Source organism: Typopeltis vanoorti, chromosome 25 (assembly GCF_054136105.1).
Source record: "Typopeltis vanoorti isolate ZY-2024b chromosome 25, IOZ_Tvanoo_1.0, whole genome shotgun sequence".
Lineage (NCBI taxonomy): Eukaryota > Metazoa > Arthropoda > Arachnida > Uropygi > Thelyphonidae > Typopeltis > Typopeltis vanoorti.
Window position 1 is genome coordinate 5902829 of NC_143573.1, and position 69815 is coordinate 5972643.

The following is a 69815-nucleotide window of genomic DNA, read 5'->3' on the forward strand; positions in this document are numbered from 1 at the left end:
TTGTAAGGACGGAGGTTCAGTGTGTATAAGATGTGCAGAGGTACAGACATTAGGCGCGAGTTCTTCACATCAGAGTTAATTAAATGGATTAATACGTATTGAAGGGGAAGGGTCTAAATTCAACAAAATCAACTCAGAAAGAAAATTTTCGAACATAGGGATACCATATCTCATGAAAGTGAAGAAGGAATTATTAGAAGTAAAAGTGAGAATTCATTGCGACACACTGTAGAAGAACAGAACTCTTCAGCTCAGTTAGTTTTATATATTGAAATAAATTTTGTTATATTTCAAATTTAATTTATTGATATGAAAAATGCGTAATTTTATCTTTATCTATAAAAAGTACAGTATCATTTTACATTTTACGGCATATTTATTCGGATATCAATAAGACAATAATTGTTCAATGTTTATACAGTCTAAATAAGTTAAATTAGAAATTTACTAAGGAATTTGAGTTATTTATTTCATCGTTATTGTATTTCCATTTTTCCTTTTCTGTATTTGCGTAACAAGTTGAAGAGGCCTTCTGCTTTTTCATCGCTCATATAACCTAATGTTATTTTAAATAGAATTATCTTATCTTAAACTGAATTATCTTTGAATATGTTAGCAGTATTATATTAATTTGTAATTTTGTATTTGCATTTGTGTTTAATGTTTTTAGTGGTGTGGAAGACAAAGCCTGATGCCTTTAACTCCACCGGAATAAATAAATATTTTTTTTTTATAAATGTTGCGCCAATCTAGCAATAGCCTCACATTTATGATCCTTACGTTAAGGGCCCCGGAGCTTGTTCGTTTAGAATTTAACCACTGGGTATTCTGAAATCAACTCCTCTGCCATTGCTTCCTGTCCTAGAAAATGTCACCCCACTGGATCTTAGAAGACAGATTGCAACTTTGAAAAGATATAGCAAACTCAAGTCTGATCCTCTACAACGGATCTCAAATACACTAACCAATCCGCTACGACCCCGACTCAGATCATGTACTGTCTTTTGGTCTAAGGGACAGTTAGTGGAAACTCACACCTTTAATCATAAGGATGAAGGAGGAATCGTTGGAACAATTCTAACGTTACAAATCGATTACTTATTGAAGATCCCTGTTGTAAGCCTCCAGGTCCAATGTTTGCTTGACAGATCAAATCCTGAAGGCTCAGAACAGGGATCCTAATCTTCCCTAAACAGGATTATGCCGAGCCATGGAAGATGTAAATATCTACTTAATAAATGGAAATTTGCCAATCAGCCAAATTGTGAATTCTCTGCACCATAAACCATATCTCATATAGTGGAGTGCTGTCCAATTTCCCGGGAAGGTGTGGGGGAAGGAATTACATCAGGCTACAGAGGAAGCAATGCAGTGTGGCTGGCCAATTAAAAACGTGACTTGTGATATATATAAATAGTCTCGTTTTGCTGTATCTGACCATACAAATAAATAAATTCAAATGCCATTCGAATTCGAGTACACAACTGGCTTCTGTTAGCAACACTTCTCTCTTGAGAAGTGTTACTCCACATGTGTTTATGAACTGTAATTAAATAAAAACAATATCCTTATCTAGGCAAGTGATAATTTTATTTATTTGTATCAGATATGCTTTTGTTCTTTATTACGTAATGGGAAGTGAAGTTTTCTTATGAAAAAGGTTATTTACGATAAAAAAATATGAAGAAATATGTGAAGGTACAATCAAGTACAGCAGCTCTTTCTTCAACTAACTTTTCTTTATTAATTATTTTCTCCCACGGCGTAGACCTAGACTTGTGCGGTAGCTACTGCTAACCTTCACACAATCTGATTGGAGTACTTGGGAATTTTACATTGCATAACATCTAATATTATATTTTCCATGTCTGAAAACAGAAACAGATTTTCAGGGAAACGTAGAGAGATGCCCTCCCTCTCTCCCACAACCACACCGCATGAGTGTAGCCAGTGAGTGCGTAAAGAGTTGTGGTCTGCTGCTTTATAGGATCCCTGCCCGTTGTTATCATATATTGAAATAATTTCTTGGTATTAATATATTGGTATAATTTCTTGGTAATTTCTCGTAATTTATGCACATTTTGCGTATAGTCACGAAAGAGTTTATTTGTTGAATGAAACAGGTCAGACTGCGAAATCAATGCATCAGTGAGGCAATAGTTAATTTGTGAAATTTTAAGAGCAGAAATGTTTCATTCATAATTGCCATAATATGAAATTTTTTATTTTTGTTTTGAATCCATACTCCTATAGAGACTTGGTGTAGCATTTCAGTAAGTACTTTTTCTTGAAAAATAATATACTGAAGTTAGAAAGTCAGAGATGACTTATCCGTTATTTGTAGCTGTGAATGGATTTTCATTTCCCGGTGTTTGTAAAGAGTGGCTGCAATCGAAATTCTCGGTTGTTGTACACTAAATCTGGCATTGATATATGATATTTGAAAGTTTCAGAGTACAGGATTTTGTTGTTCTTTGGCGTGTGTTAAAATGTCTCTGAGATTTGTGTTTTGTCTATTGGTGAAGTGCTATTCAGTTGCAGTTGCGAGAGACTGTGCAGTTTACCTGCAGCGAAAGGATATTTTTCTCTTGACTTTCAGCTGATACTTTTGTGTTGCGCATTGCGCTAATTCTTTTCTGCAATGTCTCCTGTCCATTGTGATGGTGTAGCCGAATTATTCCATGCTCCTTTTGATCCATCTCCTAACCAGAGGTTTTGCCGATAGTCTTGCGAGGAGTTTTCTCGTTTCTTGTTAATAATTAAATGAAGCAAGCTCAATTTTGCCTCATTCTAGAAACGAATTCCCTGAATTTCTAAACGTCGTAATGCCTTTCTTTGCTCTATGCTTTCTGATTATATATCAGTGGCGTCACGTGTCCATTTCGATTGGGTATGATGCTGTCGTGGATGATGCAACCCGCGGTACAATATGAATGCGTTTTTATCGATATATGAAAGTTGTAAGAGTGTATAGTACATCCGTGCTCACCTCAACTGGTGCGAAGCAATGACTTGTAGGATAACACTTTGCATACTTTAACTTATCAATTAATTGTAACCAAATTTGCGTAGAGTGGGGTGAAAAATGTTTGTTTTAGGATACTGTATATTAGAAAACAAATATTTGCCGATTGTAAATATGAGCAATAAAGTTATAAATTTATCGAAAGTTATACATTAAAAACTTACCTACCACGTCAAATCACACTTCACGCAAGTAAAACAGATGAAACTCAGAAAACCAAAACAGCAACTTATGACAAAGGACAACGTTCAACTGGATTGGTTGACACAATAACCAATCATTATCTCAGTGCTCATCCAATCTTGACTTCAGAGCGTTTTAAAACCATTGAAACGCTAAGAATTTGACCCGCTGCGCCATCTGTACATCTTTTCAAAGGGCTCAAAGGAGTACGTATTTGTGACCGCACACTCAGGCTATTAACGCGAATGTGATGCGATGTTTACGCATCGAAAAGTGTCCGCGTCGTGAAGAATTAGTATGTTGTGTTAATATATATATATATATATATATATATATATATATATATATATATATATATATATATATATATATATATATATATATATGATATAATTGATTTACTCGGCTGAGAAGCATATATGTGAAACAGATTAAATAACTATGAGCTGAATGATAAAAATAGAAACAGTATTTTAGTTAAGTAAACTGCACAACGTTTTGCGTTCTTAGAAGACTTCTTGGTGCGTACGATAAGGGAAATACTAACAAAGATTGCGAAAGACAAAAAAAAAATCTATATCTTAGAGCGTTAGCGTATTAACATCATCAATTGGAATATCACCGATATTATATTTTTGCATTTATTCCAGGTAAAGTCTTCCCTGATTGTTTCTAGCTTCGCGTAATTCCTAAAAGTAAACAAAATAGACTAATGCCTCATGAGGAGGACACTTTTCGACGCGTAAGCATTGCATCACATTCACACTAATAGCCCCGAAGTGCTTTCGAAATACAATACATACACCTTTGAGCTCTTGGAAAGATGTACAGATGGCGCAGCAGGTTATATTCTTAGCGTTCTAGAAGTTTTAAATCGCTCAGAAGGCGAGGCTGGATGAGCTCTGAGAGAACAGCACCTAGAAGCTGTGATTGGTAATTTTGTTAACCAATCCAGTTGAACGTTGTCATGATAAATTTCAATAAATCGACAACTTTTGTCCATATTTACAATGGAAAGATTATTGTAGTCGAAGGAGGTAAGCCTCGTTCTCCTCTTTACACCTTCGAGTAATTTAAATATATCAACCAAATATAGCATACCCCTTCATTATTGTTTTCTAATATACAATATCTTAAAACAAACATATTGCACAGATTTGGTTACAATTAATTGATAAATTAGTGTATTCAAAGTTATCCTACAATTAATTGCATTGGACCAATTAAGATGAGCACTGATGTGATACACACTCTTAAAACGTTCATACATTGATAAAATTGCAATCATACGGTCATACTGACGAGAATTTGGTAGCGAGGTTGCGTAAGCCACGACAGCACACCCAATCGAAATAGGCACGCGACGCCACTAATATATATATAAATATACAGGGTGTTCGGGATAAATTTGACATATTTATAATTAATTATATTTTTCCGTAAGTTACATGTATTAACACACACTTCTCTTCATTTAAAAGTTTGGACCCTTCTTCATTCATATACAAGATGTCAGAAAGGATGAATAGCTGGAACCCACCTGAATCATGGAAGAGAATAACTTGTATCATGATGATTCGTGCCCGCCATCAAAATAAGGATATTACGACTGCTGCCCAATGCTCCCTGAATACAGTAAAAACAATCAGGCATGAATTAGAGACTTGCAATGGTGACTACGAGGATGTAGCAAGAAGAAAGATCCCTAGCAGACGATCTGATTGCGTTCGTACTGCAGAATTCCTCGCAAATCTGCAGGAACAGGTGTTGAAGAACCCTGGCATTGGAATTCGGGCTTTGTTCGTGGAGTTGCTAACTGTAGTCAAGCCCTGGATAACAAGGGTAGCCAATGGTAGGCCGTATGTATGGCAGCAGGATTCGGCCCCTTGCCACACCTCTGGGAAAAGTCAAAAATGGTTGTCTGAAAATTTCTACGACTTCACCAGTCCAAATGTTTGGCCTCCAAACTCCCCAGACCTTAACCCCATGGATTATTTTGTATGGGGCGCAGTTGAAAAAGACACCAATCGCACTTCCAGTAATACAAAAGCCCAGTTAATGGATAAAATTAAAACAGTTTTTGCGGCCCTTCCCAGGGAGACTGTAGCATCAGCTTGTTCGAGGTTCCGAAGCAGAATTGAAGCTGTGATCGATGCTAATGGTGGTTATTTTGAGTAAATCTTATTGATAGTATTGTAATTAACTCTGCCTGTAATGTTTTTTTGTCAATTCATTAAATTTAATAGACACAAAGAAGAATTTATTTTTCCTTACGAAACTGTCAAATTTATCCCGAACACCCTGTATATATAAAATAAATATACTTTATAATTTATATTTTAGAATGGGAGAGGAAAAATTAGACGGAAAAGTGTTCTCGGCAAGTTGGCAAGAAAAATAATCCAGAGGAAGACCAAGATATAGGTGAATTGGTATAGTAAAAAGTGCTTTAGAAGATAGAAATATAAGATCTGATAATTGTGGAGTCTAGACGCGTAACAGATTGATTTGGAGGGAAATTGTGCATAGGAAGTTAGAAATTATATATCTTTTCCTGTAGTACTATTATAATATCCTGGACACCTCTTGAGGATACATGGCAGGAATTTGATGATGATAAAAAAAATAAAAAAATAAAAAAACAGCGACCCCGACACCAAAAGCGAAACACCTCTGGCTTGCGGTCTCGCGGTTTAAAAATGAGAATTTTTTTTTTTTTTCTCATTGAGAATGAGTATTTAAATTGGAACCAATTTGGAGCTTCCGCTTCAGATTTCCATCACTACGAAATAGAATCTGTGCATGTCACGTGAAGGATTCCATCGGAAATTGAATCAACCACTTGACCCTGCACTAAGGGATGAGAAAACATGAGAACGTGACTCTTAAGAAACCATCAATCTACAAAAGATCTAGCGAATGTACAAAACGTACGAAAAGGGAAAAAAACTCAGACTAATAAGCGTAACATAATAATGACAAAAAAATCAGCAAGGACAATATCGCCCCAAACTCCGCACCCACCTATGAAAGGAAAGAAGTAACAGCAAGATTAAGACATTTAATTTGCCCATACACAGGGAAAATGTCAAGAATATCCCAGTCATAAATATGACACAAACAGAAGACGACTGCAAGCGAAGAAATGTCAGCAATGCTTGTGAATCCCTAAATATTAAGCGAAAATACAGACAAAATGAACAAGAACACCAAAGAGAATGTCTTCAACAATAATAGTAAAAAAGGTGGCAGATAAATAAAACAATTAACAGAATGCAACATCGAATGGTGTCTTTCAAATTCGGTGAAACCCACACACCACTTAGGAAATAAAAACCAATGCTAAAGGAGTGAAAAACAGACACTCACATACCAACAACGCAAACATACTACAAGACATCTCTCGCCTAAGATGTCCTTAACGGAATCTGACCTTTTAAAATCAGAGAATTCAATATAGAATTCCTTCACGGCCACACCATTAGCTAAAAAACAGAGACACAAATATCGAAAACGAAACTCGTCTGGCCTGTCGGCTCTCCGAGCTCACCTGACTAACCATTTAAATTCAACATGCCATCGCATGAAAAACAAAAGCAAAATAGTAAAATATATAAAAACACGCAGGCAAAGTACAATAAAAATGCCTTAAAATAATCATATAGAAATCCAGTAAATATGAAAAGCCATGTCAAAATTGAAATAAAAACAGAAAACATTAACGCACCACTCTTCCAAACATCGAAAACTACTTGGTGTAAATATAAATGAAACAAACCAAAAAAGTCACTTCCATCACCCACTTAATTACTACTTAGCAAATAAGTCACTTTACAAGTTGATCAGATCCTTTCTTTGGATTCTGAGTGACCGGAAAGTAGCAGCTTTCATATCTTCATGCATGCTGCAATTAAATACTCCGTGATGGATGGCCATCCTCTGGAAGAGAATGCACGAAAAACAAAGTGAAATGGAACTGTCATACAAACCACAATCCCGCAATAAAATCACCATCTGTTTCTGCTGATTTCTAACTCATAAAACTTATGGACGATGTGAGATTAGTTGATCACTTAAAAGTACGAAGGCTGCAGAAATGCTAACTTTATTGCGGACTTGCTTTTCTACGACACGATCATTCTATTATTATTATTATCATTATCATTTGGTGACCCCTCCAAGGAGTCCAAGGAACTTAGCGCAACTAAACCTCTCCCTTAATTAATCCTTCAACTACACGACACCAGTACCATCAACACACAGTCCCATCTATCCCTTGCCACCACTGATAGTATACATTGTCCGCAAATTGTATTCTCAGTTTAACTTCATAAAACGTGGCTTGTAGCCGATGCAGCACTGTGCATCTGTTGTTATTGCATCGCAGTTAACGATGAGGTACGCATTTTGGGAAGTTTTATTCTTGTTTTCTTATTTGAGTATGCTACTGGAACTGTAACGAAGCTTACTAGATGAGGCTACGGTTTTCATCTATGCTAAATTTCATCTTACATCATAAAGAAATATTTACGGAAAAATTAAAACTATAAACACACTATTTTGTTTGCACTAGAAGCAGAAAATGCATTTTTTTTCATTTAGTTTTATCGTTTTGAAAAGTATAATTCCTTTAGTAGACTGCGTATAATAATGGACTAAAGTAACACAATGAAAAGAAATCAAAAAAAAAGTCATTGTGCTTATCTCAGGACTCGTTGCAAATATTCTTATGCTGCAAATGGTAAACGTGCTTATGAAAATCAGAAGTCAACTGACATGTGGCTAACGAGGTTCTTCATGTTCATCTGAGCAGTAGGGAGTTGCACACCGGAATAAAATTACCTCCGATTAGAGTTACAAATGAAGAAAACACATTCGGATATAGTACAGTATATATCACAACCTGTTTCTGTGAACAGAATTGATATTATTATTAGAACTATCAAGAATATGAACTGTATGAAACGCATTTATGTATAAAAAAGCAAGATGGTTATCTAGGTAGGTGATAACCTTTGATCACTGTAGCAAATATCTTCCATTTCCTTATTAAGAAAAGAACTGGAAAATGCGAAGTTCGTTGTTCGTATAAAAGAGAGAACGTTGCCATATTAAAGGATGTAGATCCAATATTGGTATTCTATGTCTAATGCGTAAATGTCTCGATTTATTTGCTCAAAGTATCAGCTTCATATTAAAGCCACAGGAACCTTTTTGCTTTGCTTTTCTCAAATCAAAAACGAAATACTCGGGTGACCTTGAACAGAACTCTATAAAGTTAACTTCGAAACACGCTCTCATATTCTCGTTCACATTTGCCACCAAAGCTGTCCCTCCTTGCCCCACTGCATGCGTCATCAAATTCTGTTTCTTGACCAGACGTGATAACGCCATGAGCTGAAGTGCTACTTCTACTTCCGTCTATACACTCCATCCCTTCCGCCAGCATCGACGCAATCCTAAAACTCTCCCCTCCTTCGTTATTCATCTCTGCAGTTCGCGAACACCTCTGCTATGGAACTCGAACCGATCGAAAAGAACAGGTTGCATGAACCACCTGCGGGGTAAGTCGGCAGTATTTTCCCTTCTTGTTTTTTATACAAGTGTAACGCGCCAAGCGTGTGTGACGCGCAACTTTGCTCAACGCAGATGTGAATATGTTGTGAACGCATGAACAGAAAATGGCGGGTGATTATATCTCGAAGATGCTAATAACGTTGAGGATAGAGAGCGTGCAAAATTCTTATTTATTTTATTATTATCCTGCGTTACTATTTATTTTATATTATTTCTTAAATTTAAAGAAATTAAAAGCAAAATTAAAATTAAAACACCCACACTATGGAGAGCAATTTGCAACGGGAGAAACGAAATTTCAAAATTAAATTAAAAAGCAACCGTAAGTTTTCTGTTCAGCACCCTTTTCCCAAAAACTGGTCTTTAGCTGGGAAAGTTGTTCGTCTTCCCACAGCAAAGTCGCTCACAAGACACCAGAGATTCGAAATAGCTCATCCGCTTTGTTATGCAGAATTGGTGGCGATATAATAATAACAAACCAGTAAGCAAATACAGCCATATCTCACCTCGCAACCTTCTGAGGATAAATCCGCATTACATTATAACGAAATCCAGTTTGCCAATTTTTGCCACACTGCTACGAGATATAAATTTCACACAGCCTGTGAAACTTCTCCAAACTGTAGCTGAGCTAATTACAGAAGTAATCCGTTGCGCTATCTAGTGGTAGACAGTTTGACGCCGCGTATATACGTCATTCCGCTCACGAATCATCCTCTGTGAACAGTTGAGCCGGGCTCCTTCCGATGTGTGCAGTAAGTCAAGAAAACGGGAAATTAAGTGCAGAGAAGAAAGAGAGTTAAACTGGTAAAAGTAAACACAGTTAAACACTGATATGGGCAAGCAACGCCGAAGACACTGTAAAGACACTAGAACTGTAACGAAGCTTACCAGATAAGGCTACGGTTTTCATCTATGCTAAATTTCATCTTATATTATAAATCAATATTTACGGAAAAATTAAAACTATAAAAATACTATTTTGTTTGCACTAGAAACAGAAAGTGCATTTTTTTCATTTAATTTTATCGTTTCGATTTAAAGTTTTAAATCAAACTTTTTAAATTAAATGGTTTAATTCACTTAAATATAAAGAGCCAATAGGCTTCATTCGGTTTAAAAACAACGTGGGATTTAATATCCCCTTAATTTGAATAATGGTTTAATTCTCTTGCAGAAGTGGCCAAGCGGTTGAGGTTCCCTCCCATCCAAACAATACGCAAGGGGTTCGAATCTCTCAACGAGTGGCACGAATATTTCGTGTATGTGTCAGGTGGCAGACGAGTTTTATTACCGTGGTATTCGACCGCCGTCTTTGTTTATTGATGACCTTAAAGAGACTTGAAGAAAAGCGCTATTTGATTCTTGAGCAGTTTTCTGACTTCCAACCTGATAGTATTTAGATGTGCGATGGCTCTCGTGGGTGGATGGCACATGAAAAAATTAAATCATCTGTGCAAAATGTTATTGATTTTGGCATAAGTAGGTGAGGATGCAGCTGAACTAAATGCCAGAGAGGGAGAAGAGAAAGGACTCTGTGTTTTGGCTCGTCAATACAAGACAGCTAGTTTGCCACTAATCACGAAGCATCGAATTTATTTAGCTGTTGAGAAGACCAAGATGACCAACGATCTCTCACGGGATTTACAAAAGGAATCAAAATGCAACGCATACGAGTTAGAAAAACAAGGTAAATACCTTGAAGAAAAGAAATCCTTAATAGTTTGGGAATTATCGAAATGGGAAATAAACAAGATCTCGCATAGATGAAACAAACTGTTTAGGAAGCGGTTCCTCTTAAAGCCTTCATAGCCCAAGTTGCAAGAATCGCTTCAATTTAGTCTCAACATCATCATTAAAAGTTTCCGACAAATCCACGGAACGTGCGCTGAGAAACTGCAGTGCACTGCTTTCGATGCAATGGAAGATATCTGCTGATTGATTACCAGTCATGTCCGATGAAATGTGAATTAGCCGCATATTTCTGAAACTGCGTCGAACGCCTGCAAGATTATTAGCCAGGACGACTCTACAGCTTACCGAAAAAGAGAATCCCTCACCTCAGTCCCGTAAATAAATCCTTGAATGAATTAATTACAACACGAATCGGAAATGCTACGACCAAAAAGGTTTTACTGCTCCGAAAGAAAAATGGTTTTCAAAGGTGAACGAAGATGCAAACATAATTCAATAACTTCTCAACTGATTAAAATATCCTCTTTCTTAAATTGTTTATTGTTATGCAGAAATGTGACCAACGCTAGAATTTAAACACTGTGAAACCAAAAAGAATATAAACCACATTCGAAAAGAAAAGCATATATGGTATAAAGACACAAAGAGAGAGAAAGTGTAAAGAAGGAATTGTTATTATTATTATTTCTTTTTTAGACTGCACTTTGTTTACCCCAAAACTTCACGGAATGTTGCATAAAAAGGATTTAATAAAAAGATTTAAGACTTTTTGGATTTAAGAATTTTCTAAAGTTCTGATCACAATTATTGACACTTTCATACCTGATGAACTCAACTATTTTGCTTGCTATTTTGGGTTCGTCACTCTCGAGAACGACATGAAGCGATTAAGCAGTGCACAATTGCAGAAAACATGAATGCTAATGTCAAGATGGCCTGCATGAGTGCCTTCATGAAAGCGATGTCTCTCATTGCATCTACTAGGACAGGGGACAGCAATCGACGGCCCGCGGGGCCGCATGCGACCAAAACGTGCATTTTTGGCGGCCATGAAAGGTTGACCGTACTTAGACGGCATGTGGCCCGTATGTTGAATTATTTAAATAATACATTTTATCTCATCTCATCTTCCTTTTTCCCTCTTTCAACTTGCGTTGTCGAAGGTTTATTAATCATCGGACCTCAAACCGTTCACAGGATGAGGTGGTCAGCCCCACACCCCGGTGTATCCTATGTCCGTAGTGTTGAGTAGTTTCAAGGCCGGTTTGCCTGCTTTTCGGGATGAAAAACCTCAGGATAAACTGGGGAAAAAACCCTGCTATCCACACCCAAGACTAGCTAACTTGGCTATGGCTGAGGAAGATCCTTAAGCTCCTCACGTCGCCGATGCGAATCGAACCCAGGACACCCCTTCCCCAGACATATGGTTGCGAAGTGCACAGCCACTAGGCTAACCGCGCAGACTATACATTTTAATATGAATAATAAATTAAAAATAATTTTATACTTCGTGATATCGCCATGTAACTTGGGGCGAGTCAACCTCGTGAGTCATCATTAGTGGAATAACAAAGACGCCTTCATCCGACGACAACAGAGATTTTGCGCACTTTTGCAGTCAGGTTCCCTGATCCCTCTTTTAAAATAATTTAATATCATCAACTATTATTTTCATTATTTGTATATTTATAAAAAAAACCCGTAAAACTGCAGATGAAGAAAGAAGGTTTAATGATGAATGGAACAGCAAGTATTTCTTTATTGAATATGGGGGAAAGTGACTTTCTCATATTTGTCATAAAAGTGTTGCTGTTATGAAAGAATATAATATCAGACGTCATTACGAGAATGTCGTATTTTATCTTGTAATATCGGACTTTAAATAATTCTGCGTTTTCTTTAAGATTGATATAATAAAAATTGATAACTTAAATAATTTATTTTCATTAACTATTGTCAGAACCCTGTATGAAGCAGGTAAGCTAAGAAATGCTATCCAAGAAATTAGAAGACTTGAAATTGGGATTTTTGGAATGAGTGAAGTTAGTTGGCCAGGATCTGGCAAAACTCAAGTCAATGACATGAAAATGTATCACTCTGGAACTTGTGAAAACAACCATCAAAACGGAGTTGGAATAATATTAAACAAAGATATCAATAAGTTACTGTTAAGCTTAATCCCCTACTGAGATGGGATGATGTTATTAAAATTGAAAGAACAACGACTAGATGTTAATCTTATACAAGTCTATGCCCCTACTGCTGACAAGAGTGATACCGAGATTGAAGAATTTTATGATCAATTAAAAGAACTAATGAAAAACACAAAAAAGCATGATATTAACATAGCCATGGGTGATTTCAATGCTAAAATCGGGAAAGGTAGAAGCGGAGATGTAGTTGGCGAACATGGACTGGGCATAAGAAATGAGAGAGGTGACCGTCTTATTCAATTCTGCCAGGAAGAGGAGCTAATAATCACAAACACATGGTTTAAGCTACCACCCCGAAGGTTGTATACTTGGCGATCACCACAGGATAATAATGGGAATATAGTCAGAAACCAAATTGATTACTTGCTAATTAATCAACGATTTCGAAGTTCTATAAAGAGTACAAAAACCTATCCTAATGCAGATATTGCTTCTGACCATAACCTACTGGTGGCAGAGACTGAAAATTAGACTGAAAGCTATACTTAAGAAACATCAACAAAAAAGGTTTGATTTAGAAAAATTAAAAAACACAGAGATAAAAAGCAAATTGAGTAAAGATCTGAATCAAGAGCTAGCACTTATCAAGAATGATGACATCATGAGGGTTGATGAATCGTGGGACAAATTAAAATCGGTCTTCATAGAGAAATTTACCAATACCTTATGTCCTAATAGAGCAGTAAAAAAAAAAGAAAAAAAGAAAGATTGGATGACTGATGAAATTCTTCCTCTCATGGATCAACGCAGATCATATAAAAATCATAATCCAACAAAATATAAAGAGGTTCAGAAAATTATTAAACACAAGATCAAAAGAAGCAAAAGAAATCTGGATGAATAAAAAAATGTAAAGAAATAGAAATTCTACAGGAAAAACATGACAATTTTAATCTACACAAAACGCTGAAAGAGATCTCAGGTATATGTAAGGATAAACAATTCTGTAAAAACAAAAAGCAAGAAATTATATCCGAAAAGGATGAAAAAATACAAGAATGGGTGAAATATGTAGAAGAACTCTTTACCGATAACAGACAGAACCCAGAAAATACTTATGAACGTATGGAAGGTCCATGTATTCTAAGATCAGAGGTAGAATATGCACTAAACTCAGCTAAAAATGGTAAAACCCTAGGCCCGGATAGAATACCGGCAGAAATAGTAAAGTTATTAGAAGGTGACAACATTAATATATTAGTAAAGCTATTTAATAAGATTTACGATACAGGCATAATCTCTCAAGACTGGTTACAGTCGACCTTCATTATGCTCCCTAAAAAAGCAAATGCGAACACTTGTAATGACTACAGAATGATCAGCCTAATGAATCACGTTCTCAAAATGTTTCTGAAAATAATTAAAGAAAAAAAAATCAGCTAACGCCTGCGTTGTTCCCGTATATAGGGAGTAGGCGGGGCCGTTTACATTATCTAACTTTGGAGACTGAGTGGGTAGTTCAATCTCCACTGGTAGCCAATCAGAGAGATAGCTGGTCCAGAGCTATCACTGATTCATCGGTACGCAGTGCAGAAGGCGGCAAGCTAGTGCCGCCATCTCGTGGTCTCTGATCCTAACAAAATATTTTTAATGTCTGAAAATAGTGTGAGTTCGACGGCCTATTTTCTTGAGTTTAGGGGACGAAAAACCCGCTAGCCCGTCAGAGATCGACTAACTCGGGAACCGGCCGAAAAAAAGGCTTACGAAAATTTTCTCTAATCAGCGACTAGATTTGAACCACTAAATCCTTTCTTCGTGCGGTCAAGCGCCGTAGAGTGCAAACGCCACTTCTACACAGGCTCAAGTTATTTTATATAAAAGTTATATTTATATAAAACTATATTTATATACATTTATATAAATTTATATAAAAATTTTATATAAAACTATTTATATAAATAGTTATTTATATAATTTATATAAATAATTAAAGAAAATGTGAAGACACCATCAGTGATACCCAATTCGGCTTTAGAAACGGTTTGGGAACAACAGAGGCTCTTTTCTGTTCTCAGATCTTATTCCAAAAATGTATTGACCAACACAAGGAAATATTCATTTGCTGGTTAAATGAAGATTGCAATCCAGAAATGGAAATAAAGGTTAGAATTGAAATGGCAAGAAAACATTTTCTCTTGATGAAATCAACACTGTGCAACCGCGGTTTAAGCTTAGAGTACGCATGGTTGAATGCTATGCATGGTCTGTACTGCTGTACGGTGTAGAAACATGACCCTTAAAGACAACATCAATAAAAAAACTTGAAGCCTTCGAGATGTGGTTATACAGACGAATGTTAAAAATTCCATTGGACAGCAAAAACGTCCAATCAGGAAGTACTGGAACAAATGGGGAAATCACGTGATCTTTTAGATACCATAAAAAGAAAGAAAACGGCATATCTTGGTCACCTACTTCTTAATGAAAAATATAAGATACTTCAATTGATTATAAAAGGGAAGATAAATGGAAGAAGAGGACAAGGAAGACGAAGAAAATCTTGGCTGGCAGACATCAGACAGTGGACTGGCATGAACTCTGAGAGACTGCTCAGAGTAGCTGAGAATCGCTCAAAATTTGCCAATGTGGTCGCCGATCTCCGATAGGACATGTTCTTCTTTGAGATGCCACTCAAAGAAGAAGAAGATCTTTGCTGGATTGTTCTGAATTATTACCGAAAGAACAAAATACATCAGAGCAGCATATTGTGCCTGTCAACTGTGCTTGGTCTACTCGTTGGCTTCATTGTTCTGTTAGAAATGAAATGCCCTAGTTTCTGGAATGCAAGTCAAACTCCTCCGTGGCTCAAAGGCGACATTTTCTTTTACAGTTCAGTTCAGGAGGCGACAAATCTTTAATATTATTTCCATCAGAAAAAGCCAGTACCGACTGCAGTATGCGCCCAGCTAATGCAGTATAGAGACTTCATGATCGTTCTTGCTTCCCCCCATAATTCCAACCAATCATCACCTCTTACCACACGGAAATCATTAGCAGAGATGACCACGAACAAATAATAATGGTTCGAGCTCGCAATGTGAGTAAATCTAAAAATATTCTCGTGTCAGCAAATCATGCAAAGTTCTGCGTAATTTTCATCATTGTTTGCATGTAGAGATTAAGCAATATTCTTCACACACACACACACACACACACACACACACACACACACACACACACACACACACACACACACACACACACACACACACACACACACACACACACACACACACACACACACACACAGAGAGAGAGAGAGAGAGTATCCAATGCCAGAAAATCGGATGTAAAAAAAATTGTTTGTTTCCGTCTCAAAATGCGGAGACACTCACAAAAACAAGCAACAAACGCGAAAAAAATATTTGACCTTTTCTTATGTGAATTTGGAGAATCTTCATCAATTATTTGGTAAAGTGGATGATTGTTTACGAACCTGTTCTTTATTATTTATTTTTTATTTTATTTTTATCACAGCAGCATTGTCTTCATCAGATTCGCCTTGTTGCTGTTTGTGTTCTTAGGTTGTTGCTTACACCCAAAGGAATATTGCTGGCTACTTGAGACGGGAGTGACAGCCCGACCATTCAACGCTCCTCATAATATACAAAATAAAAACCTCCCTGCCTTTTTTCACTTAACACACATGAATCAGCAACAAGAAAAGTAAAGCTATTACTTTACACACTTTTCCTGGAGCGTATAAAGTGCCTCACCTGCACCTTAGCCTGCTACTGCCAGACGGCAACATCTGCTCACACTTCCGTCTTGAAGAATATAAAAAGTACATTTGCATCATTTGCATGGGACTGGCGAAGCATGATCTGGGTATTCTTTAAGACAGAAAAAAGACAAAAAAGGAAAGTTTGGAGAAATCACGCTGCTACAGGTCTGAGAGAAAATGTTTAGAATCAGCACGCCTGTGATGGAGTAAAACTTCCTTAACCTGAACACGTATGGATGCGTTACGTTTCCAGAAGGGAATCATCCCGTACCTCAACCATTAACTTCGTTTCTCTCTGCTCCAAAAAGGAGTTTTGTTAGCATATTCGTTTTTTATTTGTTTTTCCAACTATCCGATGGAGTACTCTTCGTCCAATAAATGCCTATTTTTTATCGGAAAGTTGTTGGTTTAAATTGCAGCGAAACATTGGCAGTCTAATAAATAATTTAACTAGAGTATTTTAATTAATTTAAAATTAGAGAACAAATTACAGAAACCGCTCAAAAGAGCGACCGCCAACATTATTGCAGGCTTCACACCTTCGACGTAGTGATTGGCGTACATTGGCGAAAACACCAGACATTTCTCTTACAGCAACAGCGGCAATAGAAATCCTGGCAATAAGGTCCTCATTAAATCGATGGGGCTATCGTAGACCAGGCTTTTCATGTGGCTCCATAGGAAAAAGTCGACATGAGAGATCAGGTGATCGTGGCGGTCACGATAGGACCACCCCGACCCGTCCATCGTCCTGGAAATGTTGCATCCAAGGTGTTCCACACATCGATGATGAAATGAGGTGGCGCTCCGTCGTGGAACCACATACGTGTTTGACTGTTTGCTGGAACAGGGTTCGGTAATTCTGGCAAGACCTCTTGTAAAAATACGAGGTACGTTCTCCCATTCAGTCGTGCTGGCAGAAGGTATGGGCCAATCAAATGGTCATGTAGGAATCCAGCTCAAACATTTATGGAGAAACGCCTCCCGTATGAATATGGACGTGTGGTGTGCTGATTTCTGCTCGCTCACACTTGATAATTGTGGGTATTAAAAATGCCCTCACGTGTAAAGATGCATTCTTAAATGAATAAGACGCGTGCATCAAAGCCCTGCTGCAGGAACCACTGCAAAATCCACACGAGGCCGGTAATCTGCAAGTGTCAAGACGTGCACCCTCTGCGCATGATAGGGGTGTAATCGTTCGTCTCGTAAAACTCGCCACACCGTCGATTGGGGCACAAGTACGGCATGGAAAATTGCTCGCGTGCTACATTCGGAACGATCTGCAACCCTACGTAGAATTTCCTCTGGAACACGTGGCGTCCTCATACTCCTTGCACGCCCTGTATCCTGCATGCCGCTGACAAAGGAGCCCATTCGCACAGATACCTCTGCAATCGCTGAAAGGTTTTGCGATCAGGCTCGCGTCTGGTTGGAAAGCGCTCTCGGTACAGTCTTTGGGTTTCCCTCGCATTCTCATCCGCAGCTCCGAAAAAGAAATGCATGTCAGTCTTTTCCTGATTTGTGAAAGAATCCATCCTTTTTGCACTCCAAGGTAGAAACAACGACGACTGCAAAAACAAGCGTTTATTAGTGTTAACTGGAAAGCGTCCTCTATCGCTTCACCGCTTGAGTTCGGGCCATGCATTGTATGACGAAAAGTGCTTGTTTAGGTGTGTTCAATCACCCCTTAAAGTTCGGCCCAAGAGTTCTGAATCACCCTGTATATATATATATATATATATGTGTGTGTGTGTGTGTGTGTGTGTGTGTGTGTGTGTGTGTGTGTGTGTGTGTGTGTGTGTGTGTGTGTGTGTGCGTTCGCTCTGTTGTTAATTTTCTTGAGTTGTGGACTTCTTTAAAAATCGAATCTTCTTAACAATGTTTATAAAATGTTCGGTGTTTGGTAAAATGTTCTAGTTAGCGAAGAGAATTGAACCTCTTTAAGTTTTCCATATCCAGACTAAGGTTACTCATTCATTTAAAGTTTCAATGCCTGATGTTTCCCTACACTACTGTGACGAAGTCAGCTTATCAAGTTTTTGAATGCTGCAGAACCGCACTCAGTAACACGATCCTGCTGAACTGTATTCAGTGGCGTCTTCTGGTACGATACAAAACAAGAAGCGCTTTATTGCGAAACATTACACAAGCATTTGGGCCTTGGAATGTGACTTGTGTTTCATGACAGCGAAGTCAAAAGTTTTTTTTTTTTTTCGGTTGTGTGAGCATGTCACTTATTTTATTGGAAATTACGTAACAAACCAACGAATATGAATCAAGCGAAGATGCGATCTCTGACAGGAGACCGCATGTTGGCTCTTTTCCAGATGACGAAATCATTCCTCGCGAAAGATGACCCGTACGGCCTTGATTTCATCTCCCAGCGTCCTTGGTTTAGACTGAAGCTACTCCTAATCTCGAACTAATATATCTCACATATGCTTAACTGGATTGAAATGGGTAACTTGGGGCCTCTCCCCCAAGTTACCCAATTTCAATCCTTCAGAAATCGTAATTCTTAATGCCTAAAAAACCAACAAACCGCTGGTGAATTCTCAAAATTGTGTATCGGATTTTTTTTTTTAAATTTGCAGTTTACAACTTGCACAGATGATATCATGTCAGACACAGTTATGCAAGCACCGGATGGAAAAATACGCAAAATACATTAATTCACGACTATGCGTACGTGCTACATTTCAGAAGCAGACACTCATAATCGTGTTTGTCTAATTTAGGATGTGTTTGCTGCACATCCTAAATAAACATTTTAGAAATGCGTAACTTATTCACATTCTCTGCATTTCATATTTATTTCAACTTATTGTATTCAATGATTTTATCCAATTGTAAACTATTTTTAAGTTGCGAGTAAGTAACGGTATGTTTCTATACCGTTACTTACTCTTCTCGTGTGTACGACTGTGTGGATGGGGTTATGTTATATGCTGATAAGAGGTCTAGGTATTGTTCTGTATTGTTATTTATGTTCCTAATGATTATATTCATGTCACCTATTATTATCAAGTCTTCTGAGATCAAGTCTTTCCTTGTTTGGTACAACAGACAGTTTCTGATAATATGGCGTTACGTATTCGGACAAGTATATTGGTGTATTGTTGGGACCTTTCAGATCCTTGACTACTGTTTTTTTAATCCTGATAGCTTTATTAAGGAAATCATTTTTATACTGCTGTTGATTTAAGAGTTTGTAGTGTTGCTGTAAAGAGTTTAGCTCTTGTCGTAGTTCCGTTGTCTCTTTAACTAGATTATGCTGTATTTCTGTTAGCTCTTTAACGCAGTTTCTAATTTCTCTAATGGCCTGTCATACATCTTCTACAGAGTTATTATTAAATTTAATAAATTCCTCGTATTGGTTGAATTTTTCGGTAATCTGTATGGTATGATTTTGAAATATTTCTCCAACAAAATCGATTAAACAGTCTTTCAGGTTTTGTAATCTATTTTCTAGTAATGCATTCAAACTTGGCTCACCTGAGTTGCCGTTGTTGTTTTCTTTGTTTTTCATTTCCTCTGCTGTTGACTGCCGTGTTAGCTGTTTACCACCTGCGGTTGAAGGCCACAATCCTTTGTTTTCTCTAGAATGCAGACATTCCACTCGTCACGCTTTGCATTTGATTTTTGCTGCCAAGTGGCTTTGGACAGTCCCGAACAAAAAATTTATGTTTCTCTGACAGTTCCTGCATGTTGTGTGGTTTTCTTCCCCCGTTTATTCCCCCCCCCCCCGTTTGTAGCACTTCATATTTCTGGTTTAGGCAATCTTGCTGTGACTGCTAATATGGCGACTTCCTTTGTTCTCCTCTCGTGTAGTTGACCAACTTATACCTCGAACTTAACTTTGAATACTTATAATTTACTTGTTACTTAACAGGTACTTACAGTTTTTACGTCAATATGTTGGCGACTATATGTTATAGACGTTATCATGTCTCTATATTCTTCAAGAACAGAATTCACTGATACACTTTAAATTTTCATTAACAAGAAAAAATCTAATTTGCAACTAAAAATATGGGAGCATTGAAGTAGTGTGCTTGCAACCGCTGGCTGCTAAAGCACCGTCTAATATCTCTAATCGCTAATAATAATAATACTTTTTTTTTAACATTAACATTTCATTTATCATCTTACAGACCATTTACATATTTACGCATATTTACATATATTTGCATATTACAGATATTTTTTACAGTGAATTTCATAAAACTTTTTCCGTTTTTTGTATTCTAAAATGCGTTAATAATAGTTACTATGAATGGTAATTTATAGTTTGCAATTGGATAAGGTTACATTTTTAACAGCATTTATGGTAAAACAGTAAGTTACATATATTTTACAATTTTTGCTTTTTAATGTTTTTAGCTGCTGTAACTACCGCACTTCAACGTAATAAATATATTTTTTCCTGTTGATCTCAGTTGTGATGTAATGACTCAGCTTGCATCCTCGAAGCTGTTTAATGAGCTTACCTGATCGCACCAGTTAGATATTTTTCATTGATTTGATTGCTGTGTTGGAAGTAGGCTGACATTTCTATCCTATCCCAATGGCTTTAACAGGCCTTTAAGGCCCACAACCTTCCAAGCATGCTTGGATTTCGTAACCGAAATACGAGGATAGAATGGTCACTCCTATGCCTCAAGGTATTCTTGGCTGTATCCCTGTGTGTTCAAGGGGCCGGTTTGTCTGCTTGCGGGATGAAAAACACCAAATAAACTGGCGGAAAAAACCCTACTGCCCGCGCCCAAGACCGGCTAACTTGGCTATGGCTGAGGAAGATCCTTCAGCTCCTCACGTCTCCGACGGGAATCAAACCTAGGACACTCCTTCCCCAGTCACATGGTTGCGAAGCGCAAAGCCACTAGGCTAACCGCGCGGACAGGCTGACATTTGAGAGATCAAATGAATGATCTGCAAGGTCTGATCAAAGTGAAGTTGCGCTATGTTCTGGTGTTATAGCATCTGTCTCGATGGTTCACATTCATTTTTACCGTGGTCTTCTTTATGAACTAATTAGGAGACTTTTTTTCACAGTGGCATCCTTTCTATGTCTTCTGAGCTTTTCATTTGTATTGGTTTTGACGTTTATCACTTCATCAAGAATATCTTGTCATCTGTCATCCACAAAAATTGGTAATTTTTTCTCTTTTTGCTTTTCTTGCTTGGTAAAACAGATTCTGGTTGAACGGTGTTAAATATTCTGATAGGAAGGTTGGTGTGTGTTGTCTTGCAATTCAATTCCATGGCAACTGTTTTTTATGTCTACTGGCTTTTATGAGATTGTCTCTTGTGGACTTGCTTGTAAGACAAACTATGACTGGTGCAGGTCATTACAACTCTTGTTTTTTCTCTTCTTAGGAATCTAATTTATGGTCTGAATGTCGTTAAGCTGTAGGGAATATCAATTGCATGGCCTAATTTTAAAACCACGTCTCTGAAGTTTTCTGTAGGTGCAATTTCAGGAAGACCGTTTATGATAAGATCTTTTTTTTATGTTGTTGCTGATGTAAACGTTCGTATTGTAGTTTTAGAGAATGAAGTTCTTCACGGAGTTCGGATGTTTCTTTCATCAAATTGTGTTGCCTGTCATTTAGTGCAAATTTTTATTTTTGCTAGAGTTTTTTGTTATTTGTTCGTTCTGTTTGTCGAAGAGTTCTTGCACATGATCTACTAAGCTGGATTTTATAGTCTCTATACCGTTTTCTATTAGTATATTTAAAGAGTTGAAATTACAGGACTCACCTGCAATTTTTTTGTCTGTTCAGTTCGTCATCTGATTTTGTCTCCGGTATAATCGGCTGCGTCGTAGGTGGTTGCCTTAAGTGCGTTTCTGTGTTCCACCAGCAGATTAAACACTTCCATTCCTTGCATGTTGCATTGGTTTTTCGTTGCTAGGTTGTTTCTGAAAAGCCGGCACATTTTAAGTGTAGAATCCTACTGCATTTCATACAGGTTATTTAGACATTTGATACATTCATGACTCACCTATCTTTCCTTGGGCAATTGTGGCGTGATTGTAAAGATGGCGACGTTCTTTGTTCTTCTCTTGTTGTTGAACGCAGTCCTCTCTGTTCACTTTTCAACACTTCAAAATTTGGATTCTTCTTAGCCGAATTCGGTGAATTTTATATCACTGTCTTCGGCGTGACAAGTACAGTTACTTAGGAACACGTTCAAATTAAATCCAGGAGTTGGAACCACTTTAAATCTATAAAAAACGGGCACAGAGTTATCACTGTGCGTCCTTTCGTATGCTATACAGCGCCGTCTATTAATAATAATAATAATAATAATAATAATAATAATAATAATAATAATAATAATAATAATAATAATAATGAAATTAATTCAAACTAGCCACTTTATTAAAACGATTCTATCAAAAAATACATATGTTATGAATATTTAAAAAGGAATATCAGTTAGTGATATGAGTAAAGCATCACTACCATGCACATAAATGCAAACAAGCATTTTGCTCACTCAGCTTCTAAAATATATAACAGCATTGAACCTCTGAGAGTATGACATTGGAGAAAGTGGAATTTCTAAATCTTAAAGCATAAAAATAACTAATCTTGAAAAGTTGTTTAAGTCATAACTCTTATTTACTCGATCTACAGCTCAGGACTGGTTAAAGCAATTACACAGAGGAGACCGTAGTAAATATCAGATCGACACTTGGCTCTCTGAAATTGGGAGTGCAATAGTTGAAACAGGAGATTTATCCCATTGCTTCGACTAGAAATAGGCACGCACGCGCACACACACACACACACACACACACACACACACACACACACACACACACACACACACACACACACACACACACACACAACAACCAGAAAACTTGTTTTACATGTTAACCGTGCACATGGTAACCGCAATGCATGTGATATCAAAATGTGTTTTTTGATTTGACATTATATAATTGAATTTTAGTTTACCTCATTTTACATCGTTTTCTATCTTTAATAACAATTAGTGTAAAATATTTGCTTATTATTTTTCTTAACAGCGATATTGAAATAAGTAGCAAATAATAGGGCATTACAAGCACTTCACAGCATCTTTAACTGGTCTGAAAATTATCCATCAGTGTGTTTAACTGAATTGTTTTTTCTTTATTTATAGACGCGCTTAACATTTTATATATTTGTGTTGTAGTAACGAGCCGCCAGGGTTAACCAGTGCTCCTCAAAGTCGTACTTTGCAATGGCTGATGCTTTGTGTATTTATATTCATCGGAGAAGTGCTCTCTGCCTTGATGTTGAGTACACGACAGGCGTATGTAGCCATTATGATCAGAACGGGTTATGAGGTAATTATTTTAGGAATTCGTGTTATTTTGCATTTCACTTTTTTATCTTCCGAATCAGAATGAATAATAAATAATAGAATGATCTCTTTTATCGTTTAATAGAAAAGATAAAAGAGATTAGTTGTCGAGGAAAGTACTCATTTGTGTTTATCTGATTTGTATTCTTTAATATGACTTGCCAACACCCCCTAATTTGAGAAGTGCTTGCTGTATGAGTTCCAACCTGCGAATATTGCAGCCAAAGAAGTTTGGAACAGCTCCTGAATAAAAACCGGATTAAGACGGTGAAGGGAACTGCATTTGACTCACTGAAATGGTTAAATGTTAGCTACCTTGAAAAGCAAGTCGGGTTCTATATGGTCACTGTTGACCCATTCCGAAACATAGCATCCGGTGACATAGCATTCCGAAACATAGCACCCATAGATTCATTTTTGAACTGTATACCTTAAGGGAAGCTGCTATTCTCTCAGTGCTCCTAACCAGCTAAGTCCCTGGAGACAGAACAAATATTGCACACGAACTGAAAATCAAAATACGTTCGGCCTCAAGCCGGTGTGTGCGGAGAACTGCTATTCACTTTTACGGACGAACGTTTCGTCAAACAAATTGTTGCCTCTTCAGCACATGAACTCAGAGAACCAGCCACGGGGAAGCATCGCTTATAAAACAAAAATAAATGAAGCACTTCCATTCAAAGGAAGAAATTTGTTAGAGAACACAGTCATGATGTGCTGTTGTCAAAATCTGCGGATATTCTTAGCAACAGAACGAATACGTTGTTCCGGAGCACTAAATGCCACAGGTCAGTCAGATGCATGAGCTTTTCCCATAATCTGAAGCAGAAGAACTTCCCTTTCTTCTTCCATCACGTGAATAGTTCAGAAATTAATGCCATTTTTATTTTAAGACATTTTACGTTACTTTACATACTATATTTTAAGCTACTTTACAAGACATTTAAGTTGCTTAAATGTCTTGTAAAGTAACTCAACCTTTACGAGTTGCAAAGATATATATGCAGGACATACCATTCAAACCCATAATCGATTGCCGATATTTTCCATCCCTCTTCCCTCCAACTATCTCGCACATCTGGTGGAGTTCCCCATACGACTGTGGGCAAGACACAACTATAAGCGGACTTCTTCTTATTATTATTCCTTCCCTCCTCTTTTACCTTGAGGGGGCCCAAAATTTTCTATTCACTTAATTGCTTCCGTATTGAGGACAAGGTGGTTAGTCCTACTCTTCTTGGTGTGTGTGTGTGTGTGTGTGTGTGTGTGTGTGTGTGTGTGTGTGTGTGTGTGTGTGTGTGTGTGTGTGTGTGTGTGGATGCGTGTGTTCACGGGGCGGTTTTGCCTGTTCTGTGTGACAAATAACCCACCTTTCGGGGTTAAAAAACCGCCTACCTCCGTATGAGACCGGCTAACTTACCTTCAATCGAAAGAGACCACTAAAAGGTTCCTCATGTCACTGTCAGGAATCGAACCCAGGTTTTTCCGACCAATTGGCTTCGTCTATACCATAAGTTCCTTCTAGGGGGGGGGGGGGATATAGTGGGATCAGAAGCATTTGTTCAGGCGATCTAGGGGTCTGAGGCTCTTTATAGAAGAAATTAATAATATATATTTAAAAATTAATTATTTTCGTGATTTCGCGATTAAATAATCATTTAAAATTTAAATATTGAATTTTAATTAATCTTATGCCCGTCTTACACGATCAATTTGTTTATCAATTTTCTATTTCAATTATTTAATCATTTGAAAAAATTACCATGTCGGATAGAAATAGATGTCAATTATCTATGTCAGTAAGAAAATAGAGTATGCACATATGTGTGTATAATAGGTTATGTTTACAGTAGCAAATATATTCGTTATATTTCATTTCAAAATATATGTAAAATATAAAAAACACTTTTATATATTATACTGTTTTCTGTGGTTATGTTTTGTAGGTTTGTTGTTTATATCTTGCGTAATTACTTATTTATTAATTATTATTTATAATTATTCGGACAAAACGAGGAAAACTGTTATAATGGGGGGGGTTACAAAATTTATGGCTTGCAAAGTGGGCAGTGGCCAGAAAAAGTTTGTGAACCTATGGTCTATATTAACTGAGTTACAGAGGCTCGCGTACTACTTTGGAAAAAAAAAACTGTCGCAATAGAACCGTAATTGATCACAAACGTTTCTCGAAAAGAAACCACAGTACTATTAGAAGAACAATTATCATGGACATGATGGCGATATTTGAATACTACATCGCAACATGTTCTGCCATTTATATGAGAAATTGAACGGGGAATAAAAAATGTTAAGTGAGGGGCTTGCGACTAGCTTTTACCTCGATGTTTAAGGAATTTGGTGAAAAGTGGACCATTGGGGAACAAGGAATTACTATGCACGAGTACACGCGTATATTCATACTTGAGAAAACGATTAAATGGCTCTTCATCATCTTATCAACATTCATCCCCGTATAAATTTTACGGACGATTTACTAAACGACAGATCCTGCCTTTCTTTCTTTGTTATCATTATTTCAGACGCTCTCGTGGAGATCTCCGAAAAGAATAAAGTTATCTATTTAGTCTAGAGACAATCAACGCATAGGAAGATACCGTACCTCCACGCAACGTCCCATCGCTGCCAATCACAATAAAAAAGAAAATTAAAAATTTAAAAAAATCCACACAATCACTACGAGACAGAATTAATAACATTTCCAGAAGCACAATGAAAAGAAGCCAAGAACTCAAATATCTTGGTCTTATCCTTTCAAATAATTATAGCTAATATACTAAAAGAGCCCGCTCCTTTACCAATGTAGAAAGAGTATCACCCCCTTACCAACGATTTTGTCACAGATAATATTCAAAAGATGGTGCATCACTAAGGATTCAAAGTCTCTTTGATCTCAAGTTTCCTTCACCCTCACAAATAACTTCCCCACCACCACCACTGATAAAATTGGGAGCATAGAAGATCATTGCAATTTCATGTGCACGAACGAACAGGAGGGTAAGAATAAACGAACATGTCAAAACACATTAAGGATGGAGATAGAAAAAAAGAAAGAAAGAAAAATACAAGTTCAGACTAGCAGTACATAAAATAAAAGCAGTTCATCATGTATTATGGAAATGTGCTAAATTATCTGCACTGATTACAATTTTGATTTCCAGAACAATTCAGAGGATCAATTGAAATGTCAAAAACTCGGGCATCAAATGTAAAAGGATTCAAGATGTGATCCCAGGTCCATTTGTGGTCATGATTTACCAAAAACCTGACACAAAACCATCTCGAACTTTCTAAGTATTCTCACCGCTATTCATCTAAATATTATTTAAAAGTTTAAAAAAGGGTGTGCTTGAAGGTCAAAGCTGTGTTACTGAGAGGAGACCTCCACATAGCCTTTAAAGGAATGCGGGGAACCGACCAGGGCTTCTGTCCTAATGTCCACATCCTCACCTTCTCGTGGTGCACCCTATTGGGTATCTAGCTGGATACTGAACGAACGAGGATGGGCTTGCAATTTGGGATTTAGCCGACCAAATTTTATTTTTATTGGCTTAAACCAATATACAAAATGATGGTACAACATGCAAAATTTCATGCCTGTTGGGACGTCGCCCAGTTAAACAAGGGTCCCCGTTGTTTTCGCCAGGGAACCAGGGCGAACAGCGAAAAGACAGCTACTGGAACAAATCTGAAAACACACCTCAACTCAACATCACCAGAGTTAAAGATCGGTACTATGAACATACGAAGCCTGAATGGCAAAGAAATGGAGCTAGCTGAAGTATTAGATAAAATAAGTACCAGATCGACATAACAGGGGAGACTGAAGCAAAAATGACAAAATCTGATGAGATCTTTCTGAGCAATAAATACAAAATGTTATATTCAGTCAATGACATTCAAGGAAAAGGAGGAGTAGCCATAGTATTCAACACAAAATACGAGGCTAATCTTGAATGGCAGTCAGTCTCAAGTAGAGTGATGTGGGCAAATATGAGAATGGGGAACTGGACAATGAGACTTATTTGTGCCTATGGTCCCACAGAAGGGTCTACTAAGGGAGAAGTGGAGGAATTTTTGGTGCTTTAGAGAAAGCAACTGACACAGTGAAAAAGGAAAAGGAAAAGTTGGTCCTTGTTAGGAATCGAAATAGCAGAGTAGGAAATGATTCTGAGACATACAAAATATTTTGAGAAAATTTGGAGAAAACAGATATTTAGAGAAAATTTTTTGAGAAAATGTGGAGAAAATAATACTAACAAATACCTGTTGGGTTTCTGCTCAGGACATGGGCTGGTTATTACTAACACCATGTTCCAACATAACAATGTGAAGAACTTCACATGGAGAGAAGAGGCAAGGAATAAGAAAAGTCTCATGGACTATGTTATTGTTCATAGTGATGTTTTCTCCCTGATGCAGGACACCAGAGTGTACAGAGGATTTGAAATTGGAAGTGATCACTATTTAGTCTTGAGCAGAATAAAATTGAATTTCATATTGAAAACAATAATATGTAAGAAAATTTTAAAGCGAATAAAAGTTGAGCAGCTCTGAGATACGAACTGTCGACTAAAATACACAAAGATTATTGAAGAAAAAATGAAAGAGTTTGAGAACATGAACCAAACCTTGGAGATTCAGTGGCAAGCCTTGAAGAAAACCTTAATTGATTCAGCCAGAGAGGCATGTGGTGAAAAATAGAAAAATCAGAACTCCATGGTGGACACAGGAAGTTAAAAAGGCAGTGAAGGAAAAGAAGAAAGCATATCAAACGTTAATGGCAAATAACTCAGCTTGTGCTCTTAGAGAATACAGAGACAAAAGTCACGGGAGGACTTTGGCAAGAACATAGAAACTAAATATGAAGAAGCTGTCAAGATATTCTGGAGGTTGTTGAAGAAGCTTAGAAATGGAGGAAAGAGTGCTAGAAAAGAAGTTAGAGATGGTAAAGGTGACATAAAAACGGAAGAAAAAGATATCCGTGAACTATGGAGTAATTACTTCGAAAAATGGCTAAATTAAATAAGCAGTGATAGCACAGTGGTAAAAAACAGGCATGCAGTCAGGAATACATATCCATACTTGAAATAGAAAAAGCCATCAAAGGCTTGAAATGTGGAAAGGCGGCAGGAGTAGATGATATTCGACCAGAAATGCTGAAGTATGGTGGTATAAAAGTCTTACAGTGGCTGCACTGCATTGTTCAGAAGGCCTGGACAGAGAAACGAGTTCCTGATGGTTGGAGTAGAGCTCTCATAGTATCCATATATAAAAAGGGACATTAAACTGAATGTGAGAATTAAAGGCGGTATTTCCCTACTTAGTGTTCCTGGCAAGATTTAGCAAGTATACTTGAGAAATGGTTAAGAAGAATGGTGGAGGAAAAGCTTGGTGAAGAACAAGCTGGATTCAGGCCAAATAGAGTCTGTCAGGATCAGATCTTCACTTTACGACAAATAGTGGAGAAAGCATGGGAATATAAAAAAGATCTGTATTTAAGTTTGCACTTTGTCGATGTGTAAAAGGCATATGATAAGGTGCCAAGAGAGAAGTTATTCAATACGCTACAGTTATATGGTGTCAATGGGGAATTATATCAAGCAATACTTAGTCTTTATTTGAGTTGCAAGTCAGCAGTTAGAATTGAAGGAAGTACAATAAGATGGTTTAATGTTAAATATGGTGTGAGACAAGGATGTACATTATCCCCTCTGTTATTCATTATCTCTATGGATCATATTATGAAGTGGTATTAAACACGATATCAGAATTGGAGATGATAATGTCAGCTCTTTGTTTTATGCGGACGATGATATACTTCTAAATAAATCCGCTATAAGTCTGCAAGATTCTCTGACTAAATTAAATAACTGTTGTAATAGATATGGTATCTATAGACAAAAACAATGAAAATAGGTAGAATCGTATGTCAAGTACGTCCTGAATGGAGAACCTGCGTAACAAGTAAAACAAGTTTATTCCACAAGGAGACGTTTTGTTGCACAAGTTTTAGTCAAGATGGTAAATTAAATATGGAAATAGACAACAGAATCAACAAAGATGGTATGGTAGGAAGTCAATTGAATAAATTCATATGGAATAAGAGAGAAATTAGTCGGAAAACTAAATTAGCTGTATACCAGACAGTGTTCAAACCAGTTTTAATTTATGGATCTGAGAGCTGGGTCAGAAGTAAAACACTTGACCAAAGACTAGAGACCGCAGATGTGAGAGTCTTGAGAAAGATTATAGGCATGAACAGATGGCATCAATGGCAATATCATATTAAAAAAAAATTAGAATGTTAGGAAAGAACTTGACATTGTCAGCATCCAGGAATGCTTTAGCAGAGCTAATTTCAGGTGGTATGGTCACTTAAGTAGAATGGGAGAGGAAAGAAAAATAGGAAAAACCACCCAGAGGAAGACCAAGATATAGCTGGATTGATACGGCAAAGTGCAAAGACGATAGAAATATAAGATCTGGTAATGATGTTGGAGTCTTGACAAGTAACAGACTGATTTGGAGGAAAATTATAGATAGGAAGTTAATAATGATGTAAGTTTTTCATGTAGTACTACCATATCCTGTACACCCCATGAGGGCGCATGTCAGGAATTTGATGATGATGATGATGATGATGATGATGATGATGATGAAGTTTAAAGAATGAATAAAACTGTGCAACAAAAAGTCTCCTTGTGGAATAAACTGTTATGACTGGACATGAACTGTTCAACATCAACAAATCCTCGAGGAATTAATTGCACTTATCGGTTTTAGAGTTTTCTGTACTTTTCGTATGCTGCGATCTGATCTTTCTTTCTCTCATTTTACATATAATTCTCCCTAAAGATATTTTTTTATTTCTTTGGATTATCAAAAGACAATACCGGAACCGATAAAAACTCTTTCTCTGTACGGTGCAGGGTTGGCAGCTTATTTAGTTCTTTGCCCACCGAGACTCTAGCTATACTATAATTCTTTCAAAAGCGGACATATCGGTGTTCTATAAGTGCATTTATCAAGTTAGTAACCATGTTAATGTGTGTTTTTTTTCCTGTTCTAACAGAATTCGGCATCGTCGGACACGACTCTTTACCTATATCTCGGATTGGCCCAGGCTATCCCATGTTTTCTTGTTCATCTTCCAGGAGGAGTTCTAGCAACGATTTTTCCTCCTCATTGGTAAAAAGAATTTATTGTTCAACTATTTGTCTAAGTTATGATAAATTTTCTTAACCTAAACTGGCCAGTTATAATTATATAAACTGATAAACTTAGTGTTCAACAATTTACAATTTGTGATGTGAAAAATTTTATTATTATTATTATTATTATTATTAATACAAAGTCAAAACAAGATATCATATAAACAAAAATTTGACTGGTGATATAGAACAATTCAGATTCTACCCAAGAATCTAAGAATTGTCCGTCAGGTAGCGTCGCAAAATATGGACTGTTCCAAGTAATGCTGTTTTTCGTAGGTCATTTTCTTAACCTAAACTGGCCAGTTATAATTATATAAACTCATAAACTTAGTGTTCAACAATTTACAATTAGTGATGTGAAAAATTTTATTATTATTATTATTATTATTATTATTATTATTATCCGTTGTACCAAGCAAGAAAAGCAAAAACAGAAAAAATTTACCAATTCTTGTGGATCGGATATTATAAGATATTCTGAGGAAGTTAGAAACTTCAAAGTCTACACGAATTAAAAGCTCAGATGATATAGTTAGACTGCCTGCCTCAGTGAAAGCAAAAGACTTCTAATTAAATCTAAAAGAAGACTTCAGTACAATAGAAAAATGAATGTGAACCATCAGCCAGATGAAATAATATCAGAAAATACGAGCAAATGCACTTTTGACTCGCTCAATGCATGGAAGTAGCACACAAATCATACGAGAGGACCCTCTACTAGCATATTAACATCGGAAGCATTCGGAAACATTTTCTAATTTTTCAGGCTTATCTGGAGGATTATACCAGTCTTAGCGGAAGTATCCCTTATTAATGATGAAGCAACTGCCTTCCAAATTCCAGGCTTTAGATCCTGCCCGCAAAAAAGGAAGGGACGGTAGAATATTAATGCTTACCAAACATAAATTGATAATAAAAGAATCTGTTTATAAATATCTTAAATAACAGACTAATTAAATATACAGAAAATTAGTTAGAAGAAGAACAGTGTGGTTTTAGAAAAGGGAGAGGATGCACAAATGCCTCTTTCACAATGGGTCAGATCACAGAAAAAAGAAAACAATTGCCCACTTTCTTTGTATTTATTGACTACGAAAAAGCGTATGATAACCTGAACAGAAAACTACTCTGGAAAATATTAGAAGGCAATAAAATACCTCCTCAATTAGTTAAAGAAATAAAGTCTGTACAGAGAAACAAAAATGTGCATCAAATTTGCAAGTAGAACATTATCAGAACCTTTAACTATAAATAAAGTAGTAAGACAAGGCAGTGGCTTCTCTCTAATCCTATTCAACATTTATATAAACAGAATCCTACAAGAATGGAAAACAACTGTCCAAGATGGCATTGAACTCACAAATAATATGCAGCTGAATACAATACTTTATGCAAATGATCAAGTACTAATATCAAATTCAGAAGATTAATTCTAGATTGCAATAACCATCTAAACGAAATAGCAAAAGCATTTACAATGATAATCTCTGAAAGAAAAACAAAAGCTATGGCAATGTGTGGGGAAACTATTGCAAAAGTCAAAATTATGCTTAACAATAAAATAATAGAATAAGTTACAAAATTAATAACTTAGAAATTATAATCTCGCAATACAATACTGATTCACAATGAGCAACACTACAAATTTACAATAGAATGAATGGCATAATTAAAAATAATTTTGGAAAATACATGGCTAAAGAAACTCAATTAAGATTACATAATACGAGCTATAAAATATATCTCAAATTTGGAAGTGAAATTTGGATTTTTAAACAAAGAAACAGACAAAAGTTGGAAGCAGCACAGATGAAGTTTCTAAGACCTCCCCTGGAACTTACTAGCTTAGATAAAAAGAAAAACATAGAAAGAAGAGAACAATTAGATTCAAAAAAAAGCGTACAACAAGCAGAAGAATACCAGCAAAATCGGCTACACCACATAGAAAGGATGAATAACAATAGGATTCCTTAACCTAGCACTAGAATATAAGCCCACAGGAGGAAGATATCGTGGACGTCCAAGATTAAGATGGAAAGATCAACCTGATAAGCAAAACAGAAACAGCACATTAAAAGCCTACACCTAAATTTGTTCAGACGGCGACAACGGCGAGGATCTGTTTATAAGTTTGATCATGACCTTTGTATCGAAATAATTAATACTGTCAATCAACACCACCAAAACTTAATCGTGATAAAATTCTTGCACTAACGAAATTTATGCTTTCACGCCAAGAATTATGTTCATCTGAATGTCTAATGATAATAGCCGATATATTAACCTAATACTGCAAATTCTAATGATAACAACACCGTACAATACCCAGATATGCTATCTCTGTACATATCAGCCATGCACTAAAGCAGAAACAATCGGAAATGCTATCACTGCTTCCTTGGTTAGATCATATAAACATTCTAACACTACCAAATAGTTACACCACAGAAGATTGAAATGCAAAATAGCAGAACATGACTTCACCAATCTTAATCTGCATACTAAGGCAAAAACCTCACAATGCTCCACATCTGAAAAGCAACTCAAGGCAATAATAAACGAAGAAATAGTCAACCACAAAATGACTGGTAACCCATGGCGTCACCAGATCCAATAGATTAATACAACAACATTAAATTCACTCAGAAGGAAATATATAAGAAAGTCACAAAGAAAATCAGAACGCTCTGTGATAAACAAGAAATTTTCTTTTCATAATGAAAACATAAAAATAAAACTCATGAAGTGAGAATATCATAAAGGGAAACAAATATATGTGTTTAAGAGACTGCAACAAGTTAGAAGAGTATATGCACATCTCACCAATGGACACAATGTAATTGCAGCTGCTGCAAGACGAATTCTAGAATGTGCCATTGCACCTCGTGTGTCTAGATAATACTCATCTGATATGACGATGAAATAAATTATATTTTACTACTCGAATAAATGTCTAAAATCAGTCTGCAAAAACAAAAATGATTTTACTTCGTTTAATGTATTTTGTGTTATGCCAAAAAATAGAAAATATTGCCTAAAATTGTCAGGGGAATTCAGAGATTAATGTGTTGTCATGGTTGCAAGGATGCTTACTAATCAAAACTATGGTGTCAAGGTGTTTTAAAATAAGAGCAGTTTCTAACTGGAGCGCTGTTTGTTAGTGGAGTTCACAACGACAATTTCTTATGACAAAAGTGGATCGAAGAAAATCTTTTCATTTGTCGGTTGACGTCTTCAGTACAAAAAAATCGTTCACCAAATATGAACAATTTTTAGCTGTGTTCAGGCACGGGTAATGTATCGTGCTGTATGGAATTCAGAGGTTTTTAATTTTTATTTCATTTTTGGCAAAAATGAAAATGAGCCATGATTTCGTCTAATATAGCTACGTCAATAAGTTGAATAAAAAATTATAAAAAATAATTTTTATAATTTTTTTCTGTAAGCAATTTAAATCGTATCTCGCCAATTCAACGAATTCACAATATTTCTCTTAATTTCAGGTTATACGGATTGGCTGGCATAATACTTTCTGTTTCTTACCTCGCCACACCTGCATCGATTTCAGTAGGACCTCCGTTGATATTTATCCTTTATATAATTTACGGTGGAGTTCAGGTTAGTAAATAATATTTCAAATATGAAAATTATTTTACGTTAGATTACTGAAACAAATGCTTCGAAATTGATTTAGTTTTTAATTCATTTTAAAAATACCTCCAAATAAATACTGTTTGAGTTGAATGTAACAGAAATCGTGAAGTGAGAATGATCACAAAAAAGTTGAATTTGTTTTAATATAAACCCGACACACGAGAGGTCGCAAATTAATACAAGAACGCGTTTGGCCTAGTGGTTAACGAGAAAGAAGGAACTTGCTGAAGTAATTCATTAATATGATTATATTGTATTGTCTTTAGGATTGAATTGGATGGTTTAGAATACCATGAGGACAGCATATTATGCCAGTTGGCTCTTCATAAGGCCAATTTCCCAAGTGAGAAATCCTGTCCACCTTCCACCTCCGTATAGAAAGGGAGACATCCCTAATATACGGTTGCATACTTTCATACCTTTATGAGGACGATCTCCTCCTCATAAAGGTATGAAAGGTCATTCTCAACCTAAAAAGGATTGCAACCAACATGTATTCAACCAAAAATGCTTCATCGATTCCACTTCAGCTGCAGACACACGTACTCCTTAAGAAATACTGTAACGAAGGAAGAGACAGAAGCAGATGGAATGAAAGGTAAAATTGAGAATCGGGTTCTGTACGTTTCACGTAACCTCTCTGTGGAGATCGCACAGGAATTGTTTGTGAATAAATGATTATAAGATGACAGAGGAGCGTTGGGCAGTTTGATGGGACAGCGTCCTTAAGATGCCCACAAAACAGTCTCAATGCAGAATTAGAAAGTGAGTTTTGTTTTACTCTTGTATAAAATTATGTAGACCGATAACACATTGTGTTGCTACCGTTTTGAGTATATTAACGGTTACATAATCTAGCTCTAAAGACACAAAGCGGAACATTTTCAAGCAAGCCCCACGAGGCCTGTAACAAGCAAATTGGTGTTTGCACATTAGATGAAGAAAATCCACGTGCCAATAAAGGCATTCAGAAACATCTATTACTACGACTGGATTCGATCTCAGGTCCTAGGTCCGAACTGTTGAACTGAGAAGGGATACATTTAAGTTATATTATTATTATTATTATTATTATTATTATTATTATTATTATTATTATTATTATTATTATTATTATTATTATTATTATTATTATTATTATTATTATTATTATTATGTCAACTAGGTTTCCTAAATAGAATCAGTTAATTCAGGTTCGTTTTAGTGCACAACAGTTCTAAATTCGAGAGAATATTGAAATGAGGCATGTTTATAAATGAGAGGTGGTCTTTACTGGAAGGGGATACTGAGTCGTTTATTTTTGTTTTCATAAAGGAAGCTATTGATTTTTTTGTGCCTCAAAAGCCAAAATTAAGGATCTCAGCCCACGGAAAAAAAAAAACAAACGAAATGTGGTTTTACCGTTGATGTGAATATTATCAACAGCTAGAAACGTGAAACGAGATCTTTATTATGATGATCTGTCAAGTTTAATACAGGACATGCTTAAGAAAATCCATCTCGAAGCGTACTTAATTTCAACAGATATTAATTTGAGAGGAACAAGATCAGTCAAAAACAAACAATAAGGTAATAAGGTATGAGTGTATGTTTATTAGCAAAACTAAGGATAGCGGCGGAGGTAAGTAAGAAAAGGCTAATTAAGAAATAATCGAGAACAAAGCGGCATTAGCAGCGAGAAAAAACCGCCAATTTTAAAACATCGTAAAGAAATTCATTCTCAAGGCGGAAAGTCGAAGTTAGAGAACAGAGAGTGCCCCTTTTTGTCCCATAACCCATCAAATTCCTGGGAAATGTGAAGAGGAGGAATAAAGATTTCTAGAAACCCTTTCATAATTTACGTTCTGCTGCCTCGTAAATTACATGAAAAGTTAAATTACTAACAAATTCCGACCCGTTCTGACCAGTGTGTTCAAAAGCACATCAGAATATCCGCAAACTCTTCATAATTTCAGCAGATATTAATTTAATATTTCTTAATTATATTTTTATTTATTTCGTATGATGATACAACAACTGCGAGGTCCCTTTTACTGGGAATTACGGCTCCATCTCAATTCTCCCCATTTTTAATCCGGAATCGGGATCGGCATATAGCTGACGAATCAGTCTCAGGTATTCCTGACTGTAATCCGTGTGTGTTCACGGTTTAAAAAAAACTTCCTCCTCCGTATGATACCAGCTAACTCACCTCTCATGGAAAGAGAGCAGATAAAGTTCCTCACATTACGGACGGGAATCGAACCCCGGTCTTTCCGACCAAATGACTTTGTCTGTATTGGCTGAGTTACGGAGGTTCTTAATTATATCATCGAAGACTAACTGGATTTTTTTTACAGGGAGTGATGTCCCCCGCAATATTTGGAACATGGGCTAAACTGAATAGCGATCGGCGAAGAACAAACATCGGAACTCTAGAAATAGCAGGTAAGATTCTTCCATCCCAATTAAAGATATCGCTTCAGTTACAGATTTAAAAGTAAAAATGCATCCACAATAAACTTATGTATTTGGGATTAAATTACTTCAAAACGTTTCCTTGCACACAACAAGAAAGATTTAGATGAAACAGAAATTCGCGAAAGCCATAAAGGGCTACAATGATTCCAAGGAAGCTCTGCAATAGAGTCCAGGAATGAAGACTGTTCATGAGTCAAAGTAAATTGTAACCCTAAATGATCACTCATGACAGACTTTTTAAATCTAAAGGAAGATGCTGTGATCAGCAGGGATCTTAGAAATATTTTGATATCAAATGTAACATACTGGAGTGTTCAGTTGGAACATGAATCATTGATGAATTCTTCGACTTGGTATAGTAATCAAAAATAATTTTCAATAGTGATAAAAATTCCAATCAAATCTAGAGTAAGAAGTGCATAATAATAACCTCAACAAAATCCCTTATTTAATATTTTTTTATGTTAAGCGTCGTTAAAGTAAGAAACAAATAAGAAAGCAATAAGCAGAAAAGCACTGATAACATAAGCAGAAAAGGTGTTCGCTGACATTGCTAACGTATCTATCAATCTAGTGAATCATAGTGTATTCTTCAAATTAATTTACTCAACTATGAAAATTAATAATAACAGCAATACCAGAATGTTGAGCAATGCAGGGATTACTTTATTACAATTTACCACTCGCAATCACCACATCCGTTCTAATTATTGGTAACGATTATGTGAAGTGATTATCAGAAGATCTCTTTGTGTTAATCAACCTTAACTCGATCCACAACAGCCATTTGAATCAATCCTGAAATTATGAAATTTGTTCAAATCCCTTCCATTAGTAGAGTTTTAGATGAGATTAGAAGTGTAATCATTGATTGCATATTGAAGACAATCCGAGGACGGTAACATTAAAACAAAGTAATTTGCAAGTGCACTCAGGCAACTTCAGTAAGTTATATTTACCAAAATATAATGAGCGCTAGAAGTTAATGAAATATTTTTTTTCGAATTTAAAAAGAAAAGTAGACAAAAATAAAGGCCATAATGAAAGTAAGAAAAGAACAAAATCTTGAAATTCTTCATTTGTTCTTTAGTTCCAACCGAAATTTGGTAAACCCAATGCAAATAATTATAATGCCATCGTAATCATTACAATGACTGTAACTTAATTTTATTTTGACTTAGGCCAATTCTTCGGAATGTTTCTGTTTGCGGTTATAAACAGCAGAGATTCGATTTCTACGTGGAAAACGGAATATTATATCTATGGTAAGTTCAATCAATCGAGTCTCTCTCTAAGTTAATATAATAAATGCTTAGTCAACTTTCCACAAGTTGAAAGTTAAATTGCGCATAATTTCTGGTTTATTTCCTGCATTTCAAAAGTTTAATAAAATTTTAAAATGCAGGAAAAATTGAAATTTCGAAATTCTGGGGAATTAAACAATTAGGAAACAGGAGGAGCAACATCTTTGAGATTGTAGATTACAACGGGAGCAAATAAACGTCACGAGATGAGTGGCGGATGACTGCTAATCGAGTGTGGTCTTCTGCTCCGTTTCAGGGTTGAAAATACAAAGTTCAGGAATTTTTAAAAAATGCAGCTACCTCCTTACGAAGCTCCTACTTCATGCCGAGATAGCTGCATTAGTTTTCCTAATCGTGACAACTCGCGATTCTAACATGGGTTTCAACCGAAGGGCAAATAGCACGACTCTTTCGCGAATATTCTGCAGAGGAGTTCCAAAAAAAAAAAAAAAAAAAGAGAGAGAGGGAGAGAGAGAGAGAGACGCCCACAAACACACAAACTACTGCAGTCAAGCAGCACCAGACATGTACATATAACAGATGTAACTCAGGGTCAGTGTTTTTCTAGTATTTAATTCGCTCTCATCCGTAACACAATCCATGCGTCTCGCATTTTTTCTGTCATCCTTAAGGCATCTTCTTCTTTTTACTGCACTGATGAAGAGTGCTGTCCGGATTTTATTTCGAAGGATTGGAATGAAAGGTTTACGACTGAATGACATTCCACTGCAGCTTTTCTCTTCCATGCGAGGATGTTCCTGTTTCATCTTGGTGCCTTAAATAAAATGGAAAAAAAACGAATAAAAGAGAAGAGAAAAATTAAAAACAACAGAAAAAAACGAAGGCACTCAATGCACATTGATTAAATTTGGATGATTTATGAAGGAGCTTTCTTTTGCAGTTAGTTGCAGAAGTTTTTACCATTTACCATTTTACAGTTTTTACCATTCCAGTTAGCCCCTTACATTCAATGCTTCTTGCAGAAGCATTGAATGTAAGGGGCTAACTGCAATGGCAAAAAGAGAAAGAAGAAAAATTCGCAGGAAAAGGTCAATTTATTATATCAGTAAGGAAAGAAATTTAAAATCTGCACACCAAAATGCATATAGAATAAACTCTTTATGAAATGAAGAAAAAAAGTGTACATACAGTATAGCACACGTACAAACAGAGATATTTTATTTTATTATTTTTTTTTTTTAAATTTTTATTTAACATGTTAAAATATACATTAAACGATAGGTAACAAGGACTATTTACATATTATAAGTATATAAGTATATATATTACAGAGAAAGAAAACATTTTCCTTTCGGGTATACAATAGAGAATGCAATAAATGAATTCAAAATTTACAGTTCAGTTTCAGTTATCTTTCAGATGAAGCGTATTGTCGTCGTCAGTCCAGAAGAGGGTACCAGTCGGATTCCACTCTTCTATGAATTTCGCGACAGTTCTTTTTCTTCGAAGTATTCAAGTTCCAATAAAAGCCTGCTTTTTAGTTTCCGACGAAGGATATACATGAGGTTTGTGCAGTTTCAGTGATGGATGGGTGCTGGTTATTTCTTGTCTGTTTTAAGTAGAAGCTGTAGATGACGCCCTCAGCGCAGATGAAGAGGAAATTGCATATTCTGTATCTGTTTTCTTCTGTGTGGACTAAATTCCAGTAGTTTTCTTGGCTGTGTGCGTAGTTACAGGTATTTGAGGCAGTATTCAAGGCATACGTGATGATCATTTTGTTTGTGGGACAGGTTAGATATGTGTGTTCCAAGGTACCTGAAACATCACAGAATAGACACAGATTCGCCTTAGCTAAAATTTGTAGAGCTTAGAAGGAGTTGGCAAGATGTTATGCCATAGTATCCACTGTATGTCGGAATCTGGTTTGGCATAATTTGATTGATATGGCAGATCCCACTGAAAACTGAGTGGCATATGCAGCCTTGTAGATGAGAGTGTTAAGGATGAATATAAGAAGGGCGAGTTTGGAGACACTGACATGAGGAAGTGGTATATTTTCTTGTAGTTGGAGGGAAGAATTGGAAGTGAGGCTTCAGATTGTAAAAGATGAAATATCTGCCCCGAGCAGTTTCTAGAACGAATACGGATTTCCTGAAGTGTAGAGATATCTGGATAGGCTTTTATAATGAAGGCTTGCAGCTGTTGATATTGCTTTTCAGTTTTGGGGTTCTTCACTGGTAGGCTTGTGAATGCTTTCCACTTTAGGGTCTGGGTTAGGAGGTCCCCTATGACTCTTATTCCTGCACAGTTCCATTTAGGGAAAAGTAAAGGCTGGCCAGTTGTGAGACGTGATGTTACTGTTCGAAAATACTGGTTCTGTAAGTACAGCTGACTCTGTTGATCCTGTAAGTGTGTAATGAAATCCTGTGTTTTTCCATCGCTGTAGAGCATCTTTGTAAAAATGAGGTAGTTTAGGAGGAGATGGTGCAGGACTGGCCATACGTAGGATTCTGGAAACTTTTAAGTCCTCTGGTGAATGATTTCGCGATGTAATCGAATATGGTTAGATAAGTGTGATTGTATTGAAGTGTGTTTAGGAGGAGGATTATCCTGAAGGATCTAATCTTGTTTTCAAGGGAAATCAGGCCTTGGGATCCCTTGCTGAGTGGCTTGCAGAGTTGAAGGTATGTTGTCTAGTGAGTTTTGTTCCAGAGGAATTGTTTGATTTCCTTTTGAATGTGGTAGAGAAATTCTTCAATAGGTGTGAGTAGTTTGAGGGTATGCCATAAGAGTACTAATAGTTAACCAGCCATCTGGTTAACTATTAGTACTCTTCCTCTAAGTGAAGGGATGGAACGAAGCTGTTCCATTTACCTAGCACCTGTTTAAAACGTTGTGCAGCTGTGTCCAGTTCAGTGTGTTATATATTTTGGTGTTGCCAAGGTGCACACCTAAGTATCTTTGTCCTTCGCTTGACCAGGTATATTCAATCGGAGAATCATTTCTAGACTTCCAAGTGCCTGACCACAAGACCGTGGTTTTTGCAGAATTTAATTTGGTCCCTGAGGCTTGTGCATATAGTCTGTGTGCTTCCTCGGTTATTGTCATTTCTTCTTCATTTCGGACTATTACAGTGACATCATCGGCATATGCTGATTGGGTAATTTTTTGATGTGGCCCTATTGTGCTGGTTCGTTTGGAGATGATGGTGTCGTGTACTCTTTTTAAGAAGGGTACACGACACCATTTAATTTTTAATTGACCGGAGAGGGGACATCCTTGCTTGATCCCTCGAGAGCATGACAAAGTGCGAGTGAGCCTGCTGTTGATTTTTAAACAGAGGTGTGCATCTCTGTAAAGCAATTGCACTGTTTCAATGATGAGAGGACCATAGTCAAATGTCTTTAGAACTACATAAAGGTACTTGTACTCTACCCTGTCGAAAGCCTTCTCCTGATCAAGGCTGACGAGTGATAGGTTTTCATGTTGGCTGTTTGCGATGTGGATGAGATCTCTTATTAAATGGAGGTTATCATGTATTGATCTTCCTGGGACAGAGTACGTTTGATGTTGGCCAATAACTTCAGGCAGTATTGGCTTTATTCGGTTTGCTATAACTTTGGAAATGATTTTGCAATCGGTATTAATTAGGGAGATTGGACGCCAATTTAGGATATCCGTGTGGTCTCCCTTCTTTGGTATCAATCATGCTACTGAGGTCGTGATGGATTGTGGGAGGCCATTGATGTAGACTTCTTGCAGTGTTTTCAGGAGAAGTGGTCCGAGTTGATTCCAGAAGACTTGGAAAAACTCTGACGTGAGACCATCAAGGCCAGGAGATTTGTTCTTTGGCAAAGATATGCATGCGGTTTTCACTTCATCTAGCGTGATTTTGTTTTCTAAGTGGTTCCGATCTGTTGCAGAGATGTTTTTGTCGTGAATGGCAAGATGGGATGTTCCTGCAGTGCTGTATGCATTCTTGTAGTATAGTAGGATTTCAGAGGTGATTTTACTTGGGTTTTTCTGTGATGCTGTCATCTTGAAGTCTGATAGCAGAGAAGAAGTCTGCTGCCAGGAATTTTTTTTCCAAAGAGAAAAAATATTTTGTGGGGGCGTCTGAAAGGTTTATTTGTGTACGCCGCAATCTATGTAGGGCACCTTTTGCCGATAAATCTGCCTGTCTTTGCATGGCTTGGAAGGCAGAATGATGTTCTGGGTGTTCTTCTGGGAGAGATACTTGAGCTGTTCTTCAAGCTGTCGGATTCTAATGTTCCTGTGCTGATTGTTCTGGTGACTGTAGATCTGCGTAAAGGATTTTATTCGTGATTTTAAGTGGGGCCGCCATGTTTTCATTGGTTCTGTATCCACTTTCGAGTGAGTGAGGTTGGTTATTAAATCCTGAGTGTTTATTATATAAGCTGGATCTTTCAGGAGAGAATTGTTGAAGATCCAATAGGCACTTCCTGATTTGGATGCTTCCAAAGGTAACGAAAGTTGCAGCTTGACGAAGCAATGATCTTAAATGTAGAAAGGGATGTGTGAGATGTTTCTAACTAGAGAAACAGTGTGTTTGGTAATGTACTATCTGTCCAGTCCTGCTTGTTAGAGTTGTCTATTTGTCGCTGTGATTGCTGACCTCCATGTGTAGGATTTCATTTCAAGATGTCAATGCCGAAAGACGCTGATGAATTCATTATCGTTACCAGTGTTTGAAGTTTGTTTATTAATTGGCTACGATGTCAGCGCACTGAAGTCTGTCGTTTTCTTGGTCAAGAGTGCAATTAAAGTCTCCAGCTATTATGATATGTTCTTGCTCTCTCTATACTAGAAAGATGGTTTTGAACAAAATCCAGGATTTGTGATGCCAGAGCATCCTGCTGTGGTATATAGATGTTGAATACATGCAGGGTATTACGGTTGGGTGCTATTATGTGAGCGTACAAGGCATATCCTGGTACATCAGCAATCACGTTTAGTCTGTAGGGAGATCTATGATGTACACCTAAGCTAACTCCTGCTCCATGATGTTGTTAGGTTGCAGAGTGCTGTAAGTCATAAGACCACTCTGCCCATCTTCTGGATAAATTGGATGAGAAGTTGATGTTTGTTTCTTGCAGAAGTATCAGGTCTATATGATATTTTTGTACCTGGTCAAGGACTATTCTGTTGCGTAGAGCAGAGGCACATCCTCTTGCATTGAGAGAGAAAAGGCTTATATACATTATGCTTTATGAAAGTTTGATTATAAGTTTAATCTAATATTGGTCCTGGTACTGTGTTTGTAGTCCATTAGTTAGGTAATAGATTCGCTTATTCCTGTTAATCTCTGCTCTGCCTTTTTACATTTTAGTTTCGAGTGCAGGTCCTGAAGTTGAGATATTAGTTCCGGGATACTTATGGTGTATTTAAGGGCTATAGTTAGTTTGTGAGGAGAACCTCGTACTTTCTGTATGAAGGATGACAGCTGCTTCATGGTTGGGGGACCCTCAATGTGGGGAGGTTCGCCCTCAACTTCCTCTTCTTCTAGGTCTTCGATGAGGAAACTGTAAAAATACAGTTTCCTCATCGTCTGAGAACTCTGTTTCTCCTTGGCTGGCTGCAGGTATGAAAGGCTATTTTGAGTAGTTTCTCCTATAGGGTGAGGTTTTCAATTTGTGGGAGACTGGGTTGGTGATTCTGGTTGCTGGGTCTGGGGATTGCTTTTAATTAGTTCGTCCTTGTCATCTCTGTTGGGAGGATCCGTGTTTTCGGCAGTGAGGCTTCGTTTTCAGAACCTTGGATCTCATTACTTGGAAGGGGTTCAAGAGCGACATGAGCGCTGTCTTTTCCAGTTCGGGATTTTCTTTCCTCTGAAGTTCGTGATAGGAGAGAATTTTTGGTTTACTTTTTCCCATGCTTTGATTTTCTTCATGTACGATGATATTCTGCTCAACTGGTTTGCTATTATAGGCTGGGATATTTGTTGATAACTGTTGGTAATATAGGGACATTGTTTCCTAATGTGACCATCTTCATGACAGAAGAAGCACTGTGATGAGAAAGATAAGTAGAAAGTGTAGGTTATTCCATTTATGTCCGTGTTGATCAATTTTGAGAGGTGGTGTAGTACGTCGTTGTTTGGAAAGTGCATTAATGCCTGTCTTCGAAAGCTTTTGACATGGGCAAATTCGGGTTTCTTCGTGGCTGCTGACAATGTGCGTATTTTTCCTGTGACAGAACCGTATCTTGATAACATGGATCTGATCAGTTGATGAGGAATTTCAGGGGGAACATTTGATACTGTTACTTTTGTCGGGGCCAGTGCTATTGGGGCTGCTTCGAAGTGATAATCGCCGATATCGACGCCTTTTTGCAGTACCATTGGTGCCCATGAGATATGGATAAAATATACCTGCACAGTTCCAGCAACGCGGGAAGCGTCAGTAATACTTTTTGCTGGTACAATTTTGGCTTTTGCTGTCAGATAATCTTCTAATGGGATGTTTTCTTTGGTGGCGAAAATAACAATTCCATTTTCTCTGGAAATGACGTTGGTAACAGTGGTAGTTATTTTTGCGTTAATCGGTTTACTGCTGGCTGATGTGGCATTCGTGTGTGAGATCAGTGTTTTGGGACACGATAGGATATTTCCATTAGATACCACATTAGCATAAGATTTGGAATTGAATGACCTGTTTTCCATGTACATAGCTCCGGTGAACTTTGCTCTTCCTTCCGGGTCCGAAGTCGTAGGGGGTTTTTGAATTGCTAAATCCTTGGTAGTACATGAATGTGCAGTTGCCATGGCGGGTAATCCTTCGCCGGCTATAGCCTCAGGTGAGGGGTGCAGGTGTCGGAGAAGGAATTATGGCATCGAAATTGAAGATATATAGGAACTCGTACACCAGGAGAAGAACACTGTCATAAATCACTTATCACTACACTTATGCATACACAACTACTATGCGTAGATAACTCTCAGATTGTAGAATATACCTATATAAAAAACGAAGTCCTTCCTTGCGGATAAACGTATAAAAGGTGGGGGAAGGCAGGAGAGGTACGAACGCTCGTGCAACACCTTGGCCACCTTCAGCAATAAATGAATATGTTCAGTTAAATTGGTCAACACAATAATAGGCTAACCATATTTCCTTGAGTACTTTTTTATTCCCCACCCCACTCAAAACCCTCGACTCTTATTTGAACCCTGGTGTTCCAGCAATTGTGTCAAAACAGATCAAGCCAAAATTCAGCATATGTTCAATGGCTCAAGTCAAACACACTATGGTAAATAATGGAAAAGTTCATCAACAGCCAGCCATGGAATCAACAGAATAACTCTCTTCTTAAAAATATTGCAAATGAAGAGGTGTCATCATCATCATCATCATCCATACTCGATCTTTACCCTCGCAAGTCGTAACGGATACTCTAATAGTATTAAATGAAAACTTTACATTATCGTTAAATTCCCATTCATAACTTTCTTCGAAATCGGTCTGTTATGAATGAGAACATAAATGTTGTTGGATCTTGTGTTTCTGTTTAATTAATACTTCTAATGGCATCAATCCACCAAGGTCGTGTTTCGTTCTTCTGTCTTTTTTTGCTGCCATAAGATATCTGTTTCTTTTCAAGTTTTTAAGTTTTTCTTTTTCTCAGTTTGTTTACATGGTAGAGCTGTTGCATAAACTGAATATGAATTCTGTAATAGAAACTGATGGGATATCAGAAGGAATGCTAAAACTGTTCAGCAGAACTAGCTGCTCCTTTAACTTGACTGTATAATTTCAGCCTCGGCAAAGGGAAGATTTTAAAGGAGTGGAAAGAATGCGAGATAGTCCCATTGCACGACTGAGGTATAATGATGGAAGTATCCAACTATCACTGGAGTGGTAGTGAAGATTTTTGGAAACAACTTGGTACAGAATCTTGGCTTTGCAATGAGTAGCGGGGTTTGTTAATAGAAGGGAACAGATCAAATTACATTTCTGAGCAATGTGATCCCCTTATCTAATAATGTTGAGATAAACAATGGGAATTGGATACACCATAATACTTTTGGGTGTTGAAGGTTCTTCATAGGATTCAGCATGCAAATCTGCTGCATAAGGTAGAGGATATCGGAGGGGATTGTAAACTATTTGGATAACAGGATGGATGACTGAGAAACATCAGAAAGTGGTGGTGGATGTGTCTCTGCACGATCCGATCCGCCTGACATCCCTACTGTATATTTCCACGCGAGGGTGAAGGATGATGGGCTCGGGTTCCATCATTAGATAGCTGATCCCACGCCTGCGGCTGTCAAGAATCGCGAAGTTAGAACTATCTCCTTTCCCTATCTGCAGAGGGGCTTTCTATAGTCCATTAATAGAAGAAGATTTTAGGACAACATGACGCCGTTGTCTCCATTCTGAACAACCACTTTAAGAACAAAGGTTGGGTGACTGCGGTGGAACCATATTATAGGACCCCCGCAGGTTTGCGTAACCCAGACTTAGTGATTAAAAGAGATTGTGACGTTTGGGTAGTTGATGCCCAGGTGGTGGGAACAGGGCGCCCACTAGCCTATAGCCATAATAATAACGTAAATTATTATAAAAATAACCAAGATGTAGTTAGTAAGATACGGAAGGAGCATGGGGAAACACCAAGGTTTACCAGCGCCACCATCTCTTTACATGGCGTATGGAGCGCAGATAGTTGTGAGGAGTTATAACAGCTTATGCTTACGCAGAAGGATATAGAGCCCTACAAGGCACACACTGGTAGCATGGCGTTGCCACCAGAGAATGACTGTAATGAGAACTAGAACAGGCATAAGGTAAAACACTTGTAAATGCCTATATCAAGTCTGGACGTGATGTAAGGGTAGTACTGCTCATAACCAATACAAAGATTAATACAAAAAATAAAAATAAAAAATAAAATAAAATAAATAACCAGTAGTGTACCACAAGAACCGTCCTAGGTCTATTGTTATTCAATGTATAAATTATTCACACGGGATAGATTTGACATGAACATACAGCTATTTGCTGATGATGCAAAGATAGGTAGCATAATCAGGAGTGCTGCTGATATGCAGTACGTGTAGAATGATTTGAACAAGCGGATTGGTGATCATGTGAAAATGGCAGTTCTTTCAATGGCTGTTACTGAATTCAAATTCATCCACTTATATAATGAGATATTGAGTGGGGTATGCTAAGGGTACTGGAGGGATTACGCTAGAAGAAACAGATAGGGATCCTCGAGTTTTGATCGATGGAGAGTTGAAAGGATCATCTTACAAAGGTTGCGAATAAAACTCAGAGGAGAATTACAGTTCTGAAAATAACATTGACGTGTCAAGATAAAGAAGTTATTCTGCCTCTGTCGTTTTGCTAATTGCTTTTGTTCTTCGGCAGGTTTTCCTATTTTGAAGAAAGAAAACTTCGTGTTTGACAGAGAACGTGGCTACCTCCTTACGAGGCGCCAAACACGCGATTTCATAACAGCTAATTACTGTGAATGTGTTGGAAACTAGCAACATAAGCTCATCGCATATCACAGAGGTGGTTGAAGCACGATTAACGGTGTGATTCACATCAGAAAATTGGTGGATAAGAATTAATTCACGGTTAATCACAACTTGGGCTTAATTAAATGTTATTGCAATCCAGGGGATCTCAATCCAATTTAGCATCTTTGGAGATGGCTTGACGAACAGAATGATCCCATCCGTGCAATCGTTTTTCACTTTCAGATCAATGGCCTCTTACGACCGAGTAACTGGCTACCATATAAACCTCATTATTGTTCGTATAGGGCGGCTAATCCAATTGTCATTGTCTGCTATGGATGTAAATTGGTGCGTTCTTCATCTTACTAGTTGCAGAAGAACAATCCGAGTTCCGGATGGAAAATCTCTGTGTGAAGCTCTTTTAAAGATTCTTCACGTCCCAAGCGGAATAAGAACGAAGGTCTCTTTCCAATCAAAGGCATCGTTGACACCGACCGAACTACTGACACTTTGTAAGAACTAATCTTACCATAAATGTTCAAGGACTGCAAGAATTCGTCATGTTCTTATGGACGGAATACTTCAGAATGTTTTTAAGACCGCGCGAACTCGATGCCATGGCTTAAAGAGAGTGTTTGTGTAAAGGTAGCTGAAAGCCCTCTTAGATGGGCGTTAGGGGAAAGACTCGCCATTCCGTGAAGCGTCCGTTATATACGAAAGGAACATTTCATATATTGCGAGCAGATAAACAGTTAAGCAAAAGCTTGAGAAACTATATTCTTCTTTCATTCTAATGTCACGACATTGACTTTATAATTCGCATTGCAAAATAATACTATGCTGCGATTTTAAATACGTTGAGTTATAATTAATTATTTGATTTTATTTGTTTGTTAGGTTCTCTTGGACTGGCTTGGTTTTTCTCTTGGCTTTTATTGTTTATAATATTGCAGATTTCTGGAAAGAACCTAATTCGATTTGAAAACGAAGAGACAGTACTACAAAACAGGATTCAGCAGGTAAGTAATGAAGACTGCTTAATTAATGCCCGTGTGCTCTTAACGCGACACTGTCGAGCTTAAATAGAAAAAGAACAAATTCCTTGCCTGCTATGATTCATAGTGAAATTAGCCATACTTCAACTGGAAAACATCCATTTTATGACTCCTCGGTAATCATCTCTGAGATTCAGAACTTCACGCTTTCTAAGATGCATTTTTATTTGAATTTTAACAAGAAATGGTTAAACTTGTCATGTGTTATTTTCATCATTATGATCTAATGGCTAAGTAATGCAGAAATTTCTTCTCCAGAGAACGAATACAGAGTAGCGTGAACCCTCTGATTAGTGTGGTTCCACTGGATGATCGAATTCAACTATTGTCAAAAACAGATCTACAAACCTTCATGATACAATGGGATTGGAACTCACATTCTGTTAGTTGGATAGAAGAGTGTTATCCATCCTGTCAACTTGATCGCTGGATTAATATCGATTTAAATCTTTAAAATACGAAAGAAATAACTGTTTGATAACGGAATTATGTAGCAAAAATGGAATGGTTTTAGTTTTAATTTCATGACTGATCTGGAAGTTGAGGATAAAATAAAAACATAGAGTCGTCATGAATTTGCACTGTTAGGCTTGTGATGAGGTGAAGGGAAAATTGGTTTGATGCGATTTCGAAAGCTTTGAAAGGTGAAATTATGTTCATCATTCTCTGTTGAGCTGAGTAAAATACGAAACAGTCGGAGTGCGATTCACAGACTATAAAATCAGAATTTATTTTATGTAAGTGAAAACAGATAGCTCAGTCCTTTAGTAACATGTCTGAGTTTCGTAAATTCGAATAACTTTATTTAATTTAGTTGCATTCAATACATTCTCCCAATCCAAGTGTGAACAGAAGAAGAAAATATTAGCACTTGAAACAAACGCGAAACTAAACTCCAAAACAAATAGATTAAGTTTATGATTCGACCCTAAGAGGTTTAAAGAAAGCTGTGAAGAGCTACAATTGAAAGAAGTATAGGAACCAAATGACGTTAAAACTGCCGTTGATGAGACGGAGTAATGCGGAATTTTTCCTCAGATTAGTGTGGTACACTAATCAGAGAAATAAACATTGAAACAAATTCTTTCTTCAATGAGAGCCAAGTTTGAATTGAGAAAAGTGAGTGAATTTCAGAATGGAAATTGCACGATGGGCCTTATTGATGCCCCTACCTACTGTGTGTGTGTGTGTGTGTGTGTGTGTGTGTGTGTGTGTGTGTGTGTGTGTGTGTGTGTGTGTGTGTGTGTGTGTGTGTGTGTGTGTGTGTGTGTGTGTGTGTGTGTGTGTGTGTGTGTGTGTGTGTGTGTGTGTGTGTGTGTGTGTGTGCGCGTGCGTGCGTGCGTGCGTGCGTGTACTCATAAAGATGTTTTTATTCCTCTGAGAATAAACACTTTAGATAAATAATAATATTTGGTTTACCGATCAAGTGTTGATTAATTTTATTAACTGAACCAACTAGTTTCGCCACACTAATCTGTTGGCATCTTCACGGATCTGACATATAGGTTTAAATAATCTCACAATTATGCATAACTGCAAAACTGACAAGAATAAAAAACTGACTAGAATAATTACAAATAAAATAGTATCGAACGTGAGTGAAACACGTATCGCGTGTACAAGGTTAGCTAGCTGTTGATGAGGAACTTTCTGTAGTTTGTATTAAAGTTCATTTCTTCCGTTTTTAAGGTTCTGATTAGGGTTTTCCATGTCTCTGGGAGTATTAGGCCTTGATTTCTGTTAAGGTTGACAGTAGAACGGGCGACTGTGGCTGCTTCTTTGAAAATTCTTGAATGGCAGTTTTCCTCTATGTAAGGGAAACAGCTTTTGTCCCACTCGATGACATGGTTAGTTGTAGAGAAATGAGACGATAGGCCAAAAATGTCCTGTCTGTTGTTTTTGACATAGCCAATGTGTTCCTTTTGCCTGATTTCGAGGCTTCTCGAAGTCTGTCCGATGTAACTAGAGCCACATGAGCATGGAATATTATAAACTCCAGCATATTTATAGAAAGGGTGGTTGTCTTTTGGAGATCTTAGTAGTTTACGAATAGATTCTATTAGTTTAAATGTTACTCTTATTTTGTGTTGTTTGAGGAGATTGGCGAGCTTGTTGGAGATGCCACCTACAAACGGAATTGCAATCGTTTTTATATATTGAATCTCTTCTTGTTCTCTTTGTGGTGGTTCAGAGAAAAGGACTTTATTGACTAGTCTTCTTGGATAGCCGTTCAAGTACAGAGTGTTGGAAATAAATTTTAACTCATCTTGAAGGGTCTTGTTGTCCGTTGTGATGCGAATCGCTCTTTTCTTTAACATGTGTACAATGCTGAGTTTATGTGAGATGTGGTGAGAGGAGCTGAAATGTAGGTAGCGACCTGTATTGGTCGGTTTTCTGTACACCGATAGATTTATACTGCCATCAATTTGTTTTTTGATTAAGATGTCTAAAAACGGAAGTTGTTTTTCTCTTTCAAGTTCCAGAGTGAATTTAATAGAATGATGGAAGACGTTGATCTTTTTGAGAAAATCATATATGTCATCTTTGTTATTGTTCCATACGATGAAGATATCGTCCACATATCTTCATCGAATTGATGAGGATATGTGGACAAAACAAATTGATGGCAGTATAAATCTATCGTCTACTGTCAACCTTAACAGAAATCAAGGCCTAATACTCCCAGAGATATGTAAAAACCCTAATCAGAACCTTAAAAACGGAAGAAATGAACTTTAATACAAACTACAGAAAGTTCCTCAGCAACAGCTAGCTAACCTTGTACACGCTATACGTGTTTCACTCACGTTCGATACTATTTTATTTGTAATTATTCTAGTCAGTTTTTTTTTCTTGTCAGTTTTGCAGTTACGCATAATTGTGAGATTGTTTAAACCTATATGTCAGATCCCTGAAGATGCCAACAGATTAGTGTGGCGAAACTAGTTGGTTCAGTTAATAAAATTAATCAACACTTGATCATTAAAGCAAATATTATTATTTACTAATTTATGATCAAGAAAATAACCTTCATGATGAAACACTTTAGATAATTTATTTTTAATATGATGAAGGCTTACTTCAGTTCATTAAATTTAATAATAAAAATATTTAAATAGACAATAAATGTAATCGAGCTCCAAAGAAATTGATAAATGTGATCAAAATCAAAAAATGCGCTTCTCTTTTGTACAGGTGTCGTCGGCACTCAGGCGAAGTGTTGTTTCCAAGGGAGTGATTGCCATGGGAATAGCGCAGTTCGCCTCAGGATTCCAAGTGCATCACGGATTGCTGAACTTGACGCTAATAAGCACAGTCACATTTCAGAAACCAACCGCAGTAAGTTGCTTTTTCATCAAATTTTTCAGACATACATTTTAAAAGTGCCAAATCTTGTTTGTTTTAAGGATGTTTCCATTGTAAGCTGCTGGTGTTATTATGGACGTGACAGAATTCTTATATTTGCTGACAGCACGTGTGCAGTTCCAACCAACCCACCAGGAATAAAATGCATCAACCCTTCCTTTTAAACGCTTCTTATTTCAGTTTCGTGGCCCATTTTCCATCCTAGTTTTAGATTACGAAGGCACACCATCCGGTAGGAAGGATGCATCGTAACCCTACTCGCGTCTTTATTTTCTCAGGGAATATTCTGTTTATGAAAGTTTAGTTTAAAAACTATGCAGATCTAATGAATAAATGAACAAGTCGATGCTTTCTTGATCTGTTGCTGAATTCACTCATTCTGTTCAAGTCAGTTTGCGGATTCTGTCTTCGGTAGCTCATCATTTCGACTGATTAATTATATTTACATTTAAGATTATACATATATCAGCTTAAACAAAGATTATTACCTTACTTAGTAATCGTGTGAGCCACTTGAAGAAACTAGCAAACGTTTTCTTTTTCAGATTAAAGTATTGGCGATATTGGGATACTTCATTGGCGTTGGGATCCTCATTGTCGGAAGCTTCGTCTGTGACCTTCTCATAGCAAAAGGGCTTCAGGCAACGCTACTCCGAAAAGGAACGACATGTATGGGTAAGTTCCGTCAGAAAGTTATTTGTGTTGATCCAAACGCTATAAATCAATATCCACAGGATAATTTTTATCAAATTCAAATGAGGATTCTTAAGGTTTTTCAATATATTTCAAACTTATTCTAGTTTTTTGTTTCAGTTTCTCACTCATTTGTAGCTCATTATTCTCTAACTGTTCAAAAAGTTCAGTCGATACAAACGAAGAAGTTTAGTTAGAAGGACCTGGGTAATTGGAATCCCATTTACGACGCGCATAAGTTTTATCAGTCCTGTTCAGCTAAAGGTAAGTTAGCAGGCATCATACGGAGATGGCTTTTCCTCCCGGAAACGGGCAAATCAGTCCCACGAACATGAAACAGTTATCGGACAAGAAAGACGATAAGAAACCATATGTTCTATACTTTTTCCCTATTAAAGTAGCATTTCTATCTCACTCTGCACGGTTCAGTTTTTGTTTTAAATGGATCAATTTTTTCATAACATTTTCGAAAATTTAAAATTTTCGGTGAATTGGTTTTTCGATGATTTGCCATTCGACGAATTACCTTTTTGATGAATTGTCTTTCGATGAATTTCGTTTTAGATTAACTCTCCGGATATCCAAACCACACCAATACCACCTTAAATTAAATAAAGCATTATTTATTATTGGAACAGAAACACACAAAAAACATAAATAAATAAATGAAATAAAAGAGACACCACAATAACGAAAATGACCATCTACGAATCATCTCGTATCTCAGAAGAGCACTAAACAAGATAAACCGGACACGAAAATTTCGCTCTTTACATGAACGCTTAGTGTTAGCTTCGAATAGATGGGGGGGGGGGACATTTATTCATCAGCTCCTTTGTCCATCTGCAATTAAAGGTGTCTTTGCAGAGTGATCTTCGCTCCCAACCGTTTCTGTTTTTATTATTTTACCAAGCTGACTCAATTTAATCGAATATTTTGTTGGGTTATTTTTTCTCCCCTTCTTTCTTTACCCAACATTTCATTCTGCACCTTTCTATTAATAAGAATACACCAATTATACTTTCATGTCAATGATTTTCTTAATTTATATCATTCTGATACACTTATATGAGTTAAACATACCAGTTGTAACGATATTATTTCTGTCTGCCGAACACACCTTTCAGGCAAAAGGTCGTATTGTTGTGGTCTTCATTTTTACAATGCACACACACACACACACACACACACACACACACACACACACACACACACACACACACACACACACACACACACACACACACACACACACACACACACACACACACACACACACACACACACGAAAATGAAGAAATATGAAAGGATATGTATTTAAATAAATCATATGCTACATAACTTATTTAAATGATAATTAAGCTGTTATACAAAAAAAAAAAGAATGTTGAACACATCATGAGCATATATAAAGAGCGTATATGTCAGTGTTGCAATGACATCACAAGTTTATCAAATATAATCGACAGAAAATGGACTAACAGCAAACAAGAGAAAAGTGGATTTTAACAAGTAGCTGATGGCGATGGTCAGTAGAGAAACTTTGTCATATATTAAAGAAATCTGTTGCGTAAATAAAGTTTCCACCCTTGTAGATAAACTGTTATGTTGTGACGTGACAACACTATCACAGTCGTACGCTACTTTTTTTAGTAGCTGAAAGAAACTGTACTCAGGGGATCAAAAGCCACCTGATTGTCATCTGGATGCATGAAAATTGTACCCACTGTAAATAAAATGTACTGGAAGGCGCAGGATATATAACGGGAATACTAATACTTCTGTTGTAATATTTACAGGTTGTTGAACCAGTTGAGTTAGCTTGACAACCAGCTTGGAACACGTAGGGCAATTGAAGGTTCAGTGTCCAACCTTGTTGCCAACCAAATATGCTTTTCGTGCTTGATTTTTCCATCTAACGGTAAATAAACAACCAGACACCTCATCCAATGAAACAGGCCGCAGGCTTCTCGTACAAGTGCGGAACTAGGAATTCAGATGTGAGTTTTTTCGCTTTAAAGGAGTAATTTCAGAGTTTATGGCATGATCACATATTAACTGCAGTTAATATCTGATCATGCGATTTGGTAGCTTTTCAATCTTCTTTCCGCTATTTTATGGAATTAGTAAGAATTAGTGATTTTCAAAGCGGAACCAAAGGAGCAACAAAAGTTATCCAAACTATGCTATCTTAGGAACATTTTTATTCTTCCTTTTGTTCACGCACTCTTATTGCTTGCCACCAAGTAATTTTTAGAGCAATCATTGCACAAAGTATTTACTTTTGTTTTAAGACCGAAAGTAGTTTTCCCACACAACACATTATTAATATAAATTAAGCGTATATTAATCCAACATCATTTCAAAGCCAAATACAGAAACAATAAACGTTTCGTGCGAAAAATGACCAGAGAGCTTGCGGGAACACCGCCGCCATTTACTACGAGTTGCCCTAGCCGAACCTTAGAGGAAGTGTCTGCGCAGTTAGCCTAGTGGCTTTGCCCTTCGCAATCATATGCTTGGGGAAGGAGTGTCCTAGTTTCGATTCCCGTCGGTGACATGCGGAGCTCAAGGATCTCCCTGAGCCATAGCCAAGTTAGCGGGTCATGGGCGTGGACAGCAGGTTTTTTCCACCAGCTTTCTGGGGTTCCCCCCCCCCTCAAGCAGGCAAACCGGCCCCGTGAACACACACGAATCTGCAGTCATAAATACTGACCCCCCCCACATCAGGGGCTCAACTCGCCTAAATAAGGCGAGTTGAGGGGAGAAAAGGGAGGAAACTCCATACGAATAAATAAACAGGAAGTGAACAACGCTCAAAGCGCCCATCTATATGTCTTCTATTGGTTCATTTTGATCGGTTCCAACTCACTTTTTTCAAAGCCAAATACAGAAACTTAGTTTCTGTATTCGGCTTTGAAATGATGTTGGATTTAACATCCATTTAATTTAGATATAATTTTGCATCGCCGGAATGAAGCCTTTTGGCTCTTTATTTTAGTAAATACATTATTAATAAATACTTATATCTTGAAACTGCAATTGTGTCCAGTTAAAAACATCTCGCAGCGATGAATGCAGATTAGAAGGTACTTGTCTGTCATATTTTTAATATTTAGCGGCGTGGTTGCTGCTACTAATATTGAACCGTGTAGCAAAAGTAGCATAATAGACAATTGGCAATCTCAACCAGTAAATCAATCATAGCAAAGCTAAGTCATTTATCTCACTTGTGGTCAGCCACTTTCTTCCTCAATGCCTTTTTTTTGCCTATGAGAGATTTTTGCGAGATTGTCTTTTTAAAAAAAAAATTTTTTTTAATTTATTCAAATTAAGTGGATATTGAATCCAACATTATTTCTTAGCCGAATAACAAACTCAAAGATAGAAAATCTATCCAAGAGTTTCATGCCGAACATAGAAAATTATAAAAGTTCGGCGAGTCCAAGCGCAAGCCAACATGCTGGGGCATCTCGTAGTAAATGTGGAGTAAGATGCGATCACTGTTCTTAGTATTTTCCCATAATGTAAAACACAACTCCTATGAGATATTTGCAGTTATACATTATGGAAGAAGGTCACTACCCGGACCGGTTTCGACCTGTTTTGAGGTCTCGTCAGTGAGTAGGCAGACCTAGATGTAAATACTAAGGTTGCAGTAATACAAAGCTTATTTCTTTATTGTAGGAGTTGCCAAAAGGTACACTAATAAATTATTTAGATAAAGAGTCCATATGCTTCACTAAAGAGTCAATAGGCTTCACCATAGGGTTCACTTCACTTCAAATTTATTCAAATCAAGTTACTATATTTTTAAGGAAATTAAATAAATACTAATTCTTTTTCTTATTATAATAGTATCGCTGACCAGTACAGTCAAGGTGCCCCTGTCCTCCATCTCGGTGCGTTGTACAGAATTCGCCAGGGGAGCGTAAATATGAAAAGACAGAAAAATATTCCAGATTTGGTCAAAGCTGTTGGAAAAATGAAAACGAAGTTGAATGTTGATGGCAAATTGGAAGATACAAGGATGGAACGAAGCAAAGAGGGAGGAAGGTCAATATTTGGTTTCTGAATTATGAATAATATGGGAAAATCATGCAACTAGCATAACAAAGCGACAATAATATGGATCTTTGCTATGAAGGATCTTTAATTTAATTTGAAGCATTTTGCTAATATGGGAAGTGATAAAGAGAAGCCAGATTGAATAGCTTCGTGAGAAATTGTGTTCGTTAATATTTTTTTTTTTTAAATATTTACAACGACATGTAAGAAATTATGAAATGTATAAACAGATTAGAGCCTCCTTAGCTCAATCCGTATAGACGAAGTCCTTTGGTCGGAAAGACTGGGTTCAATTCCCGTCAGTGACGTGAGGAACCTTTATCTGGTCTCTTTCAACTGAAGGTGAGTTAACTGGTCTACTAACCAGTAGACAAGCTAACTCAGAGGTAGAGGGTTTTTTTACCCCGAAACTCGGGTTTTCCTTCCCCCAGAACAGGCAAACCGGCCCATGAACACACCCGGATTACACTTAGGAAATGTAGCAAGGAGCGACGACCCGGCTGCTTTAATTAACCGTTATCCTCTCTCATTAGGGGGGGGGACTCATCCCGTCCTAGGAAGGATGGATGAGTAGGATACGATAAACTAATTAAACAGAATTATTGTCAGTGAAAAATAAAAAGATTTGCGTAGATGAAAATGCATTGAGAATGGAGAGAAGGAGACAAATTTCAAGGCTGCTTTTGACACCGATCTCCGAAAGAAAAAACTAAAGATGAAAGCATAAGAAACATAAAAAATTAATAAATATCTACCATACGGAGGAAGATTATAAGTATCGAGATAAGCAGGCGGAATTCTTCCACGGCCTTTACTAACGGTAACCCAAAGTATTTCGAAACTCGCGAAAAACTCGTGAACCAGATTCAGCTTATGCTATTCTATTGAAACATAAGCACTGCTAAACTCCACTGTGTTGTCGAAGTCGGTTGAACGAAGTACGTGATCATAGCGGTAATCCTGTGGAATGCAACTCCACTAGAACGCCCCCCCCCGCCTCCCGTTGTTTGTTCTCTTAAACTGGATCCTTCACAGTATTTTTAACAGCTCCAGACAGAGTCATCGACCCGCAGAGAAAGAGCTACTCTTTCATTTTTATGCAATTTTTGAACTGAATCCGATTCCAATTTTGAATGGAATCACTGAAGAGTTTCTGAGTAAGAGAAAACGGAGAAATAAATGTTGGGTGGGCTATTTCGTCATGCTCTACTTATTAGTAACTGATTATTAAGTGGATTTTCGATTTTAGGTACGAAAGGAAAGCTGTATTTGAAATACGGTTTTCCCCGTAAAAGAGGCAAGACGATAATATTTAACCAACGTTAAAAACGATCTCCTCCTGATGCGGTAACTCGTGATCCATAACAGAAATTAGAGAACGGTCGAATTGTGGTCCTCATCATTCGTATAATTAGAAGAGTCATTGAGGTCCAATGCTGTAATAGCTAGCTGAAGAGTCACCGTCCGACATTTAATATTTACTGCGTGTTACAAAGAGGAATATTTATTTCTTATTTTGTACAGACATCAGCATGCTGCTCCTTATTTCGGGGGTTCGTCTTATTGTAAATTACGTCATGAATATACTCGTAATATCCCTTTCGATTCGATACATATTTTTGGTTCAATCACTTCACCTGACTTAAAGTTTTGCCCTCATCCAGATTGAGATATTTTATTTCGGATAACAACATAAATCGCTGTGTTCAGAAGACGACTTGTTGTTTTGGGGTAAGGCATACAAGTCCCTCCCCACCCTTAGTGATGTACTTGAAGTGAATAAATTGAAATGTGGGATAAGATTTCTTATGCAGGTTCATTCAATGTTTAGGTTTCGTCATCTGTGCACTGTTTACGGCAATTCACTTGGCATTAAGAACGACGAATTGGCTGACTGGGGCAGGTCTCTACTTTGCAGTTACTCTTTCTATGGCATTTTCATTTCCTGGTAAGTGTTTTAAGTTTTCTACAATGCGCATTCATTAAGGGCACGTTTTATTTTGTTCGAAATAAGTGCAGTGTTGTTATATTTCCCTGAAATATAACAAGCAAATGGCATATAAATTTCTAAGTTATATTCTATCGAATGTGATCTATTTGCGTGAATTCATTGAGTTTCGTGCTTTCTTTCAGGGTTTTACGCCAATCACCTCGATGTGGATCCCCGGAATGCGGCCATCACGATGGGGCTAACAAAGTCATGCGCTACGTTTGCAATGATAATTATTGCCGCAGTTCTCTCATTTTCCGGAAATGTAAGTCAACTTCCTTGCCAGTCTGCGTTAATAATGAAACCTCTCAGTTATCTTTGAACATTTTTCCGTTTTTTCTAAATCAGAAAATATTTGAGAAGTTCATAAGTGAGCGCATTATACTTCCATTTGGCCACGTCGTTTACTTTTCTCTACTGAATTTTTATGTTGATATTGAAGTTTCGATAAATTACAATTTCAGTGCATTTCAGTCGAGTTTCTTTTATTTGTGTATGAATTGTTTATATAATGGTAGCTAAAGTACAATTAATATTTCATCACAGGTGTTCAGTTTACCTGGAACTAAACTGGGTCACATGACTAAGACGTTGTGAAAGTTATTAGAAGTTCTGAAATTTTGAAGGAATATTCAACCATTCAGATCATTGAAAAACATTAAACTTTATCATTATATGAATAATATGATTCCATAAAAATGCTCTGATAACATTTGTGTGACATGTCCTTTTTAGCAGAGCGAAGATTCAAATGCTGTTCTTCTATATTTCAGATATCTCAAGCCATTATGGGTTTGGGTATTTTCCAATGCGTTTCGCTGGTGGTTTGCGCCCTGCTTTATGGACTTCTTGGATCAGGAGAACGTCAGCAGTAGGCAAGAAAGAACAGCGAAGCGCTCATTCCTGGTACACGCAATGGCTAATGGTGTCTCCACCGTGCAAAAGAGAAGACGTGAGGAAACTGAGGAAGCCGAGAAACGAGGATCACATTTCAACGAATGCAGCACTCCTCATCAAACTGTGTTTTATAGGGAATTTTATGCAGCAGTAATGAGAATTGTACGTTTTTCTCTTTTATTTTTAGAATTTGGTGTTTAATATTTTAAAATTTAATGTTTGACATTTTTATTTAAATTTAAAATATTCAATTTTCATATGCATGTTGTCAAAAAGGTAATGTACTGTAATGTGAAGCATTGACTCGCCCCGCATACGTGGATTCAGTTATGATTAAAGCGCAATTATATTCGTCTGTACAAAAGACGTTGAGTCGGTAATTCACTGTCCATATATAAATACATAAAGCGTATATTACTTTATCCATTGCTATGTGATATTCTCAACAATTCGCAGTGTATATTAGTAAATGCTATGAGAAATTTAAAAAAAAACTGCATAATGAAACCCGTTTTGTTTACGAGATTTCTGAACTGTTTAGAAGGCTGTTTTTTGTTCATTTTTTTACTATAAATAAGGATCTCAGTTCAGTGAACAAGGAAAGTCTGAAGACATAAATGGACTGCTTCTAATAAAAAGATGGATTGCTGTATAAAATAAAAGTATGGAAACAATTAAAATAAACCTGTTTATTACAGCTTCAATTTCAACTGATGCTTGTAATAAACAGGCCGTCACGTGAGATCATTTGACTTACCTACGTGTCATAACTATCAGTAACTCGAAATTCTCGCCAGAATGCTTGGTTAGTGCACATCCAGTTGGCTACGTTGATAAGCAGAACATCTCGTTTAATAACGTGTTATAATTTTGCTGTAATGTGCTGTATTGTGATTGAAATAACTGATCAGCTGAAGATTATCCAACCTGAAATTCATGCGCACAAAGACCCGAATTGTTCCTTTGAGTTCTTCTTGCCAAAGAGTTCAATCAAAACACACTTTTAAAATGTCATTGGTGAGTCTGTTTATCAATAAAAATCTATAAAATCGACTCTTTTTACAGCAATGCAAGCAAATGCAAGTTAATATTATCTAGATGTCAAACGCATTGTTCTTCAAAATGATGAAAACAATTAAATAAATTAAAATAGTATTTTTCAGAATACCATTCATAATGATCGATAGGCAAGTCATTTCTCCAAACACTCAAAAGCACACCATCTCTCTCTCTCTCTCTCTCTCTCCTTCTCCTCATTTCACATCCTCTTTTTCTTTCCATTCTTCTTCTTCCAAACCTTCTTTCCATTCTTCTTCTTCCAAACCTTCTTTCCCTTCTCACACCCCACCTGACTAATATCTTGATATTCTTCTCTTCAAGTGCCAGTCATTTCACTGGTTAACCGACAGGCGAATTGCAAACATTGCACAATCTTTCTACATAAGTGACCACGTTAGAACAACAAATTTATCTCCTGAGTAACTCTAAAAAATGTATATAAATTAAGTGGATAGTAAATCCATCATCACGTTTTAGAGCCGAATACAGAAACTATAAACGTTTCTTGCAAAAATTGACCAGAGAACTTCGGGAGTACACTTCGGGAAAGACACAATGTGTTAGCACATCTGAAATGTCGTTGTTTTTTTCTTTTTTTTTTTCATCTATATTTGAATAGTTTTCTATTTTCTTCATTCTTCTTATGTTATGTATTTTTTCACCACAAATAAATAATTATTTATTATTATTTCAACTGAAATGTTAGGTCTAGTACTATAATTTTAAACTTAATTCCTCTGTTACAACTTTCAAAGATTAGTAAAGTCACCTTTATCCTAATCTGTTAATTTTATACTGTGGTGTAATAGATGGCACTAGGACTTGGTAATTTGCACTCGTAAATTTTTTGCTTGCATAATTAGACAGAAATCTTTATGTTTCCAATAATCGTTTACTATGTTTACTAAGTTTTGACATTCAATCCCATTTTGTTTTCATCATTTTGAATACTGCAACCCATAACCCGTCAATTAACAACAATCGATGTGGGCTTCTGATATGTTTCTATATTTCTTCAATCTCATTGATTCTTTTTCTCAATTTTACTTTTAAATCTTGCAGTATTATTTATATAATTTAAATCTCATCAAAAACTTTGTCTATTTCAATAACTAGTTTTTTGAAAAGAGCTATGGAATTGAAAATTCTGTGGATGCTTCAACATCTGGGAATTGAATCTCAAAATCTTGCCTTGATCCAAGAAAACTGCTCTGTAACATTGAGGTTGCTTCCCCTCACTTATAAATAAGAGATATATTTCTCATAAAAATTCAGATTCTGCTTTATTTACTTCTCTTTCGCTTCCATCCAGAGATTGCTTTTGCTTGCAAAGCTGTGGGGATCAAAATATTGGTTGAGTTATATATGTATAAAGATTACTGGAAACATAGATTTCTGCTTAAGTATGCATGCAAAAAATATGTAAGTATTTTTACTCACTTACTCTGGTTAGAAGTTGATATATAAATCCGTACTGCCGTTGTTCACATTACTGCGATATTAATGCAGTGAACGAAAAAAAATTGTGTATTGGGAAGTGGAGGAAAACCACTGAAATCCAGTAACTAATTATTTTAGAAAAATGTCTACTTGTACCTATTGAATATACGAAAACCGAATGTCAAAAAAAAATTGTGATGACATCTCTTGACACTAAACTAAAAATTCCTACTGTCTAAATTAGGGATGAAATATCACACACACTTGAAGTACAAAATTCGTACCTCCATCTGTTTACGCTACATTGAAATTAATGCAGGGAACGAAAAAAAATGTCAGTGTGCATGGGTGTTTGTTGGGGGGGTGGACACCACTGAAATCCAATAGTTAATTATTTTAGAAAATGTCTCCCTGCTACCTAATGACAACCCCAGAATTCCAGTCTCTAATTATTACCCATAATGCCACACTCGAACCAAAGTGTCACCTCACGTCACTGACAGATTGTGACACATCCCAGAATTCCATGCTCTGACCATTACCCTGAATTCCACACTTGAACCAAAAGACACAATGTGTTGTCACTGAGAGATGTGTCCACCAGGAATATTCCATGGATTCCATACTCTATCCATCTCCCGGAATTCGATACTCGAGACCTTTACCCATAATCCACCGCTGCAAACAGACAAAAAAGAGGGCACTCACACAACTCATGCATCCACGATACAAATGACATCACAGATACCCACCTACAATAACGGCAGGAAACTACATATCAAAAACACTTCACTTATTTACTTCAACTAGATGACGTCACTCATTTACGTCAGCTGAATTACGTCACGTATCTACTTCAACTCAATTACATCACTTATCTAATCAGCCAATGATGTCACTTTTCCTTATCTTATCTACATCTTGATGTGGTTTAAAGTAACATGTTAACTACTGTGCACTCCGATCGTGGGTGTGCTAAGGATGTTTTCTTTTTTATTAATGACACATATATTTTTGTATTTTCTACATAGTCTGTAAAACCTGCTCTAGTGACAATGATGGAACTATCAAACCACTTCAGGCCTGAATTAAGCAGGGCGGTTGTCTCTTTCACTGAGCGACAAAAAATTCATTTTCCACCTACGACGAGTCACAATCGTCCATACCCACAACTGATTTTAACACGTAGCATCTTGGTTTAAAATTGGATATGCTGACTACTCGAACAACCAAGCTGGCAACGGAATTTGTACTACAGTTGCCTATTATATCAAATATTTGCCGTGAGCTAAAGCTAAAATAAAATATTCATGAAATGCATTTCAATCGGTTAATTCTTCAAGCAGTGTACGATTGACTTGTGAGCCATTGCTTAATTCAATTCAAATATAAAACGAATGGTAATATAACTGGACTAAAGGCAACAAGGGTTTTAAATAACAAATTTTATTCTATATAAAATTTTATTCCGACAGTTTCCGTTTGTGTCCTTGGGAATGGTCCGTCTGAAACCAAATTCAAGATATTTTGGTGAATTTTTACTAATTATTCCAGATATGGAAAAATCATATCTCTCAATGTAAGAGAAACTTTCATAGCGATGGATGAAAAGACGAAGTAAGAAATACGTGGTTTCAGTAACAATGCCTTGTGCATTGTCGATTTAATGCATACTTCTTTGTGATTATACTTGCTAAGTTTGAATGTAGAATCAGTGCAAGCAAGTAACATGCAGACACTGCAATGCACTTTTCCCACTGACTGCATGTATAATAGCCATCCACGGCCTTCATGTTCATTACATAAAGTATCATTTCAACATAATCCGTGACAATTGTTTGGTTTCTACAATATCCATCTCTAATTCTGCGCATACATGGACTGATTGAATAGATATGCACTGGCTTCTCTATAGGATTTTTCTCAGTACATGGCAACTCCTTCAATTTTTCAAAGTTTGTATTTATAAGCATAAACTGTTGGATCAGACATTAATATTTTCACTTTGCATAATCAGCCACTAGCAGCAATGTATACTACTCGACAAAATGAAGTTAGAAAACGCATTGAAAGGCCTGTATTTGGCGAAGAATCATGTCAAACCTGCTCTTAAATTCACTCACATTAGACGCACTCACCACTTCAGCTGGCACAGTTCCACATATTCGCGGTTCTGTGGCAAAATCATCTTCTCCTCACTCTTCTCTTAACTGCACACAAACTTACCTTCCACAGATTTCCGGTTGTTCTCTCTCTTTACCTTTCACATAAAGAAATAATTGCTCTTAGAAGTGTATAGTCTTCTATCATATCCTCTCCCCTTTATCCTGTTTAGCGATGTCTACAGTTCACATCATCTCAATGTATACACATAATCTTCAGTCCATAATCTCGAATATTTTCAATGAGATGAATCTCCGTGCGCTCTTGCCACATCTCGTCATCCATTCGGGATCCAGTAAACCAAATCCACACTGGTTTAGATGGAACTGATTAAAACAAATCCGCTATCGCCTTTGTGTTGCAAAGAGGAAGTATCAGGAACTGATTTAATTTTTCTTAGATCGGTTTGCAGCTATTTCTCATCATCAGCGATTCCCGGTTCAAGCCATTGATGAATCCTCAATAACCTGAACTTAATATTCTCAGTAAGACAGCATTTGGAATATATGCAAGTTAAGTGCGAGTATCTCTTTACTTCTTTAATAGTGAATTCCTTGAAGTCTGTAGAAAACATATTTTAAACAAAACAATTCAAGAGAAAAGTGTTTTTTTTTCATTTAGTCTATCACTTTCCGTATACATTTTTTATGTGGCTGGACGCAATCGGATAAATTCGTATTTAAGATCGTTAATGAACTTTTCCGAACAATTAACTGTGGATTAATCAAATCTTAAATGAACAGACGACACAAAGTATGTTGAGTTTGTTGAGTTTCGTCTTGTTGCAAAGGTGAGTAAAAAATCTTGGGTGGTGCACTGCATGTGCAATGAATATTTCGGTGTTTATCCGCTTTGTAACATGATATAATATCGGTAAATTTATAATCACTGCACCTCTTTTATTTTATTGTGTTTTATAAGAATTTTAAGAATGATAGTTGATCTACGAATTAATAAATTAGGTAAAGATGACTACTGTATGTTCAATCTCTTGATGCGCATTCAGTTATTGATTTAACAAATTGTACTCTCTGAAAAATCTGAAAATTCCCTCTGAAATATTCTCTATTTTCTGAAAGTCTTTTATGCACTTCTCCGATGTGGTTTTCTCTTTATCTGTCTAAGCTGCTTCCGTACTCGAGATCCAATACGTCCATACTCCATAATATCGCTCCTAAGATAAGGAGAGCGGCTTCAAGAATATTCTATCCGTAATAGTCCACAAGTGACTGCAATATTGAAAAATAGCGTTTAATCTTGTGCTGTTAAATAAAATAGATTATTTACAATAGAAATTTATTAACTGCATTTTAGCAACTACTTAATCAGAAACGTATTTCAAACGTATCCTTTTTTGACCATTCCTTCAAAGTTAAGTAGAATTTCTAACAGCTCCCCATTGTAATTTTCTCCCGTGATTAGGGGACGTTAAAAACAGTATCATAATAGAACTGCATACTCCCACTTCCGGTTGATTTAAATCTTTTTCCTATAAGAACTGGAAATATGACAAAAGAATATTACTGTCAATATACTAGATGGAAACTAAAGATCAGCTAATTAATTTACAATTATTATTACTTTGTTTTGTTTTGTTTTTCTAGCTACTCACCGATGAGATCTCAATAAAGATTGAAACCGGTCTGGGTAGTGACCTCCCATCATAATGAATAACATCATATATCTCCTAGGAGATGTGTTTTACGTTATGGGAAATGCTAAGAATAGCGATCAGAACTTTACCCACCTTTTGCTACGAGTTGCCCTAGTTTGTACTACGTGCTTTAGCTTGCGCTAGCAATCGCCGATACGTTTATAGTTACTATATTCGGCATGAAACTCTTTGATTCCGATCTTTGAGTTTCTTATTCGGTTTTAAAACAATGTGGGAGTTAATAGCCCCTTAATTTAAATAATATTATGACTTTGTTTTATTTTAATTAAACCTTCTAACAACGACGTTGAGCACATTCGCAGTCATACCTCTAAAACAAATGAAAATATTCCGCTTTTCCTAGTTAAATGAAATGTTAGGTTAAGATGGACTAATAATTTAATAAATTATTAGTCCATCTTAATAATTTAATAAATTAATAAATTTATTAAGACTAATAAATTTATTAATTTATTATAATTTAAATAAATAAATATATTTAAATAAATTAAAATTTAAATATTTAAATAAAAAAATACTAATAAATTAATTCCATCAGTACATTGCTGTTCAATTAACCTTTTGAGGTGATTATATTCTTGATCGCCTCTCTGAAGACGAAAAATGAGTGACATAATCGGCAAGGAAGAATACTGCTAATCTGAAAAATGCGAAAAATTGGTAGTATTCCAAGTCGGAATTAATATTGCAAAACTGAACAGGTAACTAAAGATGGTGACGTCCTTTGTTCTGTGCTCGTTAGTGACCATGGCGAACTATGTTAAATTTTCAGCACACTAATATTTTGGATTCCACTTGGCCGATTTCGATGAATTATATATCACTGTCTTCAGCCTGAAAAGTGGAGTTACTTTGTGACACTTTTAAATTAAAAACAGGAGTTAGAACTATAAAACACGGGACCAGCGATACAACCATGCAACCGTTCGCTATATAATAATAAAATATAAAATAATAATAATAATAATAAAAGTAACCTTAACTGCTGATGCTGCAAATAAATCCTATTTCTTTAGTAAACCATTTGAGGTTTTCTCATTCTTCAAGCAGACTATAATTATTTAATGTAACTGGTTTTAAGAAAATATTTATATCTACGTTGAGCAATGTTGTGCATCATAGCAAGTAGATATACTACTTGTCTACCCTTCACTGAAAATATTAAATGAAATGTTGCTCACTTGCCTATCCAGTGGATCATGTCTGTCTTCACCTGTAGGCTTGAGTTCCATAGTAGAGGGTTCCATAATCCAAAGAAATTTATAACAGAGAAGCTGACAGTTTTAGAATTCTGTCGATGCGACAGAACGGATGAGGTATTTATATGAAAGCAGAGATAGCTCTTCCTTTGTAGAATTATTTGGTCGTTATTTTCAAGAAAGAGATCTGCTGTGCTGTATGGGAAGCGTCGAAGGTAACAACCTTCAACAGCAATTGCGAAGCAGAATGCGAGTTGCGTTGTTCTGATATCATTGAGTTCTGGTGTACGTAACAGCAGGGTGTTGGATTAATGTTTTTCCTTCTTTCTCTAAAAAAACAACAAACTTTCTTCGTCTTATATTATCATACACGCTCAGTGGAAACTTTCATCAAGTTAATTTTTAAAAAATCAATTAAACCATTTATTTCTGTTTGTAGACATGCGATGCACTGTAAAATGTCCAAGTGCTCTAATCAGATTATGTGAAGGTTATGAATACCTAATGCACAGTTTCAGGCTTAAGCTGTGGGAGGAAATAATTAATAAAGAAAAGTCAGTAGAAGAAAGGGCTGATGTACTTGATTAGGCGTTCTTTCATGTTTTTTGTAATAAATAATCTTTTATACGAAAAATTCCCTTCCAATTACGTATGAAAGAACAAGAGCCTATCTGATACAAATAAGTAAAATTATCAGTCACCCTCCAATATAAGCATTTTTTATTTTACTTACAGTTCATACACACGAGAAATAACAATTCTCTAGAGTACGAATATTACTAACAAAAGGCAGAACTTATTTATTTATTGTTTATTCGTATGGTCACATACAGCGAAATATGGCTATTTAATTCGATTACAAATCACGTTTTAAATTTGACAAGCATTCCGATGCTCCTTCTTTAGCCTAATGTAGTTCCGCTATACACCCCACTCCAACGGGGAAATGGGAAATTGGACAAGACTCCACTATACATGACATGGTTTTCGTAGTAGGTCATCCATAATTTGGCTGATTGGCATGCTTCCGTTTGTGAAGTTGGTATTTACATCTTCCATCGCCCTTCTTAATCCTGTTTAGGGAGGACCCTTGTTTACGTGGCAGATCAAATCCTTGAGGCTCAGAAAAGAGATTTTCAATAAGTGATCGATTGGTGATGTTAGAATTGTTCCAACGATTCCTCAATCTATCCTCAGGATTAAAGTTGTCAGTTTCCACTAACTGTCCCTCAGACCAAAAGGGAGTTCGCGATCTGGGGCGTGTTCGTAGCGGATTGGTTAGTATATTTCAGATCGGTTGTAAGGATCAGATTTGAGCTTTTTCTCTGTTTTCAACGTTGCAGTCTGTCTTCTAAGATTCGTTCGTGTGACATTAGTAGGACAATAAGCCATGGGGGAGCAGCTGATTTCGGAGTACCTGAGATAATATGCAAATAATTCGTAGAATGTAATCCAACTGGTGTCTGTTGTAATTATTGTAGTCGTGTAAACATTAGAATGTGTGCTTGTGTGTGTTTTCCCCTAGTAATAATCGAGCGATGAAATTCATTTTCCATCTAAGATCAGTCACAAACGTCCATACCCACGTCTTTGAACCTGCACACTGTCGGTTTAAAACTCGATACTCGAACAAAACAACCATGCTCGAAATATTCGGAATTTGTACTCCAGTATACCACTTATGACAAATATTTCCCCTCGGAGACAAAGGTAAAACTAAAATATTCATGAAACTCATTTAAATCCGTTAATTTTGTCAAGCGGTGCACAATTGACTTGCGAGCCATTGCCTAATTCCAATCAATTTAAAAAACGAATGGTAAACTAACTGGGCTAAATTCAACAAGGAGATTTTAATAACAAATTTGATTCTCTATAAAGTTACATTCCGATAGTTTGTCCTTTGTGTCCTTGGAAAAGTTCCGATTGAAATAAAAATCAAGAACACACATAGTTAACAGATTTGTTTAATACCCAAGAACATGGGCGGCATTAAACTAACACCATCTTTTACTAACCGTGTAACAAATGTCAACTTATGGATATACAATACAAAGTGTAATATCTATCGACAAAAATTTGTTTCTTATGAATTCTATGAATTATTTATAAAGAGGAATCATGGGATTCCTTTTCCTGCTTTATAATCCATAAATACGTTCTTAACCAATGGGCCAAAGTTACTACGAATCACATGATATGCAATTCTGTCTTTCTTGTTTGGTTAATTGTGTTGTAGATCTCAAAACAGGAACCATTCAAATATGAAAATGAAATTGCCAATACTCTTCATAACCTTTCGTTCTGCCATTGCTGATCACTTT

The 69815-nt window shown here is 36.6% G+C and overlaps 1 protein-coding gene across 1 annotated transcript; it reads left to right on the plus strand.

Moving 5' to 3' along the window:
• Nucleotides 1–8584: 8584 nt before the first annotated feature.
• LOC150092505 (vesicular glutamate transporter 1-like) lies at nt 8585–60319 on the plus strand. Its single transcript, XM_090414499.1, has 12 exons — nt 8585–8772; nt 23612–23765; nt 30876–30991; nt 34521–34635; nt 37011–37098; nt 38313–38396; nt 48784–48905; nt 52137–52280; nt 52853–52982; nt 58900–59016; nt 59202–59323; nt 59832–60319. The coding sequence occupies exons 1-12, from the start codon at nt 8723–8725 to the stop codon at nt 59931–59933; spliced, it is 1344 nt and encodes a 447-aa protein (XP_090270625.1). The 5' UTR covers nt 8585–8722; the 3' UTR covers nt 59934–60319.
• The last annotated feature ends 9496 nt before the right edge of the window (nt 60320–69815 follow it).

Excerpts from the sequence above, each read along its gene's own strand:
- LOC150092505 (XM_090414499.1), top strand. The coding sequence starts at position 8,723 with ATGGAACTCGAACCGATCGAAAAGAACAGGTTGCATGAACCACCTGCG. Across the intron at positions 30,992-34,520 it reads ACGATTTTTCCTCCTCATTG|GTTATACGGATTGGCTGGCA; the intron begins GTAAAAAGAATT and ends TCTTAATTTCAG. Across the intron at positions 52,281-52,852 it reads CATTTCAGAAACCAACCGCA|ATTAAAGTATTGGCGATATT; the intron begins GTAAGTTGCTTT and ends TTTCTTTTTCAG.